This window comes from Falco peregrinus, chromosome 4 (genome assembly GCF_023634155.1).
Source record: "Falco peregrinus isolate bFalPer1 chromosome 4, bFalPer1.pri, whole genome shotgun sequence".
In the NCBI taxonomy this organism is placed as follows: domain Eukaryota; kingdom Metazoa; phylum Chordata; class Aves; order Falconiformes; family Falconidae; genus Falco; species Falco peregrinus.
Window position 1 is genome coordinate 21913240 of NC_073724.1, and position 72089 is coordinate 21985328.

The 72089-nt window shown below is 39.8% G+C and overlaps 1 protein-coding gene across 3 annotated transcripts; it reads right to left on the minus strand.

Moving 5' to 3' along the window:
* Positions 1–7236: 7236 nt before the first annotated feature.
* Positions 7237–24839, minus strand: LOC101914123 (arylsulfatase D-like). Of its 3 annotated transcripts, none has more exons than XM_027791183.2 (11): positions 24708–24839; positions 22002–22103; positions 20705–20851; positions 19616–19737; positions 18080–18202; positions 14524–14947; positions 13661–13797; positions 12267–12401; positions 11396–11558; positions 10987–11108; positions 7237–10385 (listed from the first exon to the last, which is right to left on the minus strand). In XM_027791183.2, the coding sequence occupies exons 2-11, from the start codon at positions 22079–22081 to the stop codon at positions 10015–10017; spliced, it is 1824 nt and encodes a 607-aa protein (XP_027646984.1). In that variant the 5' UTR covers positions 22082–22103; positions 24708–24839; the 3' UTR covers positions 7237–10014. The 3 variants fall into 3 exon arrangements, with proteins under 3 accessions (XP_027646984.1, XP_055659032.1, XP_055659031.1); XM_055803057.1 differs by lacking the exon at positions 24708–24839 and adding an exon at positions 24464–24611; XM_055803056.1 differs by lacking the exon at positions 24708–24839 and adding an exon at positions 24236–24418.
* Between the last annotated feature and the right edge of the window lie 47250 nt (positions 24840–72089).

Genomic DNA, 72089 nt, shown 5'->3' on the forward strand with positions numbered 1-72089 from the left:
TGCTTGAAGGAAATTTCTGGAGCTTGGGTGGCTGTTTCTTTTTTTCTTTTAACACAAAATTACTAATTTCCTTTAGTATGAAAACCGAGATGGCATCAGAAAATACAGTCACTAAATCAGCTTGATTTACAAGAATCTTTAAACTACCTTGCCATATAGATAAGTGACATGATACACTAGACAAAAGGCTTTGGGCTTGAATGGAGGACAATGAGGAATTTCTTTCCAGCTGTTGCAGCACTGCCTGCATTGGGAATACTGCTTTCGGTGACCCTAAGAAGTTACCTGCAGACTGACTTCCCAGGGGGGTCATCACTGGAGCACCTGGTGAGCACTCAAGGGCTAAGGTCCCATCTCCTCGTGGCATAAAGCTGTCTTCCCCTATCTCTGCTTCCCAAGAGGGGAACAGAGAGTGATCTGGAGAAGCCAACCCAGCAACCCAGCGATGTATCTGGAAATTGGCCTCATCTTTTGTCCCTGTGTGGTGCCCTAGGCACAAAGCCAGCTTTCCTCACTGCTAGCCATGCCTGTGGCCTCTGCTTTTTGGTGGGAGGTGACACAGTTTCTTTCTTTAAGGAAGTTGTTGACACATCTGCGCTCCTGGATCGGTCAAGCCTGATGTAAAACTGCATTGCTCCTGTTTTTACTGAAATCAAAGGCCACTCACTGCCTTAGCTGGCACTCGGGAGGAGATTGGAGGTCAGCAGGTATCGCACAGCTGCCTCCTGCCCTAGTCTGCCTGCAGCCGCACCCATCCAAACTGTGACCTTACTGTTGGTGGGTCAAGGATTATGTACGGTCTCCAGCAAAGGAAACTGAAAAGTTCTCCTTAATTTTACCAGCAGAAATCAGAGGCTCAGGCCATTCAGTCTGCTGTTCCCTTCTGCTTAGAACATGCTCATCTTATTGCATCCTTCTGCCATGTGCAAGCAAGGTCTTCGGTTCCCAACCTTCGAATGCCTTCAACTGCCTTTGCAACACAGCTGAAAACCTCTGGAGGACAAAGGGGCAAAAGGATGAGTATTATTATCAGACTGCTGAGTCTGATAATGGCTCTGGAGCCATAAAGCTGTAGAAGTACCTCATGCCCTGCCATCTCAAAGGAGAAGCTGAGCAGAATCTAAACCAAACTGTCAAGAACATAATTTCTTTTTTATGCCCCATCCAAGAGACAATGAGAGCCAAGTAATCAGTTACGCGTTAGGATACCCACCACAAAACCAAACATACAGTATAAAAGCTACAGGATTTCTTATGGAGCGATGTCCCTGATCCCCACTCCCTTTGCTGATGCTGCAGTAGCTCCAGCTGCTCTGTGTCCCGCATTACACCCGTAGCAGATGAAAGCTGTCATGTGCTGCAGTTCCTCTGAGGCTACATGAGTCCAGAATGTATAACGATTTAACTCTGCCCACTTTTCCCTCAGTAGGACACCTCATTGCTTCCTCACTGCACTGCTGGATTTCACAAAGCTTACAGCCCACAGTTACCTTGGAGACTCTTACCCTTTCTGAAACTTGGCTGGAATGCCCATCAAAAGTTACTGCAGGGAGAGACAAATTGACAGGCAGAAAGGCAAGCCCATCTCCATAAGTAAAAAGAATCAAACCACGCATGAGGACTGGCGTGTTCAAATGCCAGCTTGTAGGAAACTCAAAGCCATGTGACAAGGCAGTGCCACCAGCTCTCCTGCACACCACTCTGATGCTTGGTGAGGCAGTTCTCCATGAAGCAACCACCCTTTGCTAGTTACACTTCCAGAGGGAGGCACTGGGGTTGCTGCAGACAAACGTCAAGCAGCCTGGAAGGAAATTGCCTTCATGTTCCTTCCTGATAGGGAGCTAACCTCAGGGAGTATCCAACTGAAAGCTATATGTTTTGAATGTGCTCCCTTCTGCTAATGAAACTTCCAAGGGAGGACATCTTTCCTGCAGCTTGGAGGAATTCCAGCAGCCTGATAAAACCTGATGGCTGTGATATACAAAAAATCCCAGAGGAAGAGATAGCTCACAGTGATCTCCCTGCTGACTGACACGTGGCAGTGAGCATTGCATATTTCCTCAGGCTCCTACGCTTCAGTATATTTCTTCTCCAAGATTTTTTACCACACAAAGCAGAGAGACAGAAAACAAGTATTTTGCTGAGAGATGATAATTTATCTGTAATACATCTAATTGAAACCCTGATTGTCCTCATTTTCTGCAGGAAGGAAGGATGGGAGTTACAGCTGTGCTATAAACCAGTATGCATTAAATGATTGAATTAGTGAGCATTTTCAAAGTTCACTTAGGCAGCTGCCCAAAGTTCACTTCCCCTGCCTCTGCTGGCAACATTCCTGCTAGTTTCAATGGAAGCAGAGGAGAGCTTCAGAGCTGACACCTCAAACAGCACTGACTTGAGTTACCAGAGCAAGAAAATTGAAATGAGCCTGGATAGAAAGCAAGACTTGCCCATCTAGGTTTAAGTGAGTAAAAGACACAGGTTAACCTAAACACAGTAAAGCAGAGAGAAATAAATGAATGCACTGCACTATTCAATGCTGTTGAAAATCCGTTAAGTTTTTTTCAAGTTTCACACAGGATATCTGAAAATTTTGGCACTTTGCAGATTGTCCTTCTTTTGCAGTATGCTCATATCTAGGCACACGCACACAGGCAGCCAAGCTCACCACCAAATGCAGATAAGGTTTCTCTTCTCCCCATTTAGTACCTCCACATGTTGCAACTTTTTCAAATCCCATCGTCAGCATAGAAGTCTGAAAGGCACAGAACTGTGTAAAAACAACCTCTCGGCCATGCCATCCGGGCATGCTTCTTCATCATCATTTTTTCTGTCAGACAGCTCTTACCAGAATAGAGAGCACAAGTGATGGGGACAATGAACAGGCCTGGGTCTTCCCTTATCTTTTTACATGGAAGATCCACCAATCCAAACCAGTAGCACAGTAGTGGAAGAAGAAACCAGGTTTGCATGCAGGTCTCGAACCCTCCTGTGAACCCTAGCACAAGCTATGCACGGGTTTGGATGAAATCCCCCTCACAAAGCTCTTCTTTTCTTTCTGGCAGTGGCACCCAGTCTGCCCTCAGTTCCTTCTGCGTGTCCTTTCCACCTATCCGAAAGACTTCTCAAGAGAAAACAGAGTGCAGATCGGTACTACTCCTATCTTGTGCTTTGTGACTGAAGTATGACCTTATTCATTTAGAAACAGGAGATGGATGAAGAAATTAAGGGAACAAAACACAAGCTCTTCACCCCAGAGAAAAATGCCCTCTTCTGTTTCTGAAAATCACTTTTCCGTTATAGCATCCTGAGGTTTGAAAGCACAAGAGGTTTTGCTTACATTACTCGATTGTTTTCTTGTTAAAATAAGGGGGAAATGTTCTTGCTGGCTTGAAGGGAGCCAAGCCCTTGGCTGGCTGCTGTGAACCAGCACTATTCCTGTACAGACAGACTGATTCCACTAAAACTGCAGCTCCTGAGGACTGGGGTGCATTACAGAGGCAGCAGGTGAAAGGCACACTTATTAAAGGACATATTGTTAAGGCAAATGAAGGCAGATGGCATTTCCATTGCAGGGAACACAAACCTCTGAAGAGCTTCTGAACATCCTGTGAGTTTTAATGACCCACACAATGCTTTAGTGATTTTGCCCTTCAGTCACAATTCAATAGCTTTAAACGTGCAGGAAACCTACTGTCTGTAAGGGAGTATATTTCTTAGGTCTTTACTAAATAATAATTTAATTTAGCTTGCTTTCTTTTTTCTGTGGTATGATTTTTGCAAGACAGAAATCCAGGAGGAAGGTAATGGACTTCACCAGCATCCACGTACGATTTGAAGCACTAGTGACTCCTGTGAAAGTACTTTTTTTTCAGGCGGTAGCTCTATGCAAGTGTGTATTTTCATCAGTATCAATATCATCTGTGGTAAGGCAGCCTCAAGATGTCTCAGCTGGGCTCAGGGTTTCAGTCTCCCAAGCTTTGGTGACAGCCAGCTAGAGAGCTGTAGCAAATGAAAGCGAGGCAACAAAGAGGAAGGATGGTGAGAAGCATGGATGATTGCACAGGAAATTGTTGGCACAACCTTGTGAAGAGTCTTTGAAAACAATACAGTGGTTTAAAACCAACACACAAACCCAGTAGCCACCCCATCCTCACAGTGGATTTTTGTTATTTGTAGACTGAGTGTCCATACAGACGCCCTTGAGGAAAGGAGCATGAGGAGGAATGCACACAAAGCTGTGGTTTAACTTCCTTAACCAGCACAGGGCACAACAGGCTCTGTTATCAGCCTCCAGAGATCAGACGTTTGTCACAAAATTATACCAACTTCAGTTCTTCTCCCTCCAGATACAACAACCAGCTGTGGGATCCAGACTCCCAAAGTATGTGAAGCCATTTACTGACAGGCTTACCATGGTATTGTCTCTATTTTTAACAATAACATTCAATTCTTCCAAGCAGAGCAGAAAAAATAAGAAAACAACCCAAAACAAAACAATCTTCAAAGAGAAGGATGTGATCATTCCCCCAGAAAACCTGTCATGTCACCAGGGCAGAGACATAATTCTCTTAAGGGCAGAACAGGCAGCAATTTAAGAGCTACTAGGGCTCCTGCTACGGTTATTCTGAAGTATACTTGAGAAACAAAGGAGGAAGCAGAAACTAGGAAATGCCTTTTAGATCACCAGGGAATAAAATCTCACCAGCAGGAAAAGCATCTTGAACAACCGAGGCAGTGCTAGCTCCGTGCCAGTTCATGGTGAGAAGTTGAAGTTGAAGGTCTGGTCCCATGGGAGCCAGCTGGCACTGGCTAGCTTACTGACTCGGGTAAATTCAGCATCTCCTACCCTGTGTGGCAGCAGCTACTTGCTTGGTCGTATGGCCAAGATTTTTTAAAAAAATCTGGGAAACAGTATATTTTTTCTGGCACATAAGCTATCCGGGTGGTTTTTTTCTGAGCTATCTGGATTAGGTAACAACCTCATCATCATCTTGTTAATGCTGTTTTCTGCTGTGTTGGATGACTCTGCTCTGTGTCCTGTCAGTGTATTATCTTTCTGTGTATCCTGGTGAAATTTACAAACACTCTGTTGATTCATAATCTTTTTAAATGGTGCGTCTTCTTGCCAGTGTAGAAATGGATCTGCTTCATCTGAATGACATTCCTTGGTGACCCAAAGGCTTTTCCTCTCAGCCTGATGTAAACTTCTGTTAGAAGTTATTTTACCCCTGAAGGTACCTGATTTAACAACAATTGCCAAGGGGTTTCTTTAGTTTGGGCCAGTAACTCTCCACAAGGGCAGAGTAATCCAAAGGACACCACTGTTGCATGTTGCAAACCTTGGAGCCACACTGTGACTGTGCTGGAGCCCTGACTTCCAGCAGATGCCCACCCTTTGACACCCAGGAAGCACCACCACAGCTCTGCCCATCTTGGCAGACCATATCCTATAGGAAGGCAGCTCCTGCTGACACCATGACCACAGCTGGTCCTGGCAGGAGACTGGGTTTCTGTGGCATATGAAGGCACAGATCCCAAGTCAGTGAAGAAGTGAGGTTGTTTATTGCATACATAAGTGCTGGTTATATGCAATCACTTGTCTACTCAAGTTCTGCCCTGGAATGTGCCTACGTGTAGCAAAGCACCTGGGAATTTGTCTATGTGTAGCAAAGCAGTTGCTCATTATGAGCTGTTCATGTGCTTGCAGTTTCACTGCCAAATTTGGCCACTTATCTGTTCGCTAACAGTTCTGCCAATTCAGCCTTGTTTCTCTACAAGGTCAACTTATTTTTGACCCTTACAATTCCCCTTTTGCTGTTTGTTAAATTGGATAAGGTTAAGGCTGTGTCGTAGCTACGATCACGTCTCGCATCAGGTTCATCAAGCACTGTAGACATACAGCAACGGCCAAAAACCTTAGCAATATAACAGACCCACACATTAATATATTTTGTATCCAAGGACCTAATTCTAGGGTCCAATCCCAACCTTCAAAAGGATTCCATCCAGAATCTTCCTTCAACTTAGACGTCAAATCATACAGCTGTTTCAAACTTTGATGAATTGATACTGAATTATCACCCAAATTCATACAGCACATTCCATCAGACTCCTCATATCCATGCCCATGAGCTAATACCAAAAAATTAGTGTCAGCTCTATTTTGCAAAGTGGCACGTCGTACTGGTTGTACATCAATCAATAATTTTTCAAGGGCCAAACTAGCTGCGTTAATCTGTTTGCATTATTCTGGCTTGTTCTCTGGCTTGTTGCTGGTAGGAAGTCTATGATCAGCTGGTCAAATGAGCCTAGTGGGGATCCACCAAGGCCCTTGATCTGTAGAGGCACAAGCATACCCTTTTCCCCACATTATTAATCCTACCGGAATGCTCCATTGGTTAGTTTCTGGGTCTTTGCAGAGGACCCAGGGCAGTTCCCACCAAGCAGGACAAGGGAAAATTTATGCACAGCGCTATGCTTAGAAGAGCAGTTTGAAAAATTGATCACATGTAGAGCTTTCCACAGTTGTTTGGGTGGTGAGGTACCTGGGCTATTCCCCCTTTTTTGTTTTTACAGCATGCCTTTAAGAGACTGATGACTTCATTCAACAACGGCCTGTCCAGTGGGTGAGTGGGGAATGCCCATCACATGGGTGATGCCCCAGTTTTGCAAGAACAGGTGGATGCATTGTGCTATATATGCTGGGCCACTGTTGGTTTTAATTTGAGCAGGAACTCCCATGGTCGCAAAACAAGCAACCCAATGATGGCAAGTGTCACGGCTTTTCTCCCCAGTGTGAGCAGTGGCAAAAACATAGTGGGAAAAAGTGTCAACCAAAACATGAATATAATTAAGATTCCCAAATGAGGGAATATGTGTAACATCAGTTTGCCAAATTTCACTGGCTTGGAGGCCATGAGGATTAACACTGGGATAAAGGGGTAAAAGGCTGAAGTTTTGACAGTTGGGACAGCCCCTCACAATCTCCTGGTCCTGTTCTCATGTCAGGCGACACGAACGTTGTAGCACCTTAGCATTTTGGTGAAATAAGTCATGTGAAAGCTTAGCATGTTGATAAGCACTGGGGGTAACAACAGCTGTGGTAAAAAAGTCCTCCACCTTACTGCCTTCAACAATGGGACCAGGCAATGAGGTGTGTGACTGCACATGTAAAACAAAATAGTCATGACAGCGATGTTCCAATAGGAACAAAAGATGCTTCAACAAAACAAATAACTGTTGGTTAGAAACTGTTTTTAAAAATGAATGTTGTAATACATGCACTATTCCTACAACATATAAAGAATCTGCAAATAAGTTTAAAGATTGTTTGAACAATGTAAAGGCACAAACAGCTGCAGATAATGCCACTATTTGTGTAGAGCCAGTAACAAAGGTGATGTCTGAGTCCCAGTACCCTCGCTCATTTTTCCATGACACAACACAGCTTTTCCTGAAGGCCCTGAGCCATTGATAAAAACAGTCAGGGCATTTGGGATAGGTACATGAAAAATATGCAATTTCAATTGTAAGGGTAAATCAGTTAAAGGGTGAAGCAATTTATGCCAAGGAATAGAAAAGGCAATGGTTCCACTAAAGTCAGCCAAAGCAGACTGTAGTGAGAGGCTTTCTTAACTCAAAAATCAACGTCCTGTTTGGCCAAAGGCATAAAATGGTGGCTGGGTCCCTGGCCATAAATTCCTACAGATGATGTCAATCCTTTTGAATGAGGAGCACCAACATGTCAATAAGAGTTGTCAATGTTTTGGAAAAAGAGTGAGGCAAAAAGATCTGCTCCAAAATTCTCAGTGGATCCTGGTGTCCATTGAAACAAGAGCATAAGGCTGAAATGCATTACAAATCAAAACCAACAAAACAGGCAAAGTTAGTATATGATGACTCTGATGCTCCTGTATGTTGGTAGTTATGGTTTGCAAAGCCTTTCTGCCTCAAAGGTGAGTGTACATGGCGACAACAAATTAGAGTCTCCTTTTAACAGGGTAAGAAAAAGTCCCAGGTCTCATGTAGTTATTCCCAGATATGGTTGCACCCAATTGATAGCACCTGGTAACTTTTGCAGGTCATTGAGTGTTCTGACATTTGTAGCAAGGTGTAAAGGTTAAGGAAGAATAGCTGTCACAACAATTTTCCATCAGAGATATTTCCATGGCACTTGAGTTTGGACCTTTTCCTCTGCTGTACAGAGGTCGGCGCTGCTTAATGATCATCTTAGGTCCATCACAGCCTGAGTGACCAATGAGGATGCCGATGCCGATACTAAAATGTCATCCATATAGTGGTAGATCAAAACCTGCCGGTACATTTTGCGCATAGGACTGAGGCTTTGCTGCAGACATTTAACACATGGTGGGGCTGTTTAACACGCCCTGTGGCAACACAGTCCAGTGAAAACGCGTTGAGGGTTCCCGATGATTAATTGCTGGTACTGTAAATGCAAAGCGAGGTGCACCATCAGGCTGTAACAGTATGGTGAAAGTTTTCACAATAAGGCTGAGTGCCTTTCTCATCAATAGCACTGATGAAACATCTGGGTGAATTATAACCGTCTGTGAAATACCTGAAGTCACAGCACAAAATAAAACTTTCTTTTAAGCTGTAAGGCTTTGTTTACCTGCAGATTTCCTGGTGGCTGAATTGTGGGAAAGAAGGGAGGAAATAAAACCAAAATAAACCAAACATTTAGCAAAAGAGATGAACAATAGAAACAGGTCCTAGCATAACAGTTAGAAACCTAGTAAAAACGTGAAATAAAGCAAATGGGCAAACAGTGTCTTCAGATGCCTACTTATTCAGATATATCAGTGTAAATTTGTTTATGTGAAGAAATATATCTTATACCCTACAATGAAAGGCATTGCCTGCAAGGCCACTTTAACAGGAACAACTATTACAGCACAAAGTAGGAAAGAACTGAGGCAAAAGGAAGAACAGCAGCAATGAGATAAATCTAAGTAACTCTAGCTGCTTGGTGGAACGAAAATGTTAACTTGTGAATCAAGAAATACCTTAATTGTGCATGTCTTTTTTTCATAGAAAATTAGTGTTTGTTTGTTTTCATAATTATTGTTGGGCATCTTTCAAAGAGTCCTATTACTTTTTAGCAGGAACCAGTTTATGACTGAGATATGGGCAGCAAGGTAACATGCAGTCCTGTGCCTAAATGACTGAAGTTGCTATCAGTGTGGCACTTCTGTGGCCATCAAGGCCACTATGACCTTGCAAGGGCTGCTTAGGGAGCTGGGTGCAATGGGAACTTTGGAAACGGAAAATCCTTTCCCTTTTGTGTTCTCCGTCAAAAGAGACTGACTCCAGTCAGGGGAGTCCCACCCTTACCAGAAAGTGAAGAGAGCCGTTACCCAGCTTGTCATGTTTCCGAGCTTTATGCCTCACCCAGGCAATTTCTCCTGATCTAGAAGCCCCAGACTGATCAGCTGCCACCATCACTGGTGCTGGAAGGGCTAGCTACAAGGAAAGAAGGAAGTTACCTTTAAAGGTGATTCTGTGAAAAACTGTGGTCAGAACTGTTTTTGAATTATTTTGGAAGCAGTAGTCTGCAAAAAATTATTATAGGGGCATCTTATGCATCACCAGTAAGGATAACAAAATTAAGGGAGACCTCAGTTCAGGAATCACTTAGAAATTCCTTAGAACAAAAAACCAAAGTGAAGCTTCTAAGTATACATTCATAAACAACAAAACATGTTACATCATTATTTGTACACTCTGATCTTGGCCTGCTTCAGTGCATTTGAACTGTTCATTCAGTTGTCAGCAGATATAAGTTAAAACATGTTCTTCAGATCATTTTGTCTTGATCCCTCCCTGAGAGTGTCCCATCTCAAGCCACATTTACCAAATACTGTGCCATTTATAGGAGCGATTCTCATATAGAGGCTCAATTAAAACAACCAACCAACCCACCAATCAACATCCCCAAAGAAAACACTCTTGATTTAAGAACACTTTTGAGGAAGTAACTGGTTCTTTCCTTTATAGGTTGGCAAGTTTATTATCACCTTCCTTATCACACCAACAAAATGGGAATGTCCCACAGCATGGCTGCAGCCATGGCTTCCACACCACATTGTACACAGAGAGCTGCTCTGGGACTGGAGTCAGTGTTTTCCTATGCTCTTCTATGGCTTTTCCAATCTTCTCTATTACAGTGTCAAAGTGGGGCTCGGTGTCAGCCAACAGAGGTTTGGCTTCAGAAGGGTCTCGCGAGAGATCAAACAGCAATGGAGGGTCATGATGGGTCACGCCTTCCCCAGAACATGGGCAAAATCCTCTATCATAACAAGCCCCAGCTCCAAGAGGACGGAAGATGGGGGTCACATAATGAGCCTTCCAGATGGCTCCACCTGGCAGGAAAGAAAGAAGGCTTGCAATGATCTTGGTGGTTATCACAAGGCATTAGAAGTGTGAATGTTTTTCTAAAGTTCATTTCTGGTTGCACTTCAGCTCTATGCTTACTAGTTGATATAGTGTCGTAATTTCATCTAAATTTAAGTGCCACAGAATTAAACCAATAATATAAAATGATTTTGAAATTTCCCCAACATTTTCAGCAAATATCAGTTATTTTTCACTTTGGTTTTTATGAAGACATTAAAAAATAATTTGGAGTTCCCATGGCTTGCTTCCTTGTTAAGGTAGCAGAAGGACAGACAAAGAGCTGAGGCAAGGACTTCTTCATGAGACAAGAAGGGCATGGACTCCCCAGGCCTTGCATTCAAATAAGTGGGTGAGACCTATCCTGAGCTCCAGTAGCCTGCCTGGGACACCACAGGCCTTGAAGCCACGAACAAACGGTGCCATGCAACGCAGGCAATGCTAGTAAGTTCTTTACCACCACACACCTGAAACTGCTTGGAAAGCTGCAATCCCAGAAAAAAATGTGTTAGACAAATGTGCCCTCCCATAGACTGAGCCTAATTTTTGGGAAAGAAGTTCTGTACTCACTGTCCTTCTGGTGCCACCGCACAGCATGTAGGTGAATGCCGCAGTAATGAAAGAGGAACTCGTGCTCTGAATGCTCAACTGTTCCTTGCAGTAAAGGCATCAGATCCCGGCCATCAATCACCCTAGCAGAAAAAACAGAGACTGTCTGAGGTAAGGTGCACAGGACTGCATCCCTGCTGCACACTCTTGCTGGAACTCGCAGCTCTGAACAAGGCAGGCACTTGTAGAAGATTGCAGGTAGATGCTGAATCTCAAATGTAGAGAAGAGGTGACTGAGCTGTGGTAACACTTATGTGTCTAGAAAAGGAGCAGGAGCAAAAAAGAAAATGACAGACTTTTAGAATGTGTTTCCAAACTAGAATTTCCATTGTTTGGGGAGAGAAGGAGGAATAAAGACACTTGTTTGTACCTGTCCTGGGGTAGTACCCCTCCAGCCAGATGAACTACTGTAGGATAAATATCCATAAGGCTTGTAGGTTCATCTATGACTGCACCTGCAGGTAACACTCCTGGCCACCTGAATATCCCTGGGACACGGATTCCTCCTTCCCAGCCTCCCATAGCTTTTCCACCTTTCATTAAAAAAAAAAGAAAAAGAAAAAGAAAAAGAAAAAGAAAAAGAAAAAGAAAAAGAAAAAGAAAAAGAAAAAGAAAAAGAAAAAGAAAAAGAAAAAGAAAAAGAAAAAGAAAAAAAATATGTTAATTTAAAATAAAGAGAAACATTACACAAATGTTATTGCATTATCATAAGCTATTACCTTTATGAGCCTTCCTTACCCTTTTGTTTTTACCACTAAGTTCCTTCTCCTCAGCATCAGTGAACGTATGTTCACTATATCCGACTGCTCGAGTGACTTAACATACTTACTGCCCTCTATTGTTTTACTATTTAATAAGTAAGAACTTAGGGTGGATAAAGTCTCAGGCATGAAGTGATTTCCCAACCTCTTTCTTTTACAGTCCTACAATGTACCTGTTGTAGTCAAATCAAGGGTTCAGATACAAGATGCAACTTATATTTAATGAGAAGCTACATAACCTTAACAAAAATTAACTTGCGATCAGTTGTCTCATGAGGAAATGACAGTTTGAGAATTCATGCTTATAAAAAACACCTGTACAGGCTAGAATTGTCTTAATTTTAAATATGCCTAGTTTGATTGATTCTCAATGATAAAGCACTGTTACTACTTGATTGTACAGTCTTATCTAAGCTTTAGGGGTGTCCTGAGTACTTTACTCATTGTTGCTGGGTTGTCACCATCCCTGACAGCTCTTACCTCTGTATATTCCATTCCAGCCACCCAGCTGCCTTTTGCCTTCTTGTCTTTCCAGCCATCCACCATGATCAGAGGCAAAGTAAACTAGCGTAGTATTTTTCAAGCCTTCTTTGTCAATAGCACCTAGAACCTGGCCTGTAAAAACAGGAATATGTGTGTATTAAAAAGCAAAAATATTGCTTACACTACATAAATTTTAGTCTCTGACTTGAATTACATTCGTCAATGTAATTTCTTATGTATGTAGGGCTGCTTAGTTTTAAAGAAGAGTTTTTTAAGATCAAGATTTGTAGTTGTGATTTCACTGTCTGTAAAAGCACAGAAAATGTGTATGTGCTGTAACCCCTCTGTTACTGGTATTATAACAAGAGTGCAACAACCACAGTCACAGACCAGAAGCCTGTATTGTAAAGGGTAGAAGTGCTATGTGCTGTAAAAATATGAAAACAAAGCATAACCCAAGGCCCCCAAAAGTTAGATTCTGCATCAGTGGTGGCTGTCATGAATAATGAAGAAAAATTGTCATGTACCCTTATCTTATATTGTCTAGCCCACAGTTAGTATTTGCATTAAATTACTGGTTGGATATCATATACATTAATAATGTAGTTCTTTTTTATTTAAAAGTAATTCCTGAGCTGTTTCTGGTGTTCTAAATTATATTTGTGGTGTGTAAGCGTTTGACAGGTAGGACTGAAACCCAATTCTTTCTGTATGTGTACATGATTCTTATCCCTTATGCAAATATGGTTACTTTTCCTCCACTATGACTGGATTATAAATAATTCTCCTTCCCCTGCAAAAAACAGGCTGAAAAATAACATTAATCTAATTTCTGGGGGTATAGTCATTAACATTTACAGACATTTCTGGATTAATGAATGGGGCTGAAAAGTAAGCAATACTTGGCTGAACGCAGCACAGAGAAATAGCCTGCTGGTTTACACCTAGAATTAATTTGCTTTTCAGTTTTATCACCTTCTGATGTCTCCTACATAGAAATAGATAGGACATGACCATAAGAAGATGAAGTTACCTGATCTTTAATATCACAGAAAATTAAATAATTCTCACTTACTTAGTAAGAAGAGCAGAAGAGCTCTTTGACAGAAGCCAAGGGGATATGATTAAAACTCATAAACACTAAACAAAAAAAAACCCCTGAGTGAACAGAAAGACTCATTTGGTCTAAGACTGGAGGAAATAAAATGCCAACACTGTAAGCCAAGAGTGTTCATTCAAGATTGGCAAATGTTCATGAAAAGCTTAGAAGTTTTTTCCTTCTTGTTTTTAATTATCTTCTTTGTTCTTTTAATAACAACTGCATTTTTATTATATATTCAGACCTAGGTATTAGGTAGTTGGAGACATTGTTATTTGCTGTGGTGACTTACCCACCATCCAGTCCATCTCCTCCACGTTGTCTCCATATAAGCCATGGCTGCTCCTCCCAAGAAACCTCTCTGTGGTGAGGAGAGGGGTGTGGGAGTGCAAAAAGGAAAGAAAGAGGAGGAATGGCTTGTGTTTATTTCTAAAAAACAGAAATCAACACTTTATTATTATGGAGGAAGGTTTTCAATTCAAACAGAGGTCAGTTGTAATGGCAAATGGCATTATGATTTGCGTATATACATTTCAACAATTGCTTCAGAAACATCTTACTTTGCAAGGTATTAAAACCCAGTGATTAGGATCTGTGTGATAAAATAATGTTTAGCTTATATAAAATGACCCTCTTTTTTTCCCTGAATCATCGATAGAAAAGTTCCAGATTGAAGCTCCACATTCTGCTATTGCAAACCACCACTGCGCTACTGAAACAAAGCAGGTTCATCTCCTGCCAGCTGTTTCCCACCTATCGGTCTGTATGGCAAGGCTACATCACAGCTGTAATTCTCCTTCCCCAGCCTACACATGCATTTCTGTCATCAGCTGCCATCCCTTAGAGCTGCAATGTTGGTGTCATTGATAGAAATACGTATTTCCTCAAATAGCCTGGAAATACTGAATCCAATCCATGGAAATGTGGGAACGTTATTAGCTTTAGTGAAGCTAGGAATAATGGACAACCTTAAGCAGCAGCTAATTTTTTTATTTAATAATATTATATAATTGTTCATAGTATTAATAATTAAGAGGCATAATAGTACTTCTAATCCTATGTAATATTACAAAAACCTTACATGGGAAAGTGCCATTTAATAGTTGCAAGACATGAAAAAACCAGAAAATTGTGATCAAGGGAAATGCACTTTACCTTTCAATAAATGAAATGGACTCTCTCAAGATGAGGGACGTAGTCCTGTCTGTCACCATTGGCTGCTCAGTAACTTCGTGGTTTCTCATCATAATGCAGTTCCAGTAACGTACAAACCCATAACTTGAGAACCAGGATACAAAGAACAGGAGACTAAACCCAGCAAGGCATGTCAGTATTTTCCAGTGGACTGAAATCAAGCCGGTCAGTCTTCCCAGGGCAGCGGTGAGTGTAATGAGGCCAACCACCTGAGTGGAAAGCCAGAGTTTCCTTCTAAAAGCTCTGTCCATCTCTGGTGTTTCCGTTGGTTGGCAGTCACTTATTAGCGTAAAAGGCATCCCATAAAAATAGTCAAAGCCATGGTTTAAAGGGTGATGACAATGGTCATTGCGGGATTCGCAGTTAACACCTTGATGCCACTTCCCTGAAAGTACAGATTATTAAAATGTAAAGAGATAATATTTAATAAGAGGCTTTTCCTCATACAAAACATTTCTAAAAAAATGGTTGCTTTTTCCCCCTGCTTGTGAGAACTTCTTCATCCTACACATATGTACTGAGTATGTAGTAATATAATGGGATATATCTTATAATTGTTGAAGGTAAACCTCTACAAGTTATAAATTATTGACAGAGTTATTGGTGCTCTGTACACACATTCACGCCCTGCAGTTTTGATCAAATGTAAAAACCTGGACACTAGAAACTAGGAAACTAGAAACCAAGAAAAATTCAGATTCTCAGAACCGAGCAAAAATGTACAGCTTTCGTGGAGACCTGTCAGGTAGAGAAAAGGAGGAAGTCCTTTTGTAAGCACAGAGCAAAATAACATTGCTCTATTGTTTACCTTCAAGGTTATGCAGACTTTCTTCTGGAATGTTTTGAATGGCTTCATGTCAGGACTACGGCAACACTCAGAGACGTGTTGGTGCCAGACTGATAAGGGAAGCTATGGACAGAGTAGTCGAATAACTGGCAGCTCAGCAGTGGGTTTGCCAGACAAACCAGCAGATCCAGAACTTGAGCTCAGGAGATCAGATTTCTCGTGAAGCTGTACATATGTAAGTAACTCTGCTGAAAATAATAACTCCATATACTGGATGAGAACAAAAGGCTTTTTTTAATAAATATTTTTGCCATTTATTTGTATTTAATCACATTTTAAGAAGTTTAAGCCTTCTTTTAAATACTGAAGTCTTTATATATATAAAGGAACATACCCTGACCTTTTGCAATACAATTTAATCTTTACTATGGACATATGTCCACTATTACGATGAATGGCACATCAAAATCACACTTTTGCTTCCCCTCCAGTCTGTTCAAACAGACTGGTTAGGCACTTACACAGAGATGTAACAAGTTGGTTCATTTGGCTCAAACTCTGAGGCTTGTGAATATCTGAGTCAAGCGACCAAAATCTACCAGTCATCAGAGAGATGTAGTTTAATTGCATTTTATGACCTCTGATGTAATGCAGGCCTTGGATACAAGATCTATAGATCAAAATTAGCTTTTAGAATTTTACTTGAACACTAATTTGAAACAAATTCTTATTGTAGAGTAAGGAATTGTGTACTTAGGATACTATCCTAAACAAATGGTTCACTACGTTACCAATTCTGGTAGCCAGCCCTGAGTAGGTTTCGGTAGAACTGCTGTGCATTACAATTGAAGCAGAACAAACTGCTTCAGAGGCAAAAAAATGCTACTTTGTGGATATAAATATAAAGAAGGGGTAAAAGTTCTGTTCTAGGTAAATGAGTTGCTTTCAGCTAAAATCTCTACTCAGTTTGCCTCTTGACATACTAGAGCCAGCTATAGAATGAAACAGGTTTGTTATCAATAGATATATGCATTGGTCATAAATACAGGTGCAGCTAATGTATCCTTGGACTTCAGATGCACTTCAGCACCTAAATCTCCAGCTGAGCTTGATAAAGCCTTCTGACATGCTACAGAAGACTCAAATCTCCAGAAGATAAACTAAGTGTATAATATAAATACATCTTTGAAGGCATATGTTATACAACACTGGCTTTCTGACTACAAAGAACCTGCAAAGCATTTCCCAACAATAAGTCTGATTAGCACATCAAGCTACAGGTTATTAATAGGATTTAACTTTGCAACTAAACTGGTTGTGCTTAGAGCAAAACAATCACAAATGATTCAAGTGAGACTATTTAGTTCTCATTCAGCTGCAGTGATGTGGGCAGATGTTGTGTAAGATTTCTTGATTCACGACTTGAATATAAAGTTCTTACTGCTTTTTTTGCATCACTTATCACCAGTGTTTTCCACCATCCCCTATGGCACAATTAATCAGAATCTTTCAATTCAGTTAAAGTAAATGGTGCTTTTTGGTGTCTATAGTGCGGTTTTAGTTAAGATGCCCACAGGGAAGATGCCAGCCCAGTTTGCTAGCTAGCTTCTAGGAGGTATGCAGCACAACCTCCCTGCAGGACAACTCCCTTGGCAAAGTGGAGAAGAATCTGTTCGTTTCGTTTGTGATTACATGCTGCAACCAAGCTGAAGTGTTTGGCTAATAGACATGGACTTTTTTATGAGCTATTTAAAACAACTGAAATAATATCACCACAAAACTATTAGGAGAAGAAGATTCGGTAATATAGAACTTAAAATGCTTAGAGGGCTTGATTTAGTATTGTACTTGATTTAGTATGGTTTAGATTTATTTTGCTTAATGAATACAAATCCATTCCTGCAGACACTTCTACTAGTAAATTCAGTTTATTTGTGTAGCCAATATTTTTATGTGTCAGACAGATTTTGGATATTGACATTTAGATGCTCAGATGAGGTAGGGCAAATAGCTGAAAATTCAGCTCAGAAACATTTGTGTTTTATCAGTCTGTGGAACTATGTGACATATCTAAGATAAATAATTATTTGAAACGGGATCATGACCAAAAATTACAACTGTATTAGAAAAAAGAAGTCCTATAAAATATAAGGTAAAATGGAATTCACATTAATGCTGAAGGAGGCAATGTTTTGTGGGTTGTACTGAAGACTCAGTGAACCACAGTGGCACGCTGTTATTAAAGAAAAATAATTGTTTTGTTTCTGTTTTTGAAGTGCCAAATCCTGTGATATTATGAACTGGCTATATTGTTTTAAGTAACAGCTGTTCCCTTTTGCTGTGAATATTCTCTGAGCTGTATGAAGTGTTGTCATGCTTATTTGAATGGTACTCATGTTTTTTTTTTTTTAAATGAAATCGCATTACAATAATTACCGTATACCTGGTAGAATAGTATTCAAGAAATATTAACATATTCTCTGTTATATATTTTGACAACCACAGCTGTGCTTGAAGCAAGTCAACAGTTAATATTGTTCTCTTTATCCAGATGTCTATTGTTTTAAAAGAGATTCTTTTTGGTCAGGATTTCTTCTTAAAATATATTCTTAAATCAGGAAATAAAATTATTACAACTGAGGTATGAGTAGTTGCTAACAAAAACAAATTATTTGAGTGAGATGTGCAGGTGAAACACATTCTAGGCCATCTTCAGGAGTGTTCACATACCTATTAGTCCTGTGCTGTAGCCTTGCTGCTGCAGTATTTTGGCAAAAGTGGTTTCATTTGGAGGAAGTCCTCCGGAGCCTCCATTCCAAAAAATAACACGGTAGTTGTTTACAGCATCCATCCCTAAAAAACACAGCAATAAACAATCTTAGTAAGTATAAATGATAGACTTGTTTCTTGGTTGCATTGATATTATGGTGTTAAAAGTTTATCCTAATGCTGTTTGTTTGGGGAAATTAATCTAGGACTCTGGACAAGACTAAGAAAAAGTTAAGTCTATTATATAATACCTAGTCTATTAATAATCTCTCTCTCTAATAATAATAATAATAATCTATTATTATACGATTGTATAGGAGTGTTTATATGTCACAGTGGCATCCAGACTGTGTGGAGTGTACTTACTTCTTGTGACTGTGAGGCAGGGAGGAGGGTAGGGAGACTTCAGCCTTCTGTCAGCCTCAAATTCCAGCTTGCATAAGACTGCCTGGGGAACTCAAGATTTCCCAGCACAGTGGCATGGCTGGTGTCCGACTTCTGAAACCCACAGAGTAGCTATCTAGCACCACAGTCTTCTCACCTTCAGGGTTACACCCTGTTATTTAGCATTATATGCTGGCATAAACCCATAATACAATGTTATGTGAAGTACAATCTGTCATGCAAATACTGAACATCTCTGGCCCTGTTATAGTGGGAGAGAGTCTGGAAAAGCTCATGTGTATTTTCAAGCTATCTATCTCAGTGGTAAAATGATAAAAGCAGGATGACATGTCAGCTTCAAAATGCCTTGGAAATGAAGACACTCAATATAATTTGCAATAGGACAAGCATTAGAGAGTTGCTGTTAGAAACATGTAGAGTTATTTGTTTTTCATATCTCTTAATATCAGGGATGCAGTTTGATCGGATAGTATTTTTTCTTCAAAAAAAAACTGGGAAAAATAATATAGCTGCCAAACTGTTATTTCATAGGGTGGATGAATTCTGACACATAGGTAACAAAGCTGTACTGTAAACGACTTGTTCTGCACCTCGAATGGAGGCAATGGACACACATTTGCATAGATCCACTCTTCTGCCTGCAGGGCTGAGCTGTTTCTGGTATCTGATGAGGAGTCACCCATGACAGAAAATATTGTAACTAGTGCTTTAGAAATGTGTTGTTTTTCATGTTCTGTGTAATGACTTTTTTGAATGTAACAGTTTGTATTAACTCCATTCTGACTGCAATCTGTGCAATAGAGCACCAAAAGGCAACCAAAGTTGTGAGCTGGAGGGGGCACAAGGTGCTCTGCAGAGCTGGTTCTTTGCTCTGCTTCCCTTCAGGTCAGTTCATTGCACCCCATAAATATAGATGCCACCTCAAAGGTACTAGGCCTAGCTGGCACATCTTTTTGTGCCTCAATAAGAGGTGACAAGTCAGTGGCACTCCCCCTGTTTGCACAGCCTCATTTCTTTTGTGCCTGTTGTATAACATTGTTCCCTTCAGCAATAAAGCAATCTTTAAAGGCTGCTTGGTTTTTCAAGGCAAACCTGATCGGAGAGGATATCTGCCAGTGAGGAAAGCTGCTCTGCTGGGGGTGCAAAGTGGAGCTGCAGCGATGTGTTGGGTCAGTTTCACACCTTCCTTTGCCAGGCCATCGATGTTTGGTGTCCTAAAAATGCAACCAACACTGTCATATTTCATTCAGAGAGTCTTTAAGGGAACAAGGTTGAGGAATAATACATTTACCTTTATTCTGGAAAGTTTATTCTATTTGAAGATGGCCAGGAATATTTCCTCCCCCCCCCCCCTTCTTTATTAACAATTGCTACTTGTAAAAATCTTAAGCCACTCATTCCTTCTTGTTTCCCAAGTCCTGTGAAGGGCCTTGCAGAAACGTGCCCCACTGTTTTTGGAAAGAGAACTCATGCCTTGGAGATGATGCTATGCTGAAGTAGAGGCCCACCATGCAGAGCCCCATCAGCTACCTATGATCATCAGCTGCCTATCAGAAATTTACCCATGCCAATCTGGTTGAGATTCTGAGAACTTCGCTGGGTGAAGGGAGTGATCATACTGAATTTGGTTTTGTTCAAATAGGTGATAGGCTGGTAGGAAGCCAGCAGGCAACACCATGGCATGATTTTCAAAGAGAAGACAAGTTCTATGTCCTTGGGTCTGAAAAGAGAAGTATTTCCAAGTAACACAGCTTGTTGCAGTGATTTATACATTATTTTGCCGTGAGACTGGGAGGTAATGGCAAAACAGAGTTAAATGAAATGATGAGGCCTGATATGTTGAAAGAGGGGACAACACTTCTATCTTCAGGCATGTGCAAGAGCTTAGCTGTTTCTCAGCGTTGGACAATTAAGGAATACACAAGAACAGTTGACAGTTGACATATTCACACAGTAAAGCAACTCCACATAGCAGAGCTAGAGCCCTGTGAACGCCCTCTAGGCTGTGATATAATCCTGGTAGTGCTTTACATTTACCATTAATGGCATCCTTGTGAAATCTTTCCATTTCTCCAGGAAACGAAATTAAAGACAACTTGAATAGCTGATGATGGGCAAAGATTGTAGTCTTACATTAAGTAACACACCAGCTCTGTTCACTTTTATGCTTAGTTTTCTTACCTGATAGTATCATTCCCATAGCAACCTACATCCCCTATGCCGAGATCATCAGCCATCAACAGGACAATGTTTGGCTGTGTGATGGAAAGCTCTGTAAGTGGTGGCTGCAGAAGCAGACCAAAAATCAGGGGTGTGACCAGTGATGTCCTGAAACACAGAAGAAGTCGTATGAAATGATTAATAAAATTGAATGTATTGTTAGCAGTTTGACTTTAAGACAACTAGAGCAAAGGAGTTGTTAAGGGTTAATTCAGGTTACAAGCACTTCGTAGGTCCTGCTAAGCACAAATCCTTTTGTTCAGAAAAGGAACTTCACAAAGTTGGCATCTCCACAAGACAGAGGAGCTGACAGGGAGCTCAGCTCGGGCAATGAGCTTCGCAAAATGAGGGGAAAGGTGGTTCCGGCAGGGGGAGATCCCGACTACCGACTCATTGGCCAGTGACTCAAGAAATCCCTCAGACCCAAATGAAGTTGAGACTGAGCATGGGAACTAATTAACATGAGAATCGAGAGAATTATTTGACAAATGTGAAACAGAGTACTAAGTAATGAAGTAGTTGGGTAACTTGTAACGAGTGAAGGCTGATGTCTTTGTATGCTAGACTGTAAAAACAGCATAATTTTGAAAATGGAGGAGCTAGGCATTTGGGGGTTGCCACCTAGCTCCCTACCTAGCACAAACTAGAATAAAGAAATAAGGACTACATCGACTTGGGGTGTGAACTGGTGCTGTGCACTGGGTAATGAACCCGCCTATGGGACAACGGAAGGAAAGAAGCCCATGACCTGGCCATTCCTCACTCCCACGGCACAAGGCTGAAGAGCCTCACACGTGAGCTCGGCTGCACAACAGGTCACTCTCTGCCCAGATGTAGAGGGTGTGTTAAGTTTTGATCATTGACCCAAACAGATGTCATGAAAAGGAAAATGTCAGGACCGCAACTTTAAAATCTTCTTTTCTGATTGTTTCCAATCAGATTTGTTCATTACTTGGGAATTTACATGTGGCAGGTGACATATAAGTGATTTTGCTTTACTAGCTTGGAATGTTTTTTAGAAGTTGGTCTGACAAATTGAGAATGAGATCAACTTCCTCTGAAATCCTTCTCACCCAGACTGGAACCTTTGTGTTGTGAAAAACTTAAGAACAAAAAAAACAAACCAAAAAAAATCACATTGTGAATACACTTTACGTATAAACAATGCTACTCTTTTATAATACAGTATTATGTCATTATTAAACATCTCACTTTAGATCTAAGTATGAAATAATACTAATTCATGAACTTTTCTTACCAATAAGATATTAGCTGCCATATCATTTCTGCATTTGGAGTGTTCAGAATCTGCACAACCAAGAGTGAGAGCCTAGTCATGTTTGCATCTTCCTAGTAATCACTGCAATAAAAATAGATAAAAACTTAAAGCCTGTCAGCATTCTCTGTTTTATTTACTTCAGTGCATCTCATTCATGAAGAAGAATAAAGGCATTAATGTTATTTTTATTGCTAGTGTCACTTAAAGAAATTTTTCTTTTTTTTTGTGTAGAGAAGTTTATTTTAAAATAGTAAAATAATTCTCTTTTCTTACATGACTCAGCTGTATGAAAAATGCTTATTATTCAGAAAGGAAGAGAAGAGATTTTAAAATCCAGTCTTCAATATAATTTATTTTTCTGTAATCGCAGAGACAGTAGTAGCCTGCTGCTTCTTCACATAATGTGCCAAATTTCCTTTCAGGCTGGTAAGAGATCTCTTTATTTACAGAAATTCTAGTCATCCTCTTCCAACAATGACATTTTCTTAGAAGACACTGAATTTGTGACCTGTTGCGGTTTGACTCTGAGCTGAGCCTTTCCAGTCTTTGTGTGTGTCAGATCTCGGGGTATGGTGTTATTTTCCCCCTCCCTGCACAGTTTTCTGCAAAGATTCCTCAGGGGCTTTCTCTTCCACTGCCAGGACAAGACAGACTGTTGCAGGCTTTGAAGTAAGGGCCAAATGACCTTGGTTCAAAGGCTTTTAAATAGACTCCTTTCAAATCTATCCCATATCTGCTTGAGCTATCCAAAGCATCTGAATTTTTAAAATTACGCTTGTTTCACATTTTGTTTTCCAGAAATGATAGTATTTAGCAGCTTAGTTAACATCTATAGCTCTTACATTTTATTCATCAACACTGTAAGCCTCAATGGGAGAATTTAAATTCCTAGGCTTAGAAAATTGTCATCCAAACACTCTAAACACTTATTTACAAGCACCAATGCTGATGCAGCATCGCTATCTACAGACAGTTTCCTGCATTTCGATTTGTGCCTTTTCTGCATCCCGAGTAGGTATAGGAAAGACACTGGGGGATACCTCAGCCGTCTTTTATTTATACATACTGTGTGCCTCCAAAACAGTTGAAATGAAAGGGAGTTGGAAATATTCAGATTTAATTGTGTAATTGGTTGTTACTAACTGCCTGTACTTCACAGCAAAGACACATTGATTCAAGGCACAGCCTGGAGTTCAAGGCTGAGCTTCCTCAGAAGCTGCCTGTGAATTGGCAGGTGATATATGGAAAATAGTTACCGCGCTGACTGATACTATCCCTGTCAAGACATTTCCTTAGTGAAAGGTGGTGGGAGACCAGTCAGAGGAACTAGCAGCTCTGGTGGGAGCAAGAGGGACAATGAAAGCAGCCTACTCTGTTCCTCCCCTCCCTGAGAAGCTGGGGGGAGCCCAGGTCCCCACAGGGCAGTGTAACTCCTTGCTTGGTCCCTGGCAGCTGGGGCAGCAGCAAGCACCCACCAGGTTCAGCCACAAGCAGCTGGTAGGATGCCTTTCTGGGGACCTCTTTGTGACCACTTTTGCTTAAGGGGCACTTAAGCCAAACTGCAAGCAGACAGTCCCCTTTGCCATCTGAACTGAATTTGGCTTAAAGTAAAACTCTTTCCTCCCTCTGCCATTATTTAATCCCCGCAAAGGAGTTTAGATTTTATCCCTTTCTTCATCCATTTTAATAATCTATGCAGATATAGCTTGCATATCTTTCATATTTTACTTTTTTCCTCTACTGATGGAACTGTTTTTTAATCCGTCTTTACTTTTCTATCAAAATACCTACACGATACTGAAATCCCAATTCAAGCCAGTTTGCATAAGAGTAAATACTCATATTTTTAGATGCACTCAGTACATATTTGTACTGAGTCAGTACATATTTGTGGTGTCAGTCTGGCAACACTCAGTGAAAAGTCTTACCGGTAATTCCATTCAATTTGGTACTGTTCAGTCTAGGAGAAAATCTTTTAAAATTCCTATTTTGTAGACTTGATATAGATAAAATAAAAGCCAGACATGATAAAATGTTGCCCGCAGCTCTCACTTTATATGCACGCTTGTGTGAGAATACTGTTGTTGTAAAGGAAAATGCCTTTTAAAAACTTCCTCAAGATATTTTTATCTAGAGAAGCAAAATAAATTTTCCAAATGCCCGTTAAAACTTTCCCATGCGTTTCCCAACATAGTAAGGGAGGAATACAGTACCTGGTAAAGTTATGCTCAAAGCAGGCAGCTGATAGACTGGAGCGTGAGCTTAGTTTTAGTTGACTTAAAACCACTCCAAATTTTTCAGCACGACTGCTGCTACAGCGCAGTGTCTAACATCTGTTTCTGAAAGCAGTCCTTAAATCTGCCCTAGCTGCTCATGCGTGCTTTGCCACAGGAAAGCTGTGTAATACCAGAGCTTGCAAGCAGCTGGATGGTCCAACTTACTCTGGAGTCCCTTAAGCTGTACATCCCACCGCTGTTTGCACAATGGTGACATTCATACTGTACGTGAGGGTTGGGGAACACCACAGAGGTAGCTAAAATGTTTTCTTCCCAACCACCATTTCTGAAGGGAAGGAAAGGACCTCCTCCAAGTCTGAGACACTCCCATGAAAGGCACTATAAATAACAGTTCTCCATAACCCCCTCCTTGTTTCCACCAAGAAAAACAGAAAATCACTGTACTTACGAAGCAGCAATTCTTTGTCTGTAGAAATAAAAATCGAGCAGATATCTTCACTTTACCAGCATCCCAAGTGCCTGCAGTGATGATAAGGTCATCTCTGCACACACAGTGAGAAACAGTTTTAGGGCGTGGGGAGGAAATGCTGGCAAGAGACCTGAATTTGCTTTTTCAGGAGGTGAGTCATTCGGCTTCACTTCTGAGTGCTGCCTGTTTTCTTGTCATCACTCGAAGGGACAAATTAAGGTTACATGCTGGCTAATGCTCGCTTTCTTGATTTTTCATGTTTGAGTCCTGTTGTACCAAGTGTTATGGGACAGCATGAGATGCTACCAAACAGGAATCTTGGTTTCCTGACAGAGAATTTTCTTGTTTCATTATTAAAAAAAAAAAAAGAAAAAGAAAAAGAAGAGTGTTTTCATATCTTACGAGAGAAGGGAGATGTAGTTATGAGTTGGTGGTTCATCACCAATTGCAGCACTCAGGTTGGTTTGCTAGTGGAACACCTCCAAGGCAAGTTACAGCACCACAAGTGATCCCTGCCCTGCTCTCTCCCACGTCAATACTTCCATGCTGGAGTACTTCCAGCCAGCGCACAAAGAAGTGATGTGTCTGGTTTTCCTTTTTTCTGTGCCTGCTTCCCTATCACCACTCATATTATAACAGCTCAATTTGTACCTTTCCAGTTCCCATTCCCCTTCACTGTGCCTTTAGTGCTTCAGAGTCACTCATATAAATAGGATTTCTTGTTGTCTGATGCCCTCTGCTGCTGTGTATTTGCTAAAAAGAAAGCACCTTCTGAAGTGCTGGGTTTCTCTCTCCAGGTTGCAATCAGTCCCAGCTGGGCCCTGCTGACTGGAAGAGCCCCTTCTGCAGCTGGGGTCTCTTCCACAGCTCTTATATTCTCCTTGTGTTTTTCCAGCACTTTTTGCCAGCTCTGTAGTGTTTGTAACAGAGAACCACAAACTATAGCTGCTGTGTTATTTACTAAATTCAGAGAACAGCAGGAAAGTGAATGCACGTCTGCAGGAGCACGTCTTCATTGTTTTTCACATAGCCTTCTGACACAGAGCGAGCCAGAGCAGATCACGCTGAAATCTGGCTGCTGGGAATTACTGTCTGGGCATATCTATGGTGTGATGAAGATAAAGGATGGAGGGTTATTGCTTGTGGTCTAAAGACTTTCTTCTCACAGTGATAACTTGTGATTCTTTTGATGTTTGATCTTTGAAGGAGGGAAAGGTGAATGCCCTCTTACCGGTGCCACTTAAAGATGGCATTTTTAAAAGGTCTAGGCAAAGCTAATTCTGTTTCCAGCCACCGCACTAAGTGGTACTACTTATTTTCTGTGGGGAAATCTTTAGAAAGTCTGTATTTGCTCAGAATATAGAATGAACGTAGAATTTTGCAGAAGCCTTGCATACTCTTGTCTTTTACTGTCTTTTTCTTTAAACCGAGTGCTGGAGGAAGTAGCACTCACTGACCCTTTTAAAGCACTTCGCTATCTAGAGTTGAAGGCTCGTTCGTAGAGGTTTGATACTACGATACGATGATTTAGAGGCTCCCTCTAGCGGTTACTCTAGTTTTGGACTCGTTCTATTTCACAGAACATTCGATTCACCCTCTACTTCTCTAAAAGGCATTGCACAACGATGGTATTTCTTTGAACTCTGATTTACACTAGGTCTTCAAGGCCTGAATGCCTAGGAGCAGTTGCAGAGCCTTACCTGTCGTCCTGGAGTATGTAATCCAGGTTTGCAACACCGAGAAGGAACCTGGTTCACGCACTCCAGGACTGCTCCGCAATATTAGCCAAATTGCAGTAAGTGGGGGTGGGGGGAGAGTCACTTCAGAAGTGCACTCCTGGTCTGGGGTAAAGCAGAAATTCAGACGCCTCAATCCCTGCCTAAGGCTCAGCTTAGAAGCCTGCTGCTCACAAGTTTCAGAGAATGATTCAGGTAACATACACACCATGTAACCTCTCAAGGAAATCTAAAAATCAATGTGTTTTTCCATTTCTGATAAAAAAAATTGCTGTGGTGTCTAAGCATAGCAGTCTGCTTTGGCCAGTGTAAATGGTAGGGGCCAGAAACCTGCATGTAGGCATGATCTAGCTCTTCAGCAGAGTGGGATCGGAACTTAGCTAAAAAAATGGAAAACTTTTTTTTCTGGATCTTACTCCCATGATTTTTGGTAGATTTTTGATTTTTTTTTTTTTTTTTAAAGTAAAAGCTGTGAATAAGGTGTATAAAGAGCACTTACAACAGGTACCATGGCTATAAATTTCCCTTTCATGAATCCCACCTTTTACAAGAGATGTGGTTGTTAGCTCTCTTTGGAGTAGTTTATAGCTCATTCCAGGGTAGTTAAAAGCAAAAAGGGCCATGACCACTCTGTCCAGCTCAGGAAAAACTGCTGTAGATGCCCTTCAATGGAAAAGATATAGCCTTGCCCTTGCCTGCACAAGAAGGTGCTTAATACAGACTTCCAAGGCTGACCTTGGTCATGGACTTTTTTTGTTGCAGGTTTACAGCTTTTTTTTTTTGTGTTTTTTTTTTTTTTTTGTTGTTGTTGTTGTTGGCTTCTTCCCACTCAGAAGGGCACATCCCTTGTGTTGTCCCACTTTTCTGTGTGCCACTCTGCAAGGGGACCTGCCTCCACTAAGCACCATATTACCATTCCTGCTGTTGACCTCTCAGGACAATGCAGGCCATGTGTGCATCCATGTCAGCCTGCATGGATGCTGATTTTTAGGAACAGTCCCATGTAAGTTAAATGCTTAATAACAGGCACATGGTCTCTTGTCCTCTCTTCCATCTACTGCAGTGAAGGTAGTGATAGCTTAATGTGTGTGAATACATATGCACATTACAGAATTTATAGAGCTTATTTCAAATATTTCTGTTTTTTTCTCATGCGAAAGAAAAGCAAAATAGATTTAGAACAGATTTTAGGCAGTTGAGGCTGCTAGAGTAAAATTTACACTGAAAATATTAAAAACCAAGAGTGTTTCACAAGTAATAAAATCAATACAGAATGGAGAGATCTAAAAAAACCCAAACAATCAACCTATGGATTTTTTCTGATAAGTTATGAAATGCACAAAAGAGATTTTTATTTTTATAGCTGGAGGAAACAAGGCACATGTCTAGCATGTTCTTTAAAACCCTGCCCTTTAAAACAGCTTAAATCTGTAAAAGGCTGGGATAAAGCACAATAGTGCATGAGGATCTGAAGGTATTACCTGATCCAGTGTTCTACTGCTTTTTGAAGTTTCCAGCACTGCAGCTGTTCCTGCAGATACCAAGAACTATAGCCTCAGTGGGGTGTTATTCCAACCACAGGGGAGGGTTAAAAATCTACAGTATTTCAATTCAGACTGCCTTTTGATGCTGAGACTAAATACATTCACATAGGCAGAGACTATCCAGAAAAATTACTATGAGAATTTTACAAAATATTTTTACTAGTGTGGTAATTTATAACATCACATAATGAAAAACCACAAGCCACCAATGCCACTAAATAAGGACTAGATCAGGCACTCACAGGGTGTCACAGATTTTCAATGTTTTTATAAACTCAAGTAGTATGAATTCAGGAATGCCTGGATATATGCTAATATACTAATATAAATAGTGCTAATATACTTTATCTAAGATTTTCCAGATGAAGTATAGGAGGCTTTAGTTTTTGTTGCTTATTAATTAGCAATTAATAATAATGCTTAATAATAATTGGACATGATGTAAAATTCTAGCAAAAATAAACAGCCTGTCAACTTTGAGTTTTTCATATTCAAGTCAATTTTTCTGTCTACTGGAAAGTGATCATTTAAACCCATGGTAGAGGAAATCTATAATATAGCATCCACAAAGATGGAATCTTAGAAGGTAAAAGGTCCAGACTCCTTAAAAAGCTGGGAGCCATACCATAGAGCTGCATACAAATGTGTATGACTTGCAGGGGACAGAACAACACTCATGTTTGTTTGCAAACAGACCCAATGGCAAAGTCAAAAAGAAACCCTGTAACCATTTTGGTAGTGGTTACAATCCTAAATTTACAGACATGTTGCTCCTTGTTACTACAGTTCACAAGCCAGCTTCAAACTATCTTCAGCATTTTTCTGGCAAATGCTACGCTGCAGTTTCTGAGTTTAGGATTTCAAAAGACATGACACATTTTGCTTTCAAGCCTACTAATTTTAACTGCCACTATTGACGAAACAATGGAGAGAAAAAAGGAGAACACTGACCTGTAAATACAGAGAATTAAAAATAGTTCTTGTTAAATCAAAGTCCTTTTAAATAGTATTTTTTGTATTACAAGCTTGCAGAAGAGAACATGTCTTTCAGAACTGAGGACTGACTTCAGTGTAGATTGTCTTGCCTATTTAAAAATCACGTCACAGAAATTTTCCATTGTAATTACAACAGTTGAGCATCTGAATGGTTCCAGCACAGCAGAAAGGAGACGTGCAGGTTCATCACAGGGATATTGTTTGTGCTCTCAGTGAATGCAACTTTGCTTTGGAAGTCAATGGTGGGAACATTCCTAATAAAGCCACAAAGAAACAGCTTTGCTGTGCTGGTCTACATAGAACAAAAACATGGATTAGGAGGCCTGAAATGTTTTTTTATCAATGGCATTCTTAAGCCAAGATTGTACTACATACTTCTGCTGGCATAGCTGTGTTGGTCAAGGGGGTAAAATGCATTTTTGCCAGTGTATTGTGGGGAAAAAATGGCTAAAACAATGCTAGAAGTGATACTTTTTGGTACAAAATGCATCTTCAGTGGAACTGATTGACTGATACCGTATTCCACTGTGCCATGTAAGTACTCTGAAAATGGATGTGGTCTCATGCTTTTTGCTCATGAATGTGCTTCCTCTAACATCTCACTTCAACATCTGTAGGCTTGGGGGGTGGAGAGTAGACAAACATATCAAAATACCCTTGGAACTTTTGCTTGCACCTTACATGCTGTGATCTGGAATCTAAATATTATAGCATCTGTAGCCTTATAAAAATTCTGAATACTATATTTCACCCTCTCTACAACAATTACCTATTAGTTTATGAAGTTAAAGATTTAATTCCATTTCCCCCAGGGGTACATTTTATTTTAATATGTCTGATTTTCCTACCCATTCCTTCCCTCTTGGCTTTTTGTGGTTTGTAATTAGGTACTGTAACCCCCCCCTTTACAAGGACTAGTGAATTAAATTCTACTGCTAGTGTAGCTTGAGGAAGGTCACCAGTACAGAATATACCTGCAAATGTAATTAGAAAGTTTTATCTTTGGTTCCTTCTGTATGTATCTATTGGGTCACTGAGAAATGTTTTTGACATTGTGAATTCTCTTTCATTTTCTTGTTACAGAAGTGTAAGTAGTGACCTTACTGTTGGCATTGTGTTAAGCAGATTTTCAGAAGCAGAATTAGAATTCCCTTCTTTCATTTTTAAAATGTACATGTCTCCAATATTTGGCAAAATACTTCTATAGAAAACAAGTAAAATTTCCTTGTATTTTATATGCCACATATTTACTAACTATAGCACTCATTTTAAAAGTCTCTGTCCTGGAATTTACCAGCTTGGGTTTACCAATAAAGCAGATCAGATTTCCCACAAACTGCAGACCTCCTTCCTCCCCGTATTATGTTACAGGCAGTGGCTAGTTTCAAAATATTAATCAAGCCAAGAGTTTCCCCTGTAGTTTTATAACTTAACTGGTCTCTAAGCATAAATGCTCAGCAATACCAGGCACTTTATTTCTGCTATGCTGCCAAAATCAACGTTTGTCTCTAGGGCCTCTCCCAGCTTTTGATCATCAGCAATACGGGCTACATCTATGTCCAGGTTTACCAAGGACCCAAAGAGGCTCCAGGCTCTTCATTCCTGCCCAGATTTCATTCCCCTGCAAACTCTTTCCCCTCCTGTCCCACCTCAGCCTCACAGCACACCCTGACCCAAGCCCCCTTGCTTCAAGTGTTTCCTAACCCTAAATGCTCACTTCACTGCAGAAGACCTGGAGATTCAGGTGCTCCCTGAGCAGAGTCTTGACTGACTTTTCTCCAGCTCTCTCTTCTACACGTACCCCTGCATGGGGACACTCTGATGTTTCAGAGAGCCTGGGCTGCCCACTCAGCTGCTGTCCCAGTGGTCACGAAAATGTCTGGGACCTGACCGTGCTGTGTCCCCTGTCATGGGCTTCTGTCTCTGCCAGCACTGGGGCTGCATTACATCTCTCTTTTCTCTCGCTACCTGTGTCCATTTTCTTCTAGTCTGGTTAAGAAGGAAAAGAATTGTGCTGAGGTTTGAAGCTCAGCTTCTTTTAGACAGACAAAACCACTGGAAATGTCACTCTGACTACAGCAGACTCATCTCTCATGTCTGCATTTCCCCATGTAATTTCTGGAGACCTCCTAGAAGGCTGACCTCACTGTTAAAAGCAGCGGTGGGATTTTGAATGACACAACTATTCATTTCTATCCTTCACAGGCTCTGCTTTAGGCAAATTACATCTTAGCAACTCAAATTGACTTGCATTTCTTAAACACGAGAGTGAATTATTTTTCATATATGTTTAATTATGGTAATAGGTGTATGCATAATATGTGTATCTGCCTATTTGTCTATGCATGCAAGAAAATAAAAAGCAGAATATTAGCACTGAAAACAGGTCCGGTTGCAGTAATCAGAGATTATTTGTTATGCTACAGAGCTAAGTAGTTTGTTAATAGGTATGGAAAATGTATCTGAAGAAATGCTAGTTACCATCGCCAAACAATTTCCTGTGCTGAAGGGAAGATTATATGAACAGTCTTTGGTATTACTTTTACATGCAAGTTTCAGCCATTCATTAATGTGGCAACTGTGTTCCAAAGTGTATTGACAGCTTCCATATGCTCAGATCAGCAAGGAAATCTTATTATTCATTATTTAGGGGCTGATATTAACAATCAGCTAAAATTTGTTGTATTTACTCCAACATTCTATAAACTCTAAGGCAGAAGTTATCTAAAAGGGCAATAACTGAAGAAGGTAAACCAAGGGAGAAATAGTTAAGATAAAGTGCTCCTATAAATTTTAAGTATTTTAACACATTTTGGGTACATAGCATGTGCATGGCAGTTATTTCAGTTACCCCAGCTTGTTGGCTTAATTTAGCCAGAAAGTCAGGTAGGGATTTAAATTATGCAAAATATATAATAAATCCAACTGGAATACACCCAGTACATCAGAACTAAAACTGTTCTGTCAGATGAATGGACACAAACTTTGTACACAATCTTCAGGAAAACAAGCTTTTTAATATAAAAATCAAGTTTGCATTTTTCTGTTTATTGGGTTGAACTGGAACATATGCTTATGTGATCTGGTTAGAAGCCACATGCTTTGTGTAAACCTTAACTTTTCCTGCCTCTGCTAACAACATGTTGTGCATGCATTACACTTTCAATCTGAGATTCTAAGTTAAAATACTGTAAGAAATAAGTAGCAAGCAATTATTTGAGTCTCTATTACTTAATTTATTTTATTACTTTATTTATTTTATTATTCTATTTTCTCATTCCAGGCTGGGTTTGTTAATGCAGACACTTCAGTACTTGTGGAATCCTATTACATTTTTGTCTCTAAAGTGCTTTGCTATCCTATTTCAACGTAAAAAGAAATTTTATCTTTAATTCTGAACTTCCAAACTATCAAATAACTTCTAGCTAAAATCTTGGTGATGTTTTTAAAACTTACTGAAGTTTTTTCTGAGAGTATGTTTTTACCACTAGAGGGTAGAGAAGTACAGTGTTGCCCAGCAAGTAAAAATGCCCTGATCTACACGGAAAACAGCTGCTTCATTGCTTTTAGGATCCAGAGGGTCCTCCATCGTTCTTTTCAACGTGACTGTTCAGCCAGAGTAAAGTTAACAGAATACAGCTCTCATGAATCGAACCCAGATAATTACCTTAATTGCTGGCAGTCTTCTGCCAATGTATTGGAATATCAGGGTTCAATTCAGTCTGAGCGTTACGTTTGCAACACTGAGCCCAGGTATTCCCTAAGACCGAGAAGTGAAGCCTAGATATGCGTTAGGTAGCCTAAACTACTTGTTAACGTACAGAAGTACTTTAATAAGCCTGCTTTCTTAAGGCTGGTGAAATGTGTGATACATACTTGTCCTCTGCATCTCTGCTTTGCAATCCAGACCTCTGTGATTGTGATAGCCATTTTTGTGATGCATTTTAAAATCCTCTCAGAGGATTTATCTGTTTTCAAGAATGCAGCATCTGGGAATAGGTGGGTGTTTAAAATACAATTAGGCTGGTTTCTAACCAGCTGGTGATATAATTAAAATATGGTATGTGGTATAGTATGTCTCTTCAGCATCTCAAGGTTAAACTCAGCTTCTTTATTAAACTTCTCTGAAGGTTTATGAACTGTAATAAAAGCATCCATAAGTTATGAACTGGACAACTAAATTCTAAGACAACTTTTTGAACATATACAGCAGAAACAAGATGCACAAAATGGAGGATGGCTATGTATATCCTTTGCCACTCAGAAGATCTTTCTAACATAACCCAATAAAATTTGTCTCCTGCTGACAAAAAATTCGTCCTCAGGTAAAAAAAAATTGTTGCACATAGCTCAGATATTTTCTAATGGATTTCTTAATTCTTTAGAGATGTCAATGGTGTACAGGGCTTTAAATGACATCCTGGGCATAGGGTTTGTTCTATATAATTGTCTTCTAATTTCAGCCTTTACATATTTCTGTTCATTCATCAATCTGAATCTGCTAGTTCTGATGTACTAGGTATACTGTAATCTGAGTTATTATATATTTCTCAGAATTAAAATCCCCACCTGACTTCCTGGTTAAATGAATTAATTTTCTTAAAGTGGTTTGAAATGCAATACTGATAGCCAAAGAAAGACTTTAGATGTTCCATGGCTTTGTTTTATATTTTTCAGTGACACCACTCACAGCCATCATTGGGGTTTTGCAGAACAGTGCTCCTCTTTGACAGACTTTCTAGTAGGTAGTGCTCTGCAGGGGATTCAGGGGTTCCAGGGGAGCTTAACATATCTCAGATATGAGAATGCACTCAAAAAATGAAAAATAGATACCAATTATTAGGCTGTCAAGATAAATTTATTAGCTCTCAATAAGATACAATAACTGGAGAGCTTTTTCTTTTCTGTGTTCTCTCATTAATTTGTTTTCTTCTGCAACACAAAAATCCTTCTTGAAAATAACATTTTCCTCTTCCAACAGGTCATTAATTGCTATCTGACTCCTTAAGTAAGAAATGTTAGAAACCAGTGAATCCTGCTTTAGAAGAACCCCAATAATTAAAATATACAAAACAATCCCCCAAATTATATGTAAAATAAAAAAGAATCAGAAGATGCATACATCTTTTCACAAAGCTGAACTGTTATACATTCAGAATAGATCTTGACTTCCTTAGTTTGCTAAAAGCATTAGATGAAAAAAACCCACTTTATTTAAAAAACATCTGCTGTAGAGAATTCCTCATTGAACTTTCATTGCCTGCTGCCATACACACACATCAACAGCTTTGCTTCAGCTCAGGCTGAGGCAAAGAAAAACAAAATGGGAACAGAGGCAGGCCCATTGTGAATAAATGGTCTGAACCCTGTTTATTCCTCAAGTCTTATCATAGAACCATAGAATCGTTTAGATTGAAGAAAACTTTTAAGATCAAGTCCACCACTAAACTGTGTCCCTAAATGCCACTTCACCCCTTTTTTTTTTTTTCTTTTAAATGCCTCAATGGATGCTGACTCAACCACTTCCCTGGGCAGCCTGTTCCAATGCTTGACAACCCTTTTGGTGAATAAATTTTTCCTAGTATCCTATGTTAACCTCCTCCTTGGCACAGGCTGTCTGATAGGAGTCGGAGGGGGAAGTCTAGTGCAAACCTCTGTGTGTGGAGCACCACCTACAGCCTTAGCACTTACAGCCCTGGCTCTAGGTGCTCTGAAGAAGAAAGGGGAACTTCAAACTAGATGTGGGGAAAGTTTATTCCCATCTGCTGTATCCAGTCAGCTGCACTGACACCAGCCCTGTTCCTGAAGCAGAGCCAGAGGAAAGCAGTTGCTCCGTGACAGTGTGTTAATGTTGCTGGAAATGAAGCAAAGGGGGTGACACAGAGGCTATTTGGGAAGGGAGGCAAGAGTCTTTTTGGCTTCCTTGCAGTCTGAGCCAGTGGATAAGGAGATGGACCCAGAGAAAGCTGAGAACTTGCTCTATGCTGTGCATATTGAGGGTGTGCGTTCACCTCAGGCAGCATTCGAGTGACTGGCATCCAGCTCAGAGAGTGCATATTAGTTTTTGCTTCAATTACTATTTCCTCATTAGTGGTATGCACTTGGCTTCATCCTTCTTGTGGGCTTAGGCTTCTAGAGGCATGTCCTCTAATTCTTTGTACTGCAGCTGATGAACTGATCCATGTGAGTTGTGGGTGGTAGTAGTGGGGGAAGTGCTCTTTTCTGGGCACACACAGAAACCGTAGGAGATGCTGGAGAACCAATAACTCTCAAGCATGGCTCATCTACGACCTTTTCACAAAGCGACAGCTTAGCTATTACCCGAACTGGGTGAGATAATCATGCGGAGGCATTGTATCTTCTGTCTGTCTTGAACTGACTGCTGCATTGACTACATGCTTGGATAGGTGGCAAAGGAAATATTTGGCCTAATGCCTTGCTTTTATAATAAACACTGGTAATTCCAGGGAAGTTTTAGAAAAGTAGGAGAGTGGTGATGTGGTGATGATGTTTAAAAATGCACCCAAAGATTGACCTGAGCAAGCCTAGGCCAGCAACACTAACATTAGCTGTCAAACCGACCTGACGTTTTCCTTGGCAGTTACTAGATTGAGAGATGATAGCAATTGCAGGATTACAATCTACCTATTGTTTTGAAAGCATTTATATAATGTAGAATAAATTCTAATTTAAAAAGTAAGTACTTCACAATACCAGCAAAACACATATGACATGGGTTAAGGACAGACTAACTGGCATATTATGAATAAGGCAGTCATTGCTGAAGAAATTTTATTCTAAGACTTGTGTTTATAAATATCTGACTTAGATCTAGCACAATTGACATTGTCTGCATGACTTGGAGCAAAAAGTTACTGCTAAACACATTTGCTCCAAGGACTGATGTAATCATCAAGACAAGACAGTCCTACGTTGGAATTTGAATTGCTTGATAAGCTGGGCATTCACATGTTGGACTGCAAAAGGCAAGCTATCAAGTAGGGAGCATGTCCTGGAAAGGGTGGCTGTGAAAAGGAGCTGGTGATAGTGTCCTTTTAACTGGTCATGAATTGCCAGAATGATAGTGTAGAGGAAGGATTATGTGATTATTAAGTTTATACACACAAAGGGGTAGCAGAGTGCTAGAAAACTGTTCTTCTGACATCTACTTTCTCTAAAGATTTTTTAAACAATGGAAGAGGTACAGATAAATAATTTAGGATCGCAGAACACAGTTTACAGTGGGAGACTTGAAAAAACTTGACTAAACATTGTACCAAGAGGTGATTCCTCATGAATATGGAGGTTTCGGGGTGGGGTGGATGGGTGGGGCAGGGTGAAGAATACTAGAGTCACTAATATATTAATGGTGAAAGACTTAACAGATACCACTGGCTAGCAGCAGGATCTGGATGGACACTTGCAAACAAGAGGTAAGCCACCAGTTTTGCTCTCAGTTTGGAACAAATTCTTGATGAAGGCATAGACTTCTCTCTTAACGTGTTCAGCTCAAACTTGGTTGTCTTTCTGGAAAAAAGTTTTAGACCAACAAGTTATTGAGCTTAAGACAGTAATAAGTGGATGAAATGTAAGGTCTTTTGATATTCTGCAGATCAGAGTAGACGATGTCATGGTTGGTCCCTATTCACATACAATTCTGAGTCTCTGAAAAGGCTGTTACCCTACATGTTCTAGTAGTTCAGTGTAGACAAGACAGTCTAGACTGAAGCACCCACCAGGAACCAGTGATTTTAAGCAGTTTTGCAGGATTCCTTTTCATTAAAAAATAAAACCCACTGGTTCAGTAACAGAAGAAAAGCCAAACGGGCCTTAAAGAAGGAATAACCTTCTTGGACCATTTGTCTTTGACAGGCTTATAATCATGCCTAAATAACAAGTAAGGTGTTGTCCAGTCAGGGAGCAATTGAAAGCTACTGCTGCTCTTCTGAAATAGTTTTCATTTTGTTCTTCCAACTTATGGTACTTTTTTTCAGTCAAGTCAGTTGTGGCTTGTTCCTGAGCATATGAGAAAGCAATTATGCCAGATTTCCTGTGCCAATACAAGAAGTTCACTATTAAAACAGCCTATATTTTGTTCTCCATTCATAAAATCAACCCTTCCCCATGATTGATAGTGCAGATTAGTACAAATATCTGCAGTTTTGGTTTCAAACAAATGTCTCCTTTCTTTCTTTGTCTCTCTTTTATATTAATATATGACTTTCAATAATCCAGTGTAGAAAAATCATAGTGAATCTTTCAAGTGGCTCCTATAACTGCATGTGTGACTTTATGTGAACTATAAATCCTGTTACGTTAGTTATCTTTTTAAAATTATTTTGGCCGTAGCTTTAAGGGGCTGCTCAAGGACAGGATGTACTAACATTATAGAGAGCACTTCTGCCTTAGGTTTTACAAGATGCAGTCAGCACTGCTGAACACCTAAATTCTGAGGGCCTGGGACTTTCTGAATAATATCTTTTTGTGGAATGCATTTTTTTTTCCAGGGGCAATAAGTCTAAATCTTCCATTTATTTTCAATGTAAGTACTAGACTTGTATGTATAAATAGAGAAATTGACATAACCTTTCAGCTTTTCAACAATCTGCAGATATAAAGTGCAAGCACAGTTACAGCTTTATGTATTGTACTGGTGTAAAGACATCGTACAAAGGGACTCCATATTTCTTATGCTAATCCAGTTCTTATACTAAGCCATATTTGTCCGTATTTTGCGACTTTACTTAGGAATCTAAATTTCTGTGGATAAAATAATTCCTTGGCTTTCCTCCAGGCTCTGACTCCTCTAACCAGCATTTCCTTCTGCAAGTTTCATGCAGTATATTCTTTAGGCAAATCTGAGCACACACAGAAACACAGACTGATTCCAGTGAGCCATTACGGTCCATCTGACATGGCTGAGCCACTTCACATGACTGCAAGTATCTGGTGGTTTATTATTAGAGACCTCAAATAATCCTCAAATTTAAATGCTTGCAGATTTTAATCTTTGATTCTTTTTAGGCACCTGACTGAATAAACAGTTCAGTTGTTAGAGGTCAGGAGCTTTTGCACCTCCAGTTGGTGTTAATGTGGCAAAACAAGCTTTATGTGCTACAAAAGTAGTATATAAATAAAGCCTTCTGTTCCTCTGCCATGCTCTTTATAGCAGCAACACTTACATACGCAGGTTCTTCCCCTTTTAGAAGTAGAAATTTCTATCACAGCAATGCTGTTATGGAGCAAAATTTACACAGAAATCTCAGCCAATGATCTAGTTAGCTGGGAAATCATATAAATAGCTTGGATGATTTAAACATTGTCTTGAAATAAGGCTTGGTGAGTAAATAATAATGCTCACACTCCCACCCCCTCACCCCCCCTACCCCCCTAGGTTCCACTATTTCAGCCAATGTTTTTCCAGGTGCTTTGCTATTTATTAACACTATTGAGCTGTAGCTCTCGAATCCTTGTGTTGTATTTTTGTTGTTGGTTTTTTTTTCCCCCCAAGGAAAATTTAGACCTCCAGAGGAGTTCTTGGTAGCAAAATAAGGGGAATGTATTAAACTGTAAGGCTGTTCTTGCTGTTGAAGTGCTTACACTGCATTAGCAGTATTTTTGCTGGAACCATATCCTACAGTTTAGAAACAGCTGTTCTCTGAATTTGATATTTCAAAATGTCTTTTCAGCCTGACAAGCAAATAGGATCTGCAATCTGCAAGGATTCTTGAAGGCTAGCAATGGGCACAAGGTGAAGGAAGGTGGTCAACGGTCTCTCAGCAAGGTAATGGAGACAACGTGATGAGGCCTCTTGCCTTACGAGGATAACCTTACTTGGATGTAGTCTTTTCCCTATTTTCAAGAAAGTTAGACCTGGAATGGCTTCCATTCCATGTTCTATGACACTAGCTCTCTTTTTTTGAGGTCTTGTTCTTAAGTATCATGAAAATGGTGTCCCTTATTGTGTTCCTCCTATATGCTGGTGCAATATGGATTGTTTTGAAATGCTGTACTTCATTTTTCTGTCACATACAATTATATGAAAAAAGAACAAATATAAAGGAAAGGCAGGGAAGAGAGGGCAGTAATTGAGCAACATTTCTTTTTCCTGCCTCACTCCAATCAAGGGATGTGTTTTCCTCCCTGTTAGGCACATTTTACTTTTTTTCATACAATAGAATTTACATTCACCCATTAAGAAAAATACATATGTGACCTAGGGGTGGTGTTTGTGGCAGCAAGTCAGGAATAATTTAGTCATGAGATCATATCTGAAGAGAAGTACATTGCCACTGGAAAATGTGCTGGTGACATTAGGAGAACACTGATGCATCTGTATTAAAAGATGCATTGTTGTAATAATACAGAGTAGCTAATATGTTATCAAGCATATGGATGAGAAAGAACCAAAATTAGGAAGTGACATGTTACCAACAGCTGATGATGAAGTTATACTTGGACTAAGACTAAAAACTACTTTGACAGCACATTGCATTTACATGAGCGCTGAATTAATCACTGCTTCTGGCTAATGCATTTACCAGACTTTGTGACAATAAGGATGAAACATAGATTCCTTTGTGTTTTTTTCTTCCTTGCATTTACATGGAAAAATGTATTACGCCACCCTAAACTCTCAGCTCAGCCAGTCTGCAATGCCAAATGACTTACAGAATATTCAACCCAGATTCTTCAGGAAGTTATCTACCAAATTTTACATGCTTACTTACTGACGAAACTAATATACTAGTCACTTAGTAGATTCTTGTTTGCAATTCTAGAAATACTATGGGTAATACTGAAAGAGAGAAAAAATAAGTGCAGAAAGGTACCTAAAATGGGTAATAAGATAACAGAAATTGAGATCTTTAAAGCAGTCATATGAGATGGTAAGACAGTATAATAAAGCATGATGTAAGGCCGTTTTACAAGAGGGAAATTACATACAGCTAGCATTATCTTGTGTGGAAATACGAATTCTAAATATATCATACTACACATTTCTGTAAGAAAAGAATCTTTGCATACTTAAAATAACAGGTGAAATTTGGTTAAAACCCAGCTACAAGGTTGTGTAGGCTCTGTCTACATTAGCAAGGATCAGGGACCAACGTACATGCTGTCTGCTGGACCTGCAGTGGGAGGCAGTTGGTGCTACAACCTCACAACACACTTCAAGATTTTTTTTTTTTTTCCTTCAGACCAACTTCAGACTGCTCCCAGAGACTGAATACTGGAGCTGCTGGAGTACAGTAGGTGCGGTCATGCAGTGTATCTTTCAGTTTAACTTCACCTGAAAGAAGTCCAGTTTGTGCATGCCAGCTTCACTGACTCCACCATGTGAAATGATGTGTCATGTACATGAAAGTAGGAGGGGAATTGCTTCAAAAGAGTAGATTATCCATTAAAAGAAAAAGCATGACCTGATCCATTCATGAGTACAATACAGGGGGATGAATGTAGGGCATGCAAGTAACAAGACAGTATATTCTTTAATGTGCAGGAGTCATTTCTAAACCAACACCAAACATTTTGATTTCAGAGCTACAACATACTTAACAATTTCTGATGTGTTCACTTAGTGGCCTGGGGCTGTGTGGAAAATATATTTGTTCAGGATTGAAATCTTATGCTGTCAATTCTGTCAATTACAGAATTGCTTTTTGTAATACTAATTAAAACAAGGAGCCTCAGTAAAATGCGCTTGACTCTGAAATACATTAGTCTAGAAGAATCTAAAAACCAGCTAAACACTGAGCTATACAACTTCAGGCCATAACTTAGGGCAGGTGTGCTTAGGTGGGGCTTGATGAACTCCAGCTTGTCCCGCTTGCTCTCCAGGCGGCTGCATGCCCACCACGGAGGCAGACGGCTCCCGCAGCACAACGCAGGGCTCTGGCAGAGCCGTGCTGCTTCGCCACAGGCACAGTCTGTCTGGCTACAAACTTCTGCTGAACTGCACGGCCTTCGGGTCAACACTGGCTCAAGTTCAGCAGCCTGGGAGTGTGGGATGGGCAGGGTTCCTTAGGGCTTACCTGCACCTGGGTGGGCAGGTACGCTCCTAGGCTTGGGCATACCCAGCCAGCGGATCAAGTTTCTCAAAACTACAAATGAAAACCTGGTTTGCAAAGACAGTACTGTTAGTAGATCAGAAGGGTTTTTTTTTTCCTCTCAGCAAAGGTGGTGGTGTGGTTGCCGTGTCCTTGAGTGCCTCCACAGTCCTGACTGTCCCTGGCCAACCCCCGGGGGCTTTCCCCCACCGTGCCTATGTCCCAGGGCCCCCTGCCACCCTCCCAGGGCCATCAGCCCCTGTCCCAGCGGTGCCACAGCAGGGCTGCCTCCCACACAAACAGCCCTGCCCCACCTGGCCATGGCCCCCCTGAGCCCGGCCCCCCTGTGGGCACAGCCTCATCCAGTCCCCAGGGAGGTGCCGGACGCCTGGGGCTGGGGCTGCCCCGGTGCCCCCAGAGGAGAGTCAGGTGAAACTTGTGGGTTGAGATAAGAACAGTTTAGTAATTGAAATGAAGTAAAATATTATAACAGTAATAGCAATGAAAAGGGAGATAACAAAAAGAGAGAGAGGAACAAACCCCAAGAAAAGCAAGTGCTGCAGAACACAATTGCTCACCACCCACTGACTGATGCTCTGTCAGCTTCTGCGCAAGGATCAGCACCCCCTGGCCAATTCCCTCCAGGTTTTGTACTGAGCATTGCGTTCCGTGGTATGGAATATCCCTTTGGCTGGTTCAGGTCAGCTCTCCCAGCCCTGCTCCCTCTCGGCTTGTGCACCTCCTTGTTGGCAGAGCATGGGAAACTGAAAAGTCCTTGACGTAGGGTAAGCACTACTCAGCAACAGCTAAAGCATCAGCATGTTATCAACATTATTCTCATACTAAATCCAAAACAGCACTGTACCAGCTACTAAGAAGAAAATTGACTCTATCCCATCTGAAACCAGGACAAAATCACACACTTTAAGCAGACATTAAATACTGTCCTTCCAAGTCATTGAAAGGTGAAGAAATAATAGTAAAGGGCTGTAGACTTGCATGTGTCCCCATCCCTGCATGCATACAGAGTGTGGAGTCGGTGACTGTAAAAAATAAACAGAAAACAGAGTGCATGAGAAGTCAGGCATATGAAGTCTTTTCTTTTAGTGATTCAGAAGAAGGTTTAGTTTTGGGTACCTCAAGGTGCTCACCATGAGCTCAACCTCTCAGAGAACAAGGCTGGAGGGCATGAACCAAACCGGCTAATGCAAACATGACCAGGACATGCACTTTCTGAATTTCAGGTGCTGTGGCTGCTGATGTAATGATGGACTAAGGAAATGGTTACCCTTTCACCCAGTCAAGAATTGTTATTGTGGCGATAAAGTTTGAAAGGGTTGAGACATTGTCATTTTCCTAAAGGACAGGAGAGCTCAGGCAATGTAGTACTTTGTGTTGCGAACATGAACCCCACAACTCTGAACAAAGGTCGGGGGAGAAGATGTATATATATAAACATGTGTATGTTCAACATCTAGATAAGACACTGTAAATATGTTTTTGGACTCTTGCAGACAGAGATGCAACAGCAACAAAATATAGAAATATCTTGTGGACAATAGTAGGCCAATACATTCTGGTAACAAGTAGGCATGATATTGACTAAATTTCTTAGTATTATTAAACTGTTTTTTATGTGAATTTAATGCTTTAGTCACAAGCTGCATGTTATTTCCTTTTTGAATCTTGACTGATAACTGTAAATTATGGTGCACTGAGATATACATGTACAGTGGTTGTTGGAATCAAATCAGTTTAAGTTTTCCTGCAGTTCCTAAACCAGAATGTGGGCTGGTGTTTCACTGAGCAATGAAACCAAAGGGCAGGAAATCAAGGACAGCACGCTTCAGCATTTTACTTGCATGCTACGAGTGCATGCTACAGTTCCCTTTTGGAAGGGAATTTGTGTTAGTTCTGGTAATCTTGCCGGCACTCTTTTTATTCTCCCCCAGTTCCTCCGCTAACCTCAGCTGTCTTGTTTTGCCACAAGTCTTAACCTGTTCTGTGATGCTCCTACCCTCCCTTATTCCCAGAAGGATACACATTAAAGATGAAGTATTTCCTGCATATACAAAATCTGTAAATAACTTTGGGATCCTTTAGAATGAAAAAGGATATTTGACAGCTGTTTTAACTCATGTAATTTTCTTCTTAAAAGGAAACCCATTGTCCTAATCTGCAATGTTATTGTAGAAAAAAAGATTTTATGATAATTAAGGTAGATTGCCCAATCAAGGTTGATTATGTAAGGAGAGTTAAACCAGCCTGTGTTATTAAATAACTAGGTAAACAGTTCACATTCATTATTTGAATTTACAGATAGTGTCTCTATGCAGTTCTCTAGGATTTTTTCAAAATAAATTTCTGTAGTTCATTATTTCCACACCAGAGTTTTCATTAAGCTCTTAAAATAACACATAAAATTATGAGTAACCCTAAAGTCAAAGTATCAAACACCTCAACTTTACAGTAATTTATTTCATATAACAGTTAGACATGTAAAATCTCCGTGAAACTATAGAAGAACACAAAGAAGTTGCACAAGCTACTTTTTTCTGTTTCTCCACAAGATATCTGAAGACAATGAAAGTGGGAGATAGGTAATTTTAATATTTACTCAGAAATTAAAACGCTTATATCTGAATAACATGTGTCCATAGCTGAGGTGTGGTTAAGTTTTAGATGAAAATATTTTTGTTCAGGATCAGGATGACGAGGATGATGAAATCTTATTTTAGCCACTCAGGGAAGTCTTGGGCCAATGAAACCTGGTCTTCATGGGTGACTTCAGTTACCCAGACACTTACTGGGAAAACAACACAGTGGTGCACAAGTTGTCCATCAGGTTTCTGGAATGTGTTGAGGACCATTTCCTGCCACAGAAGCTGCACATGCTGACAAGGAACAACTCATTGCTTGATTTACTGCTCACAAACCAAGAATACTTGACAACATAACCACCAATGTTAGCCTTGCATACAGTGATCACAACATTGAGGAATTTAAGATCCTGCTAAGCACACTGAAGACCAGTAGCAGTACAAAGACCCAGAATTTTAGAGGAGCCAGCTTCACTATGCTCAGAGCCCAGCTGCATGAGGTTCCATAAGAAGCACCTTCTCCAAACCCAGGCTGTTCTATGGTTCTGTGTTTGCTAAACTTAATCAGTGTAATACACTATTTTGTAATGCTGTGTACAACAGACCAGCACTTTGTGATTCATCTGTCCAGAGGAGACCATTTCTCTTCCCATCTACAAACTGGCAGAAAAGTATATGTGGTAGGAGGTGGATTCATTACTAGGTCAGCTGAATTTCTAGAACTTACAGTGAAGGTAATGGAACAAAAAGTGGCATTATTCATAAATCCTGTCTATATAAATTTCAGGTAGGTAGACAGTGAAAAGGAATTTCTGATTTAAGGACAATGATGTCCCAGGACCAATCAGTTACAAGCTTGCTTTAGGAGGGTAACTTCTAGAACAACCTTCCCACAATAACGAGATCTATGAATACTTTAAAGATATGCTTAGAGAAATTTATTTATTTTTTAAAATTGTTATATGACGTATCTGCCCATAAAAGCAGAGAATCAAACTCAAAGACCAAGAAAGTTCTTCCATTCTCATGTGCAAAGTTAGCTAATATATTGCTAAAACTGTCATATATTTTAAAGTTGTATTCATAGCTATTAATTAAAATAAAGGATTAAGTAAATTGTGAATACTGTCTAGCAGGAAAAAATTGCAATAACTTCTCTAGTGTACGTCCAAGTATATGCCACTGAAGGAAGAACTTATGAAAAACTTAAAGGAGAAGATTTATTTATCTGCCATGTTCTTTCTGCTGCATGAAGAAACAGAAGGAAGCTCTTTTGCCATGAGACCAACTGCCAGCTACTACCAGAGGTACCTACCAGAGCTATTTGTGGAACTCCCTTTGCTGAAGGGCACATGTAAAAATGAATGTGCAATCTGTGGTTTTAGTTTTTACCAATGTGCGTAACTGACCAGAAGACGCCTGTTTTTTGGTACCTCTAAAAATGTTTAGTCAATTGCAGATTCACATACATTCCCATGGATTTAAAATCAGCTTAACAATTCTTAATGTCCTTTTAGGCACAGAATATTAACACCATTTTTCCTCTTTGCCTCTCCAAAGCAAAATAAAAAGAGAGGACGCTTAGTCTGGGAGCATAAAGAAAATGGCTAAAGGATTTCCCTTGTAGAAAATGCTTGTCGTCCCTGCTGTCAGCTTTCCTTTTTTGGAAGATAGTGTTGCTGTTGGAGAAGAGTCACTGCAAGGAAACAGTGAGCTCTGAAAGCCTGTTCCTTGGCCAGGAAAGTGGGAGTTGGCTTCAACCCAAACAAGAGGAAGCTCCCCTGTGTGCAGAGGGACTACTGCTGAAGGATATTACATGCTACCTAAAGAAGGCTACAGTTGCTCATCGCAGTACTGGAGCAAATTAGTAACCTCTTGTGGCTGAGGAAAAATCATACTCAGAAGAGAAATGTTGTGATTTTGAGAACTGATACATTTACGGTTTGTCTTTCCCTGCTGTTTTATGTGCTTTAGCACTGTTTGATACCAGTGATGTTAGAGCATGGAACAAAGAGGGGAAATCATTAGTCTGCTTTATTTTAAGAGTCCCCACTGAATTCTGTGCCTGTGATGATCAGTGAAGTATCTACCACTCAAATAAGAAGCAATTAAAAAAAGGAGCATGAGATTAATAGGACTGAGGAGTGGGCCTGTGAGAACCTCATGAGATTCAACAAGGCCAAGTGGAAGGTCTTGCACCTGGATCAGGGCAATCCCCAGTATCAGTGCAGGCTGGTGGATGAAGGGGTTGAGAGCAGCCCTGCAGAGAACGACTTGGCAGATAGTAGTGGGTGAAAAATTGGATATCCACTGGCAATGTGCACTTGCAGCCCAGAGATCCTACCATATCCTGAGCTGCATAAAAAGCATGGCCAGCAGGTTGAGGGAAGTGATTCTTCCCCTCTGCTCTGGTGAAACCCCACCTGGAGTATAGCATCTAGCTTTGGGTTCCCCAGTATAGGGGAAACATGGGCCTGTTGGAGCATGTCCAGAGGAGGGCCATAAATACAATCAGAGAGCTGGAACACTTCTATGAGGAAAGGCTAAGTGATTTGACATTGCTTAGCCTGGATAAGAGAAGGCTCCAAGGAGAGCTTATTGCAGCCTTTCAGTAAGAAGGCTCATAAAAAAGACAGAGAAGGACTTCTTATGAAGGTCTGTAGTGACAGGACAAGGGGTGAATTTCAGTTTAAAATGGAAAGAGGGTGGATTGAGATTGGACATAAGAAAGATGTTTTTTATGACAAGGGTGGTGAGACACTGGAACAGGTTTCCTGGTAAGTTGTGGATGCCCCACCACTGGAAATGTTCAAGGTTAGGCTGGATGGGGTTTTAAGCTACTTGATCCGGTGAAAGATGTCCCTGCCTATTGCAGGGGGATCAGACTAGATGACCTTTAAAGTTCCCTTCCATCCCAATCCATTCTGTGATTCTGATACAACTTGACTCCTTCATTTATTTCTTTACTATATTTGGGAACATTTACTTTTCAATGTTAAGAACTTAGTTTGAAGATTGTGTTGAAGAAGAACCCAAGAAAAGTAAGAGTCTCTGTTACACAATGGGCAAACTGTTATGGAAAACAGTAGACTACAAACTACAAAGAAGCAACAGAAACTTATTTCACTTTATTAGATATTATGGATACAGGTAGTAAAGACTGCTATATATGCATTGTAATTATATTAATTGTTAATATTATAATTATGAATATAAATGCATTCTGCCTATTAATATAATGCAGATTAATGCAAATGTAATAATAGATGTGATAAAAGAATGCCCGTGCTCACTGGTACTTGTGTAAAATGAGACCCATAAACAAACCAATTGCAGCCTTGGCTGCATTCTGAGGCTGATAAACAGCTGATGTAGAGATTGATGCAGAGGTGTCATCAGTCACAGTTAACAGCTGTTGTGTTACAGTGAAAAGGGGACAGAGTTGATCAGAAAAATGACTGTGCAAGTTGCAGTGTGAAGGAGCTGCACTAAGTCTCTGCCTCCTGAAGGCAGACGTTGAGAAGTTTCAAGGTTGTCAAGTAGAAAGATGTTGCCCTATGGGCTGTTCCTGCAGGTGTAACAACTGAGGCATTTCTTAAGTATTCTAAGTGAAGTGTACACAGCTGAAAAGACGATTTTCATAAATAAACCTAGCTGTTTTTAAGAGAACTTATGTTATTTTCCTAAGACATTTCCAACTTTATAATGAGAGTTTAACATTGTGTTTGCTTGAGCATGCTGTATTGTTCTTTATCCATGCACTTGTACAATAGAACTGCTGCCAGGCAAAGATGAGGAATTAAGTTATGTTGCCTATTTGGAGGGAAAAAATCCAAAATACAACCATGTGTGTGCATAAACCTTGTGAATCTCACACATTGACACACATAAATGCCTCGGGGCTGTGGCACATTTCCTGCCAAGCCCGGGGAGCCTGGGTGCTGGTTTTGCCAGGTCCTGGAAAGCCATCTCCCCTGTCAGGCCCAAATCAATCCCCTCCTGTGAGACACAGGTGCTAGTGAGATGGCTAACTCTAGGCAGGCTCCTTGCTTATCACACCAGCGTAGCAGCTTTTATTGCTGGATTCTGTACAGGCTATAGATTCTCCAAATTAAAAATGGGATGTATTATCCCTGCTCCAAGGCAACTGAAGACTTTTGACTACCAAAGATTTATACCAATAAACACTATACAGTGAAGGAGCGATTTCCCCCCACCTCCTGAGATTTGAAAGACTATTTTAACATCATTAATTTAAAGGAAAATTACTTCAAACTGCATCCCTTGGAGACAGACTTTAGTGGCCACACATTTACAAATGATACTAAAGAGAAATACACGTATTTATTTTTCATCCAAGATCTGCTCAGAAAAAAATTATAGATTTGGACAATTATGAATTATTACTTGTATTTCATATATGGCTGCACAACTTCATGGCCTTTTCATGCAGAGATGCTACTAACTGTTTTGTTGGTTGCAGACTTTGACTTTCAACTTTGAATAGAGCGATGCAATGCTGGATAAGAAATAGGCATTTTCCACTCCATTTGATTCCTCTGGGATTCTGTGAGGGGAAAAAGAAAGATGACATCTCAAGCTATTTTTAAGAAAAGATGCACAACTTTTATGTCTGGAAAAAGCTATATGGTTCTTATTATCTCATGACTTGTAGCATTACTTTAAAGAAGAATAATAAGCTCTTCAGTGTAATATATTGTGGACAGTCTGGTTGTTTCCTAATTCCCTAAGTTGCATTAGACTCTACTTGACTTTGGTTAGGCTTTGTGTCTATTACATTAGCAATGAAACAGTTACTTTAGCATTTCCTTTTGCAGCTTTCCATTACAATCTATGTGAAATCCAGATGTATTTGTTTTCTTCCAAAGAGTTACCTTGGGAAACAAAATCATGGCTAACAAATCTGAATGTGTTGGATCAGATCCCAGTCCAGCACTATGGGAAACCCAAATTCCATTACCTCAGAAAACTGAGCCCAAAATCCATTAAAAACCATTTATATGCCAAATAACCATGCTTATTGATCATACCAAAATCTATTACTTTTGCTTGACAAGAGGAGTTAACACAGTTGAGGCAGTGGAATAATAAATTGACTGTATATCTAGTCTTCAAACTTGTTTTTTCTGCTTCTATATTTAAGAAACAGTCAGGAAAAAATAGGCTGTTCTGGACTGAAGGTTTTGTACATTGGATTTTATCCCTTTATGCCCCAGAAATTTTGTTCCCACTAAATTCTAGCTTACATACCTGAAAATAGATCCTTGCAATGGAAAACCTGACTAAATCCTAGCTGTGTTATGACACTACTAAAGTAGTATTATATTGAAATTAGTTTTTAAAAACGTAACAATTTAAAATGCAGAAGATAAAACTAGAGATAAGTCAATACTTTCTGACCAAATTATGCAGAGGCAAAGTTACTTCCCCTCCTTTTTCCTCAACAGCACAGAGGATCTGCACTTGTCTGTGTGATCATTAGTGAAAATTTTGCTGTTGCTGTTTTGATCACGATGAACACGTCAGTTGCTGGTACTACAGTGTACCAGCATTGTACTTCTTCTCAAAGAAGACCTGCTGAAGAGTCAGCTGCTTGCTGTTAGTAGAAGCAAAACCTCACAGCATGACTGAACTCTAGCATGCACTCAGCACATAGAGCTGACATGCTTCTCAGCCTCCCTTCCAATATTCTTGTGTTTCCAAACTGTCTAGAGATTGGGTTTTCCAAGTACTATTTTCCAGAACAGAAACAGTAAACCAGCTAAAAATGCATACCAAGCATCTTCTTCAGCAGTTCTGAGGTATACGGTATCTTTTATTACTTGATAGTATGTGGTTCATGCTGAGCATCGCAATATCTTACAAAACAAAAACCTTAATCTATTTAATACTGTATCACCAGTCATTGTTTGTGCAACTGTCCAGTCAACCAGTCACTTTTTTATCTTCCAATTCCATTAACCTTTTTCCCATCTTCCTACAGGGAACCATAGGATTTTACTATCTTTCTATAAAAGATATTAAAGTCACTGAAGTTTTATTATTACCACTTCCAGTAAGCTACAAGTTTGATTCTTACTTTTCTCAATAATGCTATACTATTTATTCACCCTTGTGGAAATCAAAAGCCAAAGGCCAGATCTTCAGTGAGTGTAAATGATCATATGCCAAGGAAATTTAGAGATCCAAGGACTTATTCTACCTGCAAGTACAAAAAGTCCATACAAACTAACTTATTTGTAAAAAATATTGGAAGGATTTTTTTAAAATGTTATTTGATTATTCCCCTTTTGAGTTTAGTGTGTATTATTTCAAAATTAGATTACACAATATGCAAGCTTCTGTCCTTCACACTGGAATTCTTCACAAACAAGATTAACATCCAAAACAGAGGTGATTATCTGATAATGAAGAAATCAGTTTATTTCTGACTCTTTCCTCCTACCTCCTTTAGATTACTTCAAGTTACTCTGTCAAGATACTATGTTTCTCTTCTGGAGAGCAGAAAACATGAATGCAACATGATGAATTAATATTGTGCAAACTTTTGTTAAATGTAAGGGCTTTTGGGTCAAGGACTATATTTTTGTTTTTTGTCATGCCCAGAAAATTGCTTGAAAATTTCTTTATTAAAGAGGAAGAAAGAAAAATCAGTATATAAATTAGAAGCAGAAAATGAATAGCAAGGTTGAAACAGAGTGTTGGAAGGATTTAACAAACCAGTTTTTGGCTTGTGACCAATTATCTTTTTTGTGACTAGTCAGTTGACCTAAATTAAACTCATTAATATGAAATATTCTGGATTTGTTACACACTTATTTCCAGAAAAAAGGAATTATTAGAATACAATGTCAACTATGTATCCTAAAGCTTAGTTTAGTTTGCATTGTCTGTTTGCAAATAGTTTTTTTCTAGAAGCAGGATACTGGTTATTCCCACAGCTAATTAGTATTTAAGGACTCCGAAACATTGCGGGTTTTGACTGTCCAATTAGTTTAATTTTCTTACCAGTATTTGGCATAGTATATTAATTTTCATTTCTCTTCACTAATTCTTTTTAAAGATGTGAACGTATACTGCACCTGGGGTAAGAAGGGTATGTGGCATTAATGAAACATGTATAGTCTACAGTATATTTTTGTAATGTACGTGTTGAACTTTTGCAAGATAAGTAGCTCCTACTGTTGAAATAACTGGAAAAGAATGTGCAACTAGTTGAGTTTTTGAAGGTGAAGATTAGAAGAAAAAAGTTCACACCTTGTGGCTGAACTACACCTCTAAGTGCTTGTTGATATGAGCAAATCTTAGAGCTTTCATCTCTATAATTTCCTTCAATAGAAATTTCTTAAAGGCAGGGGAACATGAGAGGTAGCATGGCTATGCTGTAAGGTCTCAGGACTGAAAAGGCTTAGTATGGGTTGTTGTACCCAACCATCTGTTCCAGTGCCTGTGAGCTACCTGTCAGTTTGCCTCTGAGCAGCAGAGTGCACGAAGGCACGGGTCTTGTTTTGCAGAATTTTATGAGGCCTTCCTGACAAGGGAAATAAAGGGGCGTCTAAGGCAGACAAATGAAGAAACTGTCGGGGTTGCAGACTGAATGGAGAAACACCTTCAGCTGCCTTATTCAGCTGCTGGGCTTTTCTCTGGAAAGGTATCAGAAAGTGAGCCGTCTTTGGCAGACATGAAGAGGAACAGATAGAGTGTAAGCTGACTTCATTTGTGGTGTGCTCCTGCTTTTCTGCTGAGTCTCTACATGCTGCTGTTTAGAATAAAGCGGCTCTATTGAATTCCAGCATAAGACAGCCCTGTGGTAACTGGATGGAAATCTGTCAAGAGTTTCTTTTTAATTCTTAGAAGTCTAGGGTCAGGGGGAGTATGTCAGCAAATTCTCTGAGAAGTTTAATTATTCTGGTCCCTGTGTCTGGCCCTTGCAAGAAACCCTGGAGCTCTGAGTTCCCTAATAGCTGGAGGAGAAACACGGCAGTTATTGTCTGGCAGAAGACCCTTGTTGTTTTTTCATTAGAAGGCTCTAGTGTTTCAAAACAATCACTTCCAGTTCTCCATATGGGCCATATATAAAGAATGGGCTTCTTGCCTGACACTTGGAAATAGCCTTGCAGTAGCAGCAGTGGGAAAATTCTTTTGGTTAAAGTTACAGATAAGAAAAACGTTAATTTTATGACCTAAAATGAATAAATGGTAAAATTTAGTTTTAACCAAGAGTACTGATACCATAGAACCTCATCCCTTTCACAACTGGAAACAGTACTCCTTAAGGTAGACTTTTCCAGTTGTCAATGGCTTTCTAATGCTACTGCTGGTCAGCATACTTTAGTGGAGGAGATGCAGTTTAATGGCAAGTTTACTTTGGGTCAGGATGCTTAAAGGTGGGAAAGTATGAAGGGAAGATCTGTCACTATCAATTTCGCCACATTTCAACGATCACGTTTTGGAGGAATTAATCTAGAGCTTTTTTGTCATTATTACTTTGGTGAGTGAAAGACATTATTCCTAGTATTGGATAGGTTTTCATCTGAAGTATGTGTTATTTTCTTTACCAAAGCTCATTTTCCAAAGCTTTACTGTTAGACTATACAGAATTAACATCTCTAAAATCAAACAGAAAGGGTTTTCTGTAGCTGGCTGAGGTAGCAATGAAAACACCTACATTCTCTTCTTCTTAATTTTGGGTACACTTTCACCTCTCTTTCCCTGATCTAGATTTGCTTGCCTGAGCTAAACAGTGTTAACTGCTAAGAACTGAATGGAGAAATTAATAAAACATACATCTGGGGGAAGAAGAATAGAGTCCTGTCTTTTCTCTAGGGAAATACTGGTTTTCTTTACAGGTGCAGGTGGTCCAAGATCATGAACTTCTAATGTCTTTTCCATTAGACTACACGGTGGTCTGGTTTGCAAATATAAGACTAGGGAGAAATTGCTACTTTCTTCTTTTTTAATATGTATACTAGCATAAGTGATCATGGGAAACACAGAAACTCAGCTGACAGATTCTGGTTCCCAAATGAACTTTCTGGTATGAAATGATCGAATACAACATATTTCATAGGAAAAAGAGATGGGTGGCTCTGACTACATGGAGCACACAAGTGGAACACTTTCATTCCTACCTCTGAAAACTTGCCTGTAGACTTCTCTTATACCAGAACCCACAAACTACGTTTTCTAACCATTTGCCTTTGAATGTCTCTTGATTTTTAGATCTCAACACTCTTTACAGGGATGGTCCTTTTTCCACTTCAGCACTCAACGTTGCCTATTTCTCAGCAGTTTTTGCCATGTTCCTTCCTTAAGGGCATGTGGAAGAGGAGACCCCCTGCTTCACTAAGGTGATGTGATCAAGGGCATTTCCGTGAAAAAGGGGATAACAAGTAAAGGGGGAAGTGATGAGATCATACAGAGACACAGAACTGTACAACAATGATAATGGGAGACAGTGGGAAGAAACAAACTTCTCTGGTCACACCAGCCATCAAGAAATTGCAGGCTTTGCCTCTGATAAGGATGCAAAGTTGGGTGTCCCAGGTATTTGGGGGGTGTCAGTGGGACTATGCAAAACTTATGAGGGAGCCTGTAGGGAATGGGGAGGAGCAAAGGGGTAAGAGGTAGACAGGGCTGTGTTACGGAGGGTCTGGCTGTGTGCAGACTGTGGTAGGTTAGCATGATTGTCTGACCCAGCCCTGTGCCTCATCACCCCAGCCTGGCCTGTCTTCTTAAATCCTGTGGTAGCTCTCCCTGCACCACTTTACTTGCTGTCCATGGGGGTGTGAGAGGTGCAGGGAACAGATGCTGACTGCTGGAGAGTGATGAGTGGGTTCGGGGCCAGACATTGGAGTCAGACAGGGTTGCAGGCACCCTGGACCGGTGGTGCCAGCAGCTGGAGCTTGTGGGGTCTCAGGGACACTTACTGGAGCAGGTGAGAGACTTGACTGCAGCCCCTGGGGCAGAAACAGTGTGTGTCCCAAAAACCAGCTATGGCGGGACCAGGTGAATGAAGCACTGGGCTTTATGCCAGTGGCTGGAGTGGGGCTGTGGTCACATCCCATGTGGTTGTTGTTGGCTGATGGGGTGGGTGTCCATATCTCCCCCAAACTGTGTGTGTGTGGGATGCTTGTAGATCAATTGCAGCAAACTCTATGCTGGACCTGCTGGTGAGCAAGAAGCCCTGGGTCCAGGCTGGGACACCAGGCTTGTGGAGGAGCTGTGATGGTAGTCAGGGGATCTGTGAAATATACTTGTGACCCTGGAAGATGTTTGTGTCTGTCTCTGAGATACACACTCAGCTTTACTGCTGATTGAACCTGCACAGGGGAAAGCTGCAGCCATGTCCATAACCTGGGCAGAGACCAGGTATGAGTGGGCTCCCAGGCTCTGGTGCTGAAAAAGGCAGCAGCCACTTATAATGTCCTGTAACAATTTCTTGTATACAGAAGAAGAATGCAATATCTGGGGATTTTAAAAGTAATTTTCCTACTGTTTTCTGAGTAACCTTGGACTGACACGTGCAAAAAGTTAGGTCAAAAAGGAGCTTGTTTGGGGAAATTATAAGCCAGAAAGCAGAAAGGAGGTGTTGGGAATCATCCAACTTGCAGAGCTATACACAAATAAACACATTTTAAAAGCTGTATGAATAATATGAGTAATATGAATAAAAAAATAATTTTACTATTACTATTACTTGGCATTCTTAGCCAAGTGTGGTCTCTTCATGTTTGACCTAAGCAGACCCGCTGTGTCAGCAGGACGTCGGTATCCCATAATGGGGTTTTGGAGTTATCAAAAAAACAAAACCCTTTTGAGTCTTTGAAGATGAAATAAAGTTGTCTGTTTTTCAAACCTTTTTCCTACTATCTTTGTGGTATGAAAACATGATGAAAAGCAGGTTTTTGCAACAAACCAAGGGAGCACTTAGGCAATTTGGAAGGAGTGAGAGATTTAAGATTTCTGGTGACAGTGCTTATTGTTATCTCAGACACGAAGAGCTGAACAACAGGCACAGTTCTTGGAAAAATAAGTTACTTTTAATGTATGGCAGTCACAGTAGCATCCTAGCTTTATAGCTAATGAAGGATGACCTTAATTGAGAATTAAAAAATATTTGAACATACAACCAAGCTATGCAATACTTTTTTTTATAAACAAAATGAAAGGAGCCATGTGGGACAGCTTGCTCTTGAAACTGTATTAAGGGCAAAGGTTTGGTATTCTGGAGCCTAAAGTATGTGTGTGTGTTTTGGGGAGCAAGATTCAAAATTTTGCTTATTATCTGGCCTGTTTTCCAGTCCAATGTCACTACATAATTACAGTAAAATAGACTTTAAGGCAGAATCAGTGCTGTGGTGCTCACTATACTAACTCACTTTGCATGCCTGGGGACTGAGTTAAAGATATTTGAGTTATGACAATCAGATTTTCCAACTGTTTTCATGGTCAAGTCTGTGAGAATTGCCACTCAGAAGCTTAGTGTGGATGACAGAGAAGACATTTCCTTCCATTTTGGAAAAAAATCTTAGAGGAACACATTCAGATTTTGATATCCTTGGCACTGTGCTGATTGACAAGTGAGCTGGGTTTTCATTTGAGAAGGACATGATACTATTGGATAGCTTAGGACCCATTTTAAAATACTCAGGACCTAATGCCATGAGGTTTTGAAATCAGTAAGAGTGGAGAATGCTTGGCATCCCTGGAATTATGCATTGCCTCAAAAATTATTCAAGCTACAGTGTTTTCTTTGTTATATTCTACATGTAAAGTGTTAATTTTCACTAGAGTACCTTTCTAAGGAAATGAATCATGGCATGTGCTGATGTTTAAAACTATACAAGTGTCCAGGTTTTGGGTTGGCTTTGTCTTTAAGTGCTTGTTTATTTCTAAACATTATGACTAGGTTTTCAACCCAAAACTCTATTAAAAGAAAACCAAAAAAGCCGTTTCATGCTTTTTAAAAGTTTGCCTGAAACTTCAAAATTCTTGAAAGCCAGCTCTCTGCCCTGTCAATCTTCCTGAGCTTCTCCTTCTCCATTTTAAAGAAAAGTGACCATAGTTTGCATCCATTTGTATTTAAATAAAGCACTTCCAGGAGGGAAAGCTACACTGTGGAGAGAGCTGTATTTACATGGGAAACAAATCTAGCTGACAGCCATAGCCTAATGGCTGGCAAAGAGCCCTTCGAAGATTTGTCTCCTATACAACCAAACTGCACTGTTTTCCAGAAAAATATATTTTCCTCCTTGAGTGACCTGCTGTTTGTACAAATTAGTGTCAAGGATGGATTTCAGCGCTGCGATGACAGCTTTGGAACACACAGTGCAGTTTACATGTCAAATAAAGTTATATGGACATTCTTCACTTTCACAGCAATCATTCACAAAACTCAGGAACATCAACAGATTTATAGCCTTCAGAGTGTGAACATGTTTGGATGAGCAGTGTCATGCTAGGTCACTCATCCTTAATAATACTGTTTCACATTTGTGCCACAAACAAAACCAGCTCAGGGCAAAATGACATGTTACACTGACTGTTGCTGCTTTCCATGCAGAAGGGCAAAGAGAAGGCGTCAGACCCTCTAGCTGGCTTCATTTGCAAAGCGCTCAATGTAAATTAAAGATTATTAAAGATCCCCCACAAAATGCAACATGCAGTGAAAATATTTTGTCATCCTTAGTTTGGTGGTTTGCTGTTTTAGATTTGGAGGGCAGCTGTGATTTTCTGTCACAGGGTATCCCTAAGAAAGGAAAGGAGAGGTCAGTAGAAATGCAAGAAGTTACAATGTTCTTTTACAAGATGTGCAAATTTGGTTTTAACTATTTTATTCACAGAATCATTTAGTTTGGAAAACACTCTTAAGATCATTAATTCCAACTGTTTATGTTGCACTACCAAGTCCACCAGTAAGCCATGGCCATGTAAACCAATACACACTTTAAGCTGAAACACAATGCTTCCTAGGTGAGGTGGGTCTCACTGCTGGGGCTTTCTCCCCGCTCCCAGCCTCACATGCAGCCCTTTTCCTCCCCAGTCCCCAGGTCACTCTTGTCACCCCTCAGGTTCTGCAGCAGTCACCTGGCCACATTGCTGGCTCAGGTTCCACTTTTCATGTCAGCAGCCTCAGGCTGGTGAGGTTAGTAGCACCTTAGATGGGAACCAGTGGTGCAGGGCTTACCTTCAGTGAAGCTTTTTCTTTCATTCAAAGAGCATCTCCCCCTTCTCTAAGTAGGGAAATATAAACCCTAAGATTTTGTATTCTTCTTTAGTGACAAGAATACACAGTTGAGTTACAAAATAATCACTGCTGGTTTATGCATATAATGATGTGAGACGCTATCCTCAATTGGGTGATTCTGGAGAACTGCAGAGATTCCTGGGGAAGCTGGGTCTTCCCTTCCTTTCTTCCTGCGTGGAATTGGTCTTCTGTTACTAGTCATTCCACTCTCATAGAAGGGCAATATGAATACCCTTGGGGTATCTTTACATTTCTTTGCTGGAACATTATTAAATAGCTCCTCAACCAGCAGCTAATTATTTTTAAAATGTGAAATTACTAGTTTGCATGTTAAGCTTAAAAAGGACTTTTTCCTCGTGTCACTTTTTTTTATTTTTTTTTTTTTTATTCTAGTAATGCTCAGATAGATTACCTGGACTGCAAGGGACCACATTTCTCCAAAATTTTGCATTTGCTAACTAGGGTGTTCATTTTCCTGACAGAAAATGCAAGAAGCCATGGTTGATTCTTGCGGCTTGTTGCAAAGACTGAGTAAATTAAGAAGTTGAAGAAAACAATATGAATAAAGTACACAAAAGTACATAAACAACATGACATTACATTGTGCATGAAAGACAGTTAAACACTGTTAACACATTGAAGGTGACACTCCAGTGTGCATCCACGAGCACTCCTTCCTTGTCTAACATGTCAGTGGCTTCTGCAAACAACTGGGAGGCCAGTTTGAGCCTGGAGCTGTGGTTTGCAGCCATCACTGCCTGAGAGCCGTGTGGCATTATTTTGGTGATATCAGAGCCACATTGCCACGTACCCAGCTTCAGCAACATCAGAGATGTGTTTTCCCACATACTCCTGGAATTGCAGATAGCAGGTCTTATGCCACCATTTTCAGCTTCCCACCTTTGAGGCTAAAATGTGCATTTGATATCCAGATCATAAACATTTTTTGAATACTTGGAAATATTACTGGAGATCAGTATTTGTTATGATTAATCTAGTGGTGCCAGGAGGTATGACAATATACTTATAATTCTCAGAACAGCTCACTATCCTTCTCTGCTTATCATCCTGCCCAGTCTTCAAATGTCATTTAAGCCTATATCCCAGTTTGTAGGTGGAAGGATAGTTAAGCAATCGTGCTGTGGTGTTACCTCATAAAACAATTTCACCTGCATGAAATTGCTCTTGGATCACCATTAGACTTTACAAGAAACATAAAGAAGGCCAGGTGAAAAAATATACCCTACAAAACCTGACTTACACAAGAGTCTTATTCACCAGTGACAAAATCTATTTCTTTTTTTATATAAAAAGAAAGCAATTATGGGAAGGGCAAAAAGTAAGTGTGAGAGACTTTGTGCATGAATGAAAGATTTATTTCTACTTCTAAACTGGATTTATTTTGAAGGAAACATACTTCATTTTATGTATTATCTGGAAACTCATCATATATCTAGAATGAAATATTTATGCATTAGTTTGTGTAAGTGGGCAGGCAGTCACACACAGGTTGGCCTTCTGCTACAGCACACTTTTCAGATGCAATAGTCTTTGGAGAACCTAAGGCCTACCATACAGATAGAAATATCCATTTGGTGGAAATATCACACATAGCTTACCTGACTCTTTACTGTCCCTTTTAAGCCAGATATTCCTCCAAGGCAATGGCTACAGAAAAGATACAGCAGTTATAGTAGTTACAGATTAGCCTGCCTGGTCAGAAAGAATGCATCTGATGGTCTCGTTTTCTTGCTTTGTTTTGAGACCTCTAAAAGTGTACACATGTCATGTGGGCTGAAGATTTCTGTGGCAGCTGAATGGATTTGCCTTTTCTTAGGTTTGTTTAGTTTGGAGAGGGAGAAGAATGAGCAGGACTATAAATCAGTCCCTTCCCACCCAGCTCATTTTGTTTGTTCTTGGCCCCATCTGGGCTCCATTAGCTGCAGAGCACCAGAGCTGCAATCAGCAAAGCATGGGGTATTGCAGAGCTCCTTACTGTTCAGCCTCAGAACAAATGCTCTCAGGGGAAACTAGGTCATAAAATAATTTCCTGAACCTGTATTGTATAAGAAACTGGAAGCAAGCATGTGTTTTAAAATAGAGCTCTGTTATGATATTTCACTTTTTTTCCTTTTTTTTCCCTTCTGTCTCTGGTAAAATAGTGTTGAATTCTTTATATTTTAAATCCCATAATAGATATCAGGGCTGTATTATAACAGGGCTTTGTAATTGGGTTTGAAATGCCTTGTTATTGTCTGCAGTGATATTAACAATCTAATCAGATACTGCTAGTGTCTTAGCCATATGTGTATTGTATACTTGGATTTCTAATCAGATGCATTAGCCAAGAATACAAAAATCTCATTCATCTGAAGTGTTTGAATAGAATACAAAAAGAAGTGCAGAATATCTAATTTTAATATTCACATATGGTGTTTCGTCTAACTTTATGGCAACCATACTGTTGTTCTTATTTGAATCTAATCAGCTGAACTGGGTATTAAAAGCCTGGGCTCAGTCAGGATTTTGAGGAAGGACATTGTTCTACAAAAGGCACAGTTACTGTAAATTGCATCTGTATGAAAATCATTGTAAGCTGTTGTATGATATCAGACCTCGTAAGCATGCCTGCAGTTCTTCTGACATGCATTGAGCAAGAGCAGCTGATCTTGCTAAAATCAGTTAATTGTAGAGTCAGTTGGAAGGAAACCTTGGAGGTCACCTAGTCCAACTATCACAAATCTAGCACCAGCCCTACATGAGGTTAGCCATAGCTTTGTTTAATCAAATCTTGAAAATCACCAGTGTTGGAGATTCCTCAGTCTCTTCAGATATCCTCTTCCAATGCTGCACGTTTCATTCATGTGTATGAAAATTTTTATCCCAATATTTGACTTGAACCTCTGAAACCTTCTAAGTTTCTCTTGTAGACAAAGCTCAGATGCAAAAATCTGAAGCAGAAATCAAGTCTTCTGATTTTCAATGTACTGGGACTATGCTGGTATTGTATGGCAGGTACATATATTTTACATTGTTTCATTTATTCCTGATGTATCATACTTTGTTGCTTGTTTTTCTAAAACATTATAAATTAGAATATCAGAGTCATCATCACAAAGCAGAACTCTTGCATTTTGTCCTAGAGGAGCTGAAAATATTTTGTTTATGCATCAGACATAAACCTTCATGGCTCCAATTCAAGTGAACTGCTCAGGTGAAAAAAATCAGAGTTTGAACTCAATTAGTTGGATAAATACTCAATAAAGCAACTCTTGAGTCAGTATAGTACTTCAGAAATATGGTGATCACTGTCAAGTTGTACTAAAAAAAACCATAGAATAGAATCAGAATAATTTTGGTTACCAAAGACCTTTAAGATCATCAAGTCCAACATTAACCTAGCACTGCAAAGTCCACCACTAAAGTATGTCCCTAAGCACCCATCTACATGTTTTTTAAATACCTCCAGGGATGGTGACTCAACCTGGGCAGCCTGTTTCAATGCTTAAAACCCTTTCACTCAATTAATTTTTTCCTAATGTCCAATCTAAACCTCCTCTGGCACAACTTGAGGCCATTTCCTTTCATCCTATCACTTGTTACTTGGGAAAAGAGACCGACAACACACCTCACTACAACCTCCTTCCAGGTAGCAGAGGAAAGCAGTAAGGTCTCCCCTGAGCCTCCTTTTCCTCCCCCAGTTCCCTCAGCTGCTTCTCAGAAGACTTGTGCTCCAGACCTCTCACCAGTTTCATTGACCTTCTTCAGACACACTCCAGCACCTCAATGTCCCTCTTGCAGTGAGGGGCGCAACACTGAACAAGAGTATTTGAGGTGCAGCCTTACCAGTGCCAAGTAGAGAGGGATGATCACTTTCCTAGTCCTGGTGGCCACACTATGATCTGGTACAAGCCAGGATGCTGTTGGCCACCTGGGCACACTGCTGGCTCATGTTCAGGTAGCTGTCAGCCAGCACCCCCAGGTCCTTTTCTCCAGGCAGCTTCCCAGCCACTCTGCCCCAGGCCTGTAGCGTTGCGTGGGGATGTTGCGACCCAAGTGCAGGACCCGGCACTTCTCCTTGTTGAACCTCATATAATTGGCCTTGGTCGATTGATCCAGCCTGTCCAGATCCCTCTGCAGAGCCTTCCTGCCCTCCAGCAGGTCAGCACTCCTGCCCAGCTTGGTGTTTCCTGCAAACTTACTGAGGGTGCACTCAATCCCCTCATCCAGATCATTGATAAAGATATTAAACAGGACTGGCCCCAATACTGAGCCCTGGGCAACACCAGTTGTGACTGGCTGCCACTAGATCTAACTCCACTCACCACCACTTTTTGTGCCTGGCCATCCAGCCAATATTTTACCCAGCAAAGGGTATGCTTGTCCAAGTCATATCTGTATAAATACAGTAAAAATGCAAAAATACAAGTTTGGAAATGTTGTCACAGGGATATCAAATACTTTAGTGATTTAGCAAAAACTTTCATGTTCTTAAGCTTTTCAATAAATGTGGATTTTCCCAAGGAAAAGGGAAACACTTCATTTAGCAAATTAATCAAAACCCTAGGAAATACTTGGCTAAAAAACAGCATTAACAAAAACAAATTCAGGCACCTCAAATAATTCAGTATGGCTTGCTGAATGAATCGGGAAATTATACAGCTAGAAATAAGATGGCTTTTAAGGATGACAAAATTTATTTCTTCATGTGTTTGCTGATTTGTGTAGTGATCACTGCAGAGTTTGAAAACGTGCAATGAAACAACATTTTGACTACTGTGCTGTAATAAATCAACAGCTTTAATAAATCTCTAATTTAAATTAGAGAGATATTTTTCAATGTTTTTTCTATCAGGACAATCTTTATCAGCCTTTAAAAAAATTAGATAAACATACTTTAAGCAAATAATCAGAAGTAAATGTTACAAACTGGAAATTTTCATGCTACAAGTATTTTACCTCACCCCCCGCCCCCCCCACTACCTTTTCAACAAAAAAATATAAATCCTGGCCCCCAACATGCTTTTGGATGCAAAACTGATGATTAGAAAAATATATTTCTCCATCTGAAGCACTTTCTGTTTATTTCCTTGTTATTCCAGATGGCTTCATCATTTTATGGGAAAATAATGGCAGTTGTGTCAGTAGTGGAATACCCATAACTATGATAGATATTCTCTCCATAAAAAACTGTCAGGTCTGAATATTTTATCAAAGAATAGCAGGACAAAGCCAGACTGAACTTGTATGTTGTTGTTCTTAATATATCCCATTCCAATGGTCAGAAAGATCTGACCTGCATGTTGTTAATATGGAATGGAAAAATGAAGTGGATGAAAATCTGTTTGTGGTAGTGGAAAAGACTGAAAGTAGGACAAGGTCATTTTGTCCATAAAAAGAGGAGTGTGAGGAAATACATCTTAAGTATAAGACAGGAGACTCAACAGCCTGTAGAACTGGCATGTGCTACCTGCCAAGCTGGGATGCATTAAGTGTTTAGATTCAGCTCCTCTTGCCCAGTGTTCTATCCCAGAGGCATATTCGTCATATGTGTTATTTTTGGAGGTAGTTGTATGTATCAGTGTAATGAAACTTTTTAAAAAAGGTCTGAATTAGCTAACACTTTTTAGACTTAATCTCTTTTTTTGATTCTGCACATATTTTTGCAAGTATGTTTTTCAGCTTTCTATGACAACATGAGCACTGCTGGAAAATGGTTATGGTCGTGAGCTGAAAGGGCATGCTAGGTAATGGCATGCACACATACATGTTCCCAAACGCAAGTTACCTCTCAGTTTAAAGTTACACAGGTCAGACAAACCAGTAAGAATCACTTAATAGAAGATTATGAATTAGCAATTGCATGATAAAAGCTTTGGGAACATATGAAGAGAGCAGGGTATCTGCTTTGCCAGTACCAGAATTGTCCATGATACACTGATTGCTCACAAGGTCTGTAAGTGAAAAATGCAAAAAGTTCTCCATAATGCTGGCTTAAAAGGACAGGCCAGATCCTCACATTAGCTTGAGGTTTTGATCTCGTCGGAATTTAGGCTTTGGGTGTTTGATGATAACTCTTTAATTTAAAATGAGATATAGAAAGAAATGATAATTAGCATCTCCATTGGAAAGTTAATTGATTAAAGCCTGAAAATATTTTATTTTGATTACTTGGAAGAGTTATATTTCACAATTTGTTTCTGCAGCCTTCCTTTTCTCACATTCAAACAGTGCTCTTTTAACCCTCTTTTAAAGTAAGGTAGTTTATGAATGCCTTGTCTTGGCTCACTCCTGTCTGCAAATGGCATTCAGTTCTTGTATTAATTTCTTATGCTTGTCTTGTTTAACCTAATGGTATTTAGGTACTAGAACACTGCTTTACAAAAGCCCACAAAGAAGCAGTAATAATAGTCATTAAGAGAAAGTGGCTGTCATGTGCTTTTTCGAAAAATGGTAACAAGCAGATGACATGCTCTTGAAGTGACAAGTTCATAAACGGTCCCAGTCCACTGACAGCAAAGCATCTGAGGAAGAAAGTGAGCACTGGACTTCAATGAAATGGGTGCTACAGAAAGGAAGAGAGGAATGGGGAGCCTGACACAGGACAGCAAGGAGGAAGAAAAGCAGAGAAGTGCTGAAATGATATAGCAGTGTGGTCTAATTAAATGCAGATGGGCATATTAGTCAAAATTGACTTAAATTTCACTCTCCTCTTATTTATTTTTTTCCTTTCCTTCCCCACGCCCCACCCCCCACTCTCCCCCCCCCCTTTTTTTTTCCCACCAGAGCTTAAGTCAAGAGGAATGGAGAATCTTGTGAATTTGACATCCAAATTATATGTATCACAGAATCAGCAGATGATGGGATTCATATCTAAAAGGTCACTTCCATTTCATTCTAATTTTCCATGGTTTTGTTGGAGCAGCACAGGCCCTTCTGCCTAAGGTGTTATTTGACCACTCATTTTCTCAGTGTTTCAAATCCTGCAGTTTCTTTGTTTGAAATGGGTCTATGTTTAGAACTTATTTCTACTTTTAGGAAACTCTTCTGTGCATTAATTTTTGTATTATGAGCACAGACCTCCTAGTTAATAAATGGAGCCATGTGCTGTTGCAAAGGTGGCATCAAGGAGCCCCATTTCACTGGGGCTTGCAGCAGCTGCAGAGTACCAGAGTGCAAGGCTGGCCCTCCTGCCTCCATCCCACTCTGCCAGCAGTAAAAAACCATAGTCTTTCTGATTCATTCTGCTCTGGTTTGGGATCTCCAGGCAAGCTGTTTTTTGGATGAACCCTTAAATGTTGTCCAGCTTCTCTCTGATGCCAAGACTACACTAGTGACTAACTAACTAAATCTGATCATAAGGACCCTTTAGAAGAGCCCTGTGGCAGTACCTAGGCACTCCGGAGCTTTTTGTTTTCCTGAGTATAACAATCAGATCTGTCTGATTTCTTTATGATTTTACAAGACCCCATTTTGCAAGTCCTGTGAGCACTTTTTGTTTGAATCGATCTTCTCCAGGTCTTTAATTGAGGGTAGGGCTTAAAATACCTTTTATGGAAGATATGATTAATATTAAATGCTACACAGGAAAACCCCCACAAAACTTTAGTGAACAGTATTAGCAAAGATGTACTTAGCTGTCTTCCAGCTGGGCAGAATTAGACATTATTTGTGACTAATACTTAACAGTTGAAAAGTTCAACTTGGACATTTTCCTTCAGGGATAGTTGTGATAATTCCAGTCCTGCTTTCTTATTGCTATAACTGATCTCAAATTGCTAAAGAATACAAAGTTTATTTAAAGGAAGTTAATTCCACTGTTAGAATTTCCTAATAAATTTGTTAATGGCAGGTTACAAATAATTTTGGATTTTTGGATTACTTTTGGCTCTTTTCTTGCAGAACTGTTCATCTCACTTTAATGCTAATTACGACAGCTACCTCGGGCACAGCCACAAAGTGTTGCAAAGATCCAGTGTCAGCTGCAGTATCTGGCGATGCTGTAAAAGAAGCCTGCACATGTTTGAATGGCTCTAACAGCAGAAATATATCAGCTTGATAAGAGTTCAGGTTCTATTGAACAGCTTACACCACTGAAAATTTCGGGGAAAGACACCAATTTTCCAAGCTGTGCATACAAGAAATAAAAAATTCTTCCCAAGCTTTTAATCTGTGCAAAGGACAGCCTCAAGCCACCTCTCCCATGTGTGTCCTCACTGTGTCACGTGGAACATGTGTCAAAAGCAGGGATTTTGTTATTTTGATGAGTCACTGGTCTGTAAGGATTGGCCTGTATGTCAAGAGTTACTTGAATTAAAAAATGAACCTTAGGGTATTAGAAATGACTTTTTTTGTCCTCAGATGTGTATTTGGAGAACTGTAGGCATGTTACAACTGTAATCTTATTGCAGGCTAATGGAAAGTTTTCCATATGCATCATTTTTTACAATAATAGGATTTGTAATAGAAATGTCACTATAGCAACATTAGCTTTCAGCCAGCTGGTAATTTTATAACTCAACTTTATGTGTTACTATATGGCATAATGGGTGAAATACCATCATCAGTAAATAATTATGCAAAAAGAAAATATAAAATTATAGGTTACTGTACGCGTATCACAAATACATAGATGTTAACGTACTGGGAGAGGGAATTTTATGAGGCTTGAGTAAACAATTCCAACACTTATTTCCCATCTTTTTAATGTAGAGTGTGTGCAGATGGGACTTGATGCCCCGGTGTATTTAGGCATCAGAACAAAAGCAAACTTTTTGGTTCACTGTAGAACCAAGACCTGTGGTAAAATGCTTTGGCACCCTTTATGGTATGTGCAGGAAAACTGATAGCACAAAGAAAAAAACTCACCAAATTTGACAGATAATAAAGCACTGAGGGTGAGTGGGTCTTCAATATTTTTTTTCTTTGGTGTTGTGGTGGGATGATCCTGGCTAGCAGCTGAGTGCCCACACAGTTGTTTGCTCACTCCCCTGCAGCTGGATGTGGGAGACAATTAGAAGGGTAAAAGCAAGAAAAATTCATGAATCAAGATTAAGACAGTTTAATAAGATAAGAAAGAAAAACAAAATAAAGTAAAAAAAACCCAAGTAATGCAAAGGCCGTAACTCACCACCTCTCACCAGCTGACTGATAGCCAGTTTCTGAACAACAGCTACTTGGAATAACTACACCCCCAATGGCCCCACTTTTATTGCCAAGTATAGTGTCATATGGTGTGTAATATCTCTTTGGCCAATTTGGGTCAGTTTTTCCAGCTGTGTCTCTGTCCAGCTTCCTATCCACCCCTAGCCTACACACTGCTGGGGTAGGACGGGAAATGGAGAAGGCTTTGACACAGTGCAAGCACTGCTCAACAACACCTGAAACACTGCTGTGTTATCAACACTGTATTGGTCACAAATCTAAAACATAGCACCATATGGGCTACTATAAAGAAAGCTAACTCCATCCCCATCAGAACAAGTACAGGTGTTTAGGTACTTTCCCTATGCTCTGTGCTTTCTGTGATACACACCTCTCGTTCCTAGAGGTTCCATGTCCTCTTTCCAAATTAGACCAGAAATATACCTTAAAAATCAATCTATGCCAAGACATTTTAAGGTAGCAGTGAGTGAGTTGTTAACCCCTAATATAGCTGAACAGAATAGTAGAGTGTAATTGTGGGGAAACCAACATGACAACCAACGCACCACACAACTGCAGTCAAGAGGCAGGATGCATGGAAGAATGAAGAACCTTAGTGGATTTACACCTAAACACAAAGCCTACTCAAGCAAGTAAGAAGAAGATGCAAGGAAGTCATTGCAGGTGCTTAGTGATATACTTACTTATGTACTTACATTACCTAAAGTGAAAGTGAATAGATTTGGAAACCTTGTAAAGCCTGCAGGTCTATTTTGTGCAATTACTGTAAGTAACTGGGTAGGTGAATCATAAAATCCAAGGTGTCCCTAACAGCAGACCTCTGGAAAGGGCTTGTTGAAGCTATTGATAGTTAAGCCAGAAAGTTGTACTTGTGTGAGAAAGTGGTAGGTAGAGTGTTTTCCATGAAAAACGTGAGACTGGATGAATAGGAGTAGCGATGTTGTAGAATTGACTTTCTGAGGATTTAAACAAGTGAAATTGTTGCTTTTATTTAGATAACATACACTTTGAAAAATCAGTTAAGTTTTTATCCCATGAGACTTCTTTGGATCTCAAACAGAAGCAGTAGCATTCAGACTTGGTATAGTTGGTGCACAATTCTTCCAAGTCCAACCTCAGCTAAGCAGAACTGGAGAGGCTGCTCACGAGGCAGCACTGCAGCTTGCGCTGTGGGAGGGAGCAGTTTTCAGAGAACTCATGCCCGGTGTGATGGATCTCAAACAGCTGGTTGGGCAGGTGTCAACAGCAGTTGTTGGACTGGGGCTCTGGAACCCTTCAAAATACAGTGAAGTACTTTTGAATGTAACCCATCCTTGTTAATTGCTTTTAGCTTCCTAGAAAAATCTCATCTGTACTCAAATTTTAATTACTGTGACTTTGTTTATGAGAAACATCTGTGTTTATCACTGAGAAACAAGCTCAACTTTGAGCTATAAACCACAAAAAAACCCTTTAACTGTGGAATTCCCAGAGGGAATTGAAATGCATGGGAAAGAATAATTAGTTAGCCCTAGATTTATGATATCTGACTAGTATATATACTACATATGGTAGACTAAGGACATCTTTGAATTTTTCATTTTTTTTGAAGTATTAATATATTTGTTTGTGGTATATGGAGTCAAGTAACGTTTAATCTCATTTAACTTTGGCTGTAAGAAAGTAAGGCGCTCTGCCTCCTCTGTACTCAGCAGTGAGAGAAATGCTCCTTTGCATTGTGATTCAACCTCTCTGCGTGGGATGCAAATCCTCAGACTGAAGAGATCTCTGACTCCTGGAGCTTGGTTTGGAGGGTAGATAAAAAGGCTAAAGTTAGTTGAAACCCTCTGTAAATGCACAGATGTAACTTGTGTCTTCTTAATGTCTCTTCCATAGAACTAATCGCTTTTCCTGGCTTACTTATATCCATCTGTTTGTGTTTACCTCAGGAAAAAGGACCACTGAAGTGTGTTTCATGTTGAGGGTTATGAATAGAGTGGTGCTAAGACTTTAAAAGAAAAGAGAGACCCAAGTTATGCTCTGATATTCTGATACATATATATATATATGCTACTGAAACTTCTCTAGACTTCTGAGAAGAAAAATGCGGTTGTATTGTACAGTCTTCTATTTTCCTTAGCACTGTTGAACGATTTTGTGAATATCATGATAGTTTTTGTTTAGAATTAAAATTTGAAGATGATTTACAGTAAAAATCAGGATGGAATTTCACTCTCATAAACATATTATTTTTAAGTTTTAGAAAGATTTCCTCCCAAACCCATCAAGACATTTGCATTCATACATGCAGAGACCTTTGCTCCCTCACCTAGGTTGGACAAGAAGTACAGGCACTTAATTAATATACATGAGGTTGTATTCCCTACAACAAAACAAAGATACGATGACAGCATGTACTGGCATCCTTTTGTAATGTAATCAATGGGGAGCAGTAGTAGTAACCCACATATCCTTGGCATGTACTAGCAATCAGGTTTCAAATGCTACAACTGCATTTTCCACTCCCTAGATTGAGCTAAAACATTTACATCTTTATAGCTATTACCTACCTGAACAAGGTATATTACAGGTATATGTCACACCTTCATTTTATAGAAATAATATTACTATACAAACCCCAGAAAGACCTGTGATTTTCTTCATCCCAACTATTAATAAATATAAGCCAAGCTCCCCAGATCATGGGGTTCTTTTAAATATCATCAGTTGTAAAGACAAGATGCTCTGGGCTCTTTTTCCTGCCCTTCTAGATTTTGGGCACTAGAATGTATATTTCCAGGCTCTTCTTGAGTCAGGAGAAGGAGAAATGGACAGTTAGTTTTTATGAACACTGACATGTAATTGCACCGCTTTAAGGAATTGTGACTATTTACCAGGAGTTTCAGGAGACATTTAAGATCTGATTTAAAAAAATGTTGAATTTAAAAGTTTGAGAGGTTGGTTAACATATATAAATTGCAGCTGGATTATTAAACTTCCGGGCAATAATTGTCTCTGAAAACACTATAGATTCTGCAGAACAGCAATCTAATGATGGTTTTGTGCATTGATATATATTCCTAACCTGTTATCTTTTAAATTAACCTTAACTGTTCTTTGTTTTAAATACATTTGTTAAGGTGTATTTTAAAACAACATATGACCACATCAGTATTTATTGGACTGGACAGGGGTTATAAATTATTGTTTTACTGCTTTAATTAACACTCACTCTCTTATCTTTAAGGTGACTGTGGCATAAAGCTACAACTGGCATTACAGAGATAAGGAAGGAATTTAATATAAACTGTAGTCACAGTATGGGGTAAGGAATATGGCTGCCCCAAAATAAAGTCCACATCTGTTCAGATAATAGTGCCAGAGGGAGAGGGAGGGAGAAGGATCCAGGAGTGTTTCCCTAGTTACTTAAACAGGAATCTCTGTATCTGTTTTTGTGGTTAATTCAGGAAGTGCCAATATATGAGGAGCTGTGACAGAACTTTAAACAACAGAGAGTGAGCTCTGATTTTTGTAGTGACATTTGAATTTTCACAGCAGTGGGCAAGCAATCTTTCAAACGCCTTGGGAGCAGGACAGAGTAGAATTTCAACAAGTTAAGTATTGTCTATGTCAGCTATGAATGCTGTCAGTGGAGTATTTTCATATACCAAAAACGGTGATGAAGAACTAAAGGGCTTACCCAATGCAAGAAATGATTCTTTGGAATTTGCAAATTGTATGTGGCTATGGACTTACATTATCTCTCTACTAGTGACATTTTGGATTTTTTTTTCCCCATTAGTATTATTGGTCAGTACTGACTTGAGTCTGCACTGAAATGCAAAGGTCTTTTGCTATTGATTTTAGTATTACTCCTGTTGTATTGAAAGTATGTGCTACTGAGTATTACAGTCTTCTAAGAGTCCTTGTATGGTTTTCATTCTAATCTAATCATCCCAATCTAATGATTGGAAGGTCTGCGCCTTTACCAGCATTAGTAAAATAATTTTTACACTCTATGAATTGCTATTGCTTTCTTCAAAATATAGATAATATTCAAAATATATGTAAGAATATATAAACAACCCTAATGAATCAGACTAAAGGTGATCTGATTTTTCCTGTTTATATAAGTGATAATAACAGCTATATAGGAAAAAAGCATATGAACAGGGAATGAATAGCAGCATACTTTTCACCTCCATCAGGGATTTCCTGAGCTTTACAGTTAACAGCTCTGAATAGGTTCTTCTTCCATGAATTAGTTTGATCTATTATTGAATTCATGTAAACTATTCACATCCACAACAAACTATCTAATTATATTAATTTCGTTTATTGCTTTTGGGGCTGAATCTGACTTCAACTGCTAGCAGAACTGTATTAACTTGTTCTTATCTGCAAAAAGCATCCCAGATGACACAGGGAATTTGGTCTCAGGAGCACATAGAAACCAGAAACATATTCATTATTAATACTGCAATAATATACCCCATCTTCCAAAGAACTTAGTGACATCACAGACATCTGTGCTCAATCAAGTTAGACAACTGAGCTGTGATCTGTTCAAATATGAAGATTCAAAGGCCTCAGAGTTATGATACCAATGCATGGAATTTCATGGATGACTCGTTTACATACATTTTCATTCTCTGAGTGACATTAAAACAAATAAAGAAGAAAGGTACAGATTTCCAGAACAGTTTGCCTGGAAACAACACTGTAACCTTGTCGTGGTTTAACCCCGGCTGGTAACCAAGCCCCACGCAGTCGCTTGCTCACTCCCCCTCACCCAGAGGGATGGGGAGGAGAGTCAGAAAGGAATGTAAAACTCAAGGGTTGAGACAGTTTAATAGGTAAAGCAAAAGCCGCTCACACAAGCAAAGCAAAACAAGGAATTCCTTCACCACTTCCCATGGGCAGGCAGGAGTTCAGCCGTCCCCAGGAAAGCCGGGCTCCATCACACCTAACAGTTACTCAGGAAGACAAATGCTGTAATGCCAAATGTCTTCCTTCTTCTTCCATATTACATATACCCAGCATGACGTCATATGGTATGGAATATCCCTTTGGCTAGTTTGGGTCACTTGTCCTGGCTGTGTCCCCTCCCAGTTTCCCGTGACGCCCCCATCTCTCTTGCTGGCAGGGCCCAAGGAACTGAGAAGCCCTTGATTTGGTATAAACATCACCCAGCAACAACTAAAAACATCAGTGTCCTATCAACATTGTTCTCACATCATAGCCAAAACACAGCACTGTACTAGCTATTAAGAGGAAAATTAACTCTATCTCAGCTAAAACCAAGACAAATCTCTTTATTAAGAAAATGAGGCACTTTGGGCTGATTTAAGACCCATAGTAAAGCAAGTTGCAAAAGCAATTAAGTAAAGATCTACAATACTGTACTTGACTTCATGAGCATATAAATCTCAGAGATGCAAATGTCATTTCAACGTAGCTATTTACTAGAGAAAAAAATATGCCTACTTCATGCACAGACTTTGATCTGACTTTGTAGTTCCTCAGGATTCAGATTCAAGAGATGTTGACTTTTTGAAGATTGGCACTGAAGAGTAAAAAGTATGGAAGATTTGTGTTTATTTCAGCTGAAAAAACAGACCAAAAATTTTAACAGGCATATGTCCTAACAGTCAAAGACCCAGGCAAAATAAGAATATAAGAAATAGATGAGACTCTTCAGGTTGTTAGAAAAGCAGACTACAAAATGTATCTTTTTTATTAGTATTTTTCCTACAGATTGGGAAATAATCTACTTTCATTACTTTCTGTGGGCAGGATTCAATGGTCAATAGACCATGGTCAAGACTAAATGAAACATTCCACTCAAAGTATTCAATTTACAGCTGATTAGAGTGTCAGAGTCTGTGTTGCTGAAAGTTTGAAGTATAAACCAAAAATCAAAGTTGTACAATTTTGTAAGGCAATTACATTGTTTTAAAAAGGTTTGGAAGATTGTTCTGGTTCTTTTCTTTTTACATCAGAAACCTAGAAAATAGCCAG

What these genes read in the sequence shown, in the direction of transcription:
- LOC101914123 (XM_027791183.2), bottom strand. Translation starts at nt 22,081, where the DNA reads ATGACTAGGCTCTCACTCTTGGTTGTGCAGATTCTGAACACTCCAAAT. An exon ending in GGAGATGGACTGGATGGTGG is followed by an intron (nt 12,402 to 13,660) that starts GTAAGTCACCAC and finishes CTGTTTTTACAG; the next exon opens with GCCAGGTTCTAGGTGCTATT. An exon ending in CTGGAATGGAATATACAGAG is followed by an intron (nt 11,559 to 12,266) that starts GTAAGAGCTGTC and finishes TTTTAATGAAAG; the next exon opens with GTGGAAAAGCTATGGGAGGC.